General features: G+C 52.5%; 2 protein-coding genes across 5 annotated transcripts in view; one reads left to right on the forward strand and one right to left on the reverse strand.

Annotated features, from left to right (window-relative positions):
- Window positions 1–601: 601 nt before the first annotated feature.
- Window positions 602–35,297, reverse strand: SEC14L5 (SEC14 like lipid binding 5). The gene is made up of 15 exons (XM_052635793.1): window positions 35,235–35,297; window positions 21,970–22,119; window positions 21,353–21,484; window positions 20,249–20,377; window positions 19,192–19,384; window positions 13,665–13,777; window positions 12,074–12,263; window positions 9,895–9,983; window positions 9,727–9,797; window positions 8,003–8,174; window positions 6,513–6,647; window positions 5,363–5,497; window positions 4,493–4,720; window positions 3,130–3,308; window positions 602–710 (listed from the first exon to the last, which is right to left on the reverse strand). Exons 1-15 carry the CDS (start codon window positions 35,295–35,297, stop codon window positions 602–604), a joined length of 2,088 nt encoding a protein of 695 aa, XP_052491753.1.
- Window positions 35,298–57,282: 21,985 nt separating this feature from the next.
- PPL (periplakin) overlaps window positions 57,283–70,654 on the forward strand; it is a 49,727-nt gene continuing 36,355 nt past the window's right edge. For 3 of the 4 annotated variants that reach the window (XM_052660781.1, XM_052660796.1, XM_052660788.1), the window contains exon 1: window positions 57,283–57,403. In XM_052660781.1, coding sequence (XP_052516741.1) covers window positions 57,342–57,403 — 62 coding nt within the window. In that variant the 5' untranslated portion in view covers window positions 57,283–57,341. Of the gene's footprint in view, window positions 57,404–57,639; window positions 57,701–70,654 lie in introns of those variants that run through there. The other variant, XM_052660806.1, reaches the window with a different exon arrangement.

Raw genomic sequence — 70,654 nt, forward strand, 5'->3', positions numbered from 1 at the left:
ACCCTAAGAGTCTTGGAAGAACCCACCTTGTGCTTTTCAGACCAGGTGGTGGGGACAAGCATGTGGTCTGGGCGGGCCCTCACTGTACCTCCTCCCCAGTGATTGGTCCAGACTGAACACAGACCCTGCAGGCCAATCAGTGTTCTCTGCTCTCCGCTGCCAACCGTGATTGGTTCAGGGACTAGCCTGGGACTCAAGCAGGCTGATAAAACTAAATTCTGGGAGGCTGGATGGAACTTGGTCAGGAGACAGATTCTCTTCTGCAGCTGAGCTGCAGGAAAGGGAAAGAGGGAAACTAACAGTGCCGGGGTCTCCTGAGAAGGAGGCCACCCCAAGGAAGCTGGACCAGAGATGGAGGGGGGCCCTGAGCCCGACGACTTCCCTGAGCCCCCAGACCTGAATGGGGTCCGCCCACCCCTTGCCTTTTTGTACTCGAAGCCCGGTCATAGATGATTCTGTCCTCGACACCCCAAGAGCCAATGGGGGCCTCCAGATAGCCCAACTTTGGCAGCGTCCAGACCCAGGGCTGCAGGCCACACAGCCTCGTGGACACATGGGGACGTGGGAGGCGAGCAGGCTGCCCCACGGGGCTCGGTCTCAACTACCTGGACACCAGGGAGCTGCTGTGGGATGGCGCCGAGGAGGAGGTGGTGGCGGCGCTGAGCTGAGAGAAGCGGCTGGCGCAGGATTCCAGGCTGGACATGGAGCCCCTGGGGAGGAAGGACACACACGTTGCCTTCTGGTGGTGACCCGGCCCTGGGGCCACTGGGAGCGGTGGGAAAGCTGAGGATGATGCCAATGAAGCCCCAGGGCTCTTCCCACAAGGCTGGTAACCCTCCCTGGGTGCAGAGGGCAAGTGCAGAGGGAAAAGCAGGTGAGACTGTGATGAGACGTGAAGCCTGGCCCACTGCCTTGCAGGGCCTTCCTTCCCAGGCGAGCCACCCACCTCCGAGGGGCTTCACTGACCCAGGGGCCCAGCATGGCCCACAGGGCACCCCGTCATCTCCAGCCTCACCCCTCTGCCTCCTTTCAGCTCCTCCAACACCCGCCTCCCCTGTCTCGGGACCTTGTGTTTGCACCTACTGCCGGAAGCCTTTCTCTCCCACCTACTTTGTCCAGTCAAATGCCACCCAGACCACAGAGCAGCACCATCCAGGGGACATTCCTGTGATGACAGACGTGTCCCATAACCGCGCCTTCCAGCACGGCTGTCATGGGCCCTGTGGGGCTGCTGGGCACTCGAGATGTGACTAGTGTGACCGAGGAACTGAATTTTTAATTTTATTTAGTTCTAATCGCTATGTTTAAATTGCTCTCTCTGGCTAGTAGCTGTCAGGTTGGAGGATACAGACTTAGGGCCTAGCTCCTCAAAGTGTGGTCTGGGAACCAGCAGCGCAGCATCTCCTGGAGCTTGTTGGAGATGCCTCAAGAGCTAAGCAATCCGAGTCTGCATTTTGACAAGCCCCTCCCCCACAGCCATGTGATCACGTGCACATGGCCTAGATCTCAACTCCAGTGTCACTTCCCAGAGCCTCCCCCAAAGCCCTGCACCCTCGCCCACCCTGCGCCTGCCTTGGTCCTGGGCTCTGACAGCTCTGTGTTCAGGCCACCAGCACCTCCTGGAGTATGACCAGGGGGCGAGGACCTTCCTGGCATCATCACTGCTCGTGTGTGGCTACGTGGTCTCCTGCTTCAGGATGGCGGACCCTGTCTGCCTGGTCCCTCTAGGACCACCAGTTGCCCACCAAGGGCAGCCTTGAACTAGGACTCTCCCGAGGCTATTGAGGGTCAGGGCAGCAGGTTCCCCCACACTGACCAGACAAGACAGGCTGGCAAGCAGTTCCAGCCCACCCCTTGGCCTCCGCTTGCTGTCCTGGAGGCAGCAAGTCCCTGATACATGTGTCTACAGGTCTGAGTCCCTCTGGGCCTCAGTCTCTCTCCCCCATACTGAGGCCCAGTGGCCAAAACAGGCCACCTCCCAAACAGGGAAACACCACCCTTTGACACACTGTGGGGTCTCCCTTTGGGGTAAAGATGCTGGGTCAGCATTTCCTTTCTTTTTTCTTTTGCTCATGGCCTGTGGGCTCTTAGTTCCCTGACCAAGGATTGAACCCACGCCCTAGGCAGTGAAAGCACAGAGTCCTAACCACTGGACCGCCAGGAAATTCCCGGCCCAGCATATCCTGTGCTGGCTACACGTGCCCCTAGAATCCCTGCAGCTCCACCTGGGATGTAGGTCCAGACCTGACATCCTCTTGGAGCTTCAAATCTACTCCATGGTAAAGAGTCGGACATGACTGAGCAACTGGACAATAACAGAAGAATTTGAAGCGTCAGTTTTAGAAGGAAACTGACACAGCCATGTCATAAGGCAGGATGCAAAATCACATTTGTTTTTAAAAGATAGAACACAAGCTGTGGCCGGTTCATGCTGATGTATGGCAAAAACCATCACAATATTCTAAAGTAACTATTCTCCAATTAAATAAATTTTAAAAAATTTTTAAGATAAAACACAAGGCCTGGAAGAAACCACTATTGAGTGCTTACTGTATGCACAGACTTCCCCCACCCATCTTATCCTCAGAACAACTGCATGACGTAGGGGATCCAGTGGTCCCCGTCTAACAGCTGGGGCTCAGAGAAGTAAAGTGACTTGCCTGAGGTCACAGAGCAAGCCGGAAGTGCTTGGAGGTCTTGACCTCCCTGTCTCTCTGTCAGCAACACTGGGGGAGAGTTGTCTGTGAGCCATAACTCTAGAATGTTCTAGAGCAGTCCAAACCCAGTTTGATGGAATTCTAGGAGTGAGGGAAGGTACAAATAAGAGGGCTCAGGCCCCTCTTCTCCCGCCCACCCAATCAGTCTGGTGTGTTGGGCCTCTGTCTGGGGTTTCATTTGAAGGGAAGTTTCTGCAGCTGAGGCTGAAGCAGAAGAGTGATACGATCGCTCATGATAAGGGGCTGAGCCACTGGAAAGTTCATCAGTGCCCACGTCAGAGCCCCAGCCCTAGAGAAGCCCAAGGGCAAGTAGAGGAGGTGAGTGCATTCCCCCCAGCCTGGAAGGAAGGGACCTCGGGCATGCTGCAGGCCCGGCCCGGCGGTGGGGGTGGGGAGTCGGGGGGGCCCATACCTGAAGTCCTCAGACGCCAGCACCTCGTAGTAGTAGAGCAGTTTGCACCTGGGGCCGGGGCTGTGCAGGGCCGTCAGCACATCCTCTACGCCCGGGAGGCTGCAGGCCATGTGGGCAGGGGGGCTGTGCACGCGCCACTGCAGCAGGTAGACGCCAGGCCACCGGGCCACATGGGAGCCCTGAAACACAGCAGCCAAGCCTCAGGCCCCAGTCCGCCCAGGGAGAGGGGCCCCTTTCTAAGCCAGCCCCCCAGCAAATCCTTCCTTTTGGCGTGTCCCAAGGTCACCTTTGCTTCCCCTCTGCTGTTACCCCATATCCATAGCAACTGAGAGCCTCCCTTTTAATCTGGCAGGGAAGTCAGGGCCTAGGGGTTGCAGGAATTACAGAGGTGTGGTTTGGTTAAAAACCTGGATTTTCTTGGGCCTTCGTCCTGCTGAGTGGGATTTGCAAATTGAGGAAACCTGGAGAAAGGGGTGTATGGGCTTCCCAGTTGGTTCAGATGGTAAAGAACCTGCCTACCAATGCAGGAAATGCAGGTTCGATCCCTGGGTCGGGAAGATTCCCCTGGAGATTGTAGCCTTGCCTGGAGAATCCCATGAACAGAGGAGCCTGGCAAGCTGCAGTCTATGGGGTCACAAAGAGTCAGACATGACTTAGCAACTGAGCCTACACACACAGAGAGGGAGCTTAAAGGTGTTTAGAGTTTGCCGAGGGTGGAGGGACAGCCAGATAGGAGGGTGTCAGTCTTTATGAGAAGAGCAACTTTGTAAAAGGGCTGATGCTCAGTGGGACCCGGGGGCAGAAGATGCTGGTATGTGATGTGACAGTCATCTGTCCAATTCTCCTATGGCACCACCTGCAAGATCTCCACTGCTCACCAGCGCGTGTGTGCGTGCGTGTGTGTGTTTGGGGCCAGTGATGCTGACCTGCACGCACCATGGAGTGTGGGGGGAAGGTGGTCAGCAGGGTGGCCCAAGTTCTGGTGGCACGGCCCCAAGTGCTGTTTCCAGACCTACAGTCTCCCTGCTGCGTGGGTGCTAAACATGACTGCGCATCAGGAAACCAGGCAGACGTGGAGGCAGACACCAGGCCAGCGCCCAGGGCTTCTGAGCCCGCCCACGCGGCATGGGGCCAGCAACCTGCATCTCTGACAAGAGTCTCGGGAGGACGCTGAAGCTGGGGCCCTGGGGTGCCAGGTCTCGGACCTGCCTGCATCTGTCTTTCTCCCCCACTGTCCTGCAGGGTCTCTGAGGCCGGGGACCAGGTCCAATCTGTGCACTGCTGTTTCCCCAGAACCCTGGCATGCAGCGGACACTCGGTCCTGCGTGATCGTGATGAATGAATAAATGACCCAAGAGATGACCTGGATGCTCTCCCCCTCCCGGCAGATGAGGGGGGCCTCCACGCAGCTGAAATCTGCACCCAGGGCCCAGCCTCTGTCCGTCAGCTGCCCGCCGGCCCTGGCCCCAGGCTCCCGGGGGCTGGGTGTGGACGCCTGCTTGGCATGATACAGACTGAACATCACGTCCCCGCGGAGGATGTCGAAGTCCCAGGTGATGACTGACTCCCTCTCCAGAATCTCCACGGTGACCTGCAAGGGGACAGGTGACAGGTGAGGTCTGAATGTCCAGTCTGGAGGGGGCTGGGATGCAGAAGTCAGCTGCAGGTGTCTGGGTGCCCACCCTGGTCTCTATTCCCCACCCCAAGTCCAAGAATTTCTCGGGACAAACAGATCCACCTCCGTCTGAATCACCGGGGACGATTCCCTGTGCCAGAGTGACCACAGCCAATGACAGGCTGATGTGTGGGTACCGAAGCCAGACCCCTGCACTGCTCTCCCCTCGGATCAGACTGGGCTGGACCATGGCTGCAGCCAGCTCTTGGCTTAGCTTCTGTCCCTGGTAGTAAAGAACCCGCCTGCCAATGCAGGAGACGTAAGGGATGTGGGTTCAGGAAGATTCTTTGGAGGAAGAAATGGCAACCCACTCCAGTATTCTTGCCTGGAGAATCCCATGGACAGAGGAACCTGGCGGGCTACAGTCCATAGGGTGGCAAAGAGTCGGACACGACTGAAACGACTTAGCACACACACCACCCTCCTTAAGGGTTTCTCCTGAGGCTGATCCTCTACAAGGCATGGGCACAAGAACCCTCATCTCAGTCTCTGCTTCAAGGTCCCTGACCTAAGATGACACCCAGCCCAGCGGGCCCTCCCAGGCCGGGACCCCAGCACCTCGTGGGGGGCCCCACGGAGCACGCTGGCAGAGTGGTACGTCTCTCTCCACTGCCACAGCTGGTCTTCATCCTCCTGATCCTCTTCCGTCAGATACAGGGACTTGGGGACCAGTCCTCCTTCAGGGACATTACACTGGGGGACAAAGACACCGGGTGACAGTCAGGGCCCAGCCAGGCTTGGCTGACCCAGAGGAAGGCGCTCTATGACCCCTGAAACCACACTTACAACATGCATACAGAGCCTGACGATCGGAGAGACCTGGCAAGCTTGGCAAAATTTCTAGGAAATGTCTCTCTCTCTTTTTATTTTTTAACCCTGAAAGCATGCAGGATTGCTCTTTGAGATTTTATTTATTTTTGGCTGCACTGGGTCTTCATTGCTGTGTGTGGATTTTCTCTAGTTCCATCGAATAGGGGCTACTCTTTGTTGCAATGGCTTCTTTGGTTGCGGAGTTCAAGCTTAGTTGCTCCGAGGCATGTGGAATCTTCCCAGATCAGGGATCAAACCCATGTCCTCTGCATTAGCAGGCAGATTATTAACCAGTGGACCACAAGGGAAGTCCTGTTTGAGATTTCTGCTGGAGAAGGGAAAGGAGCTGCCCTCCCACATCAGATGAGATAAGGGTCACCCCCTGCCTCACCCCCAGGGGGAGCGATAAAAAGGGTCTGGGGGCACCTCCCCTGGAACCTGTTGCCTGATCATCCCTTGCCGTGTAGCTGTAAGTTGGGAATAAAGAAGTCCCTTTGGGTACACTAGCTCCTGGGTCCAGGCCGCTGGGACATCTGAGTCTCCTCCCCTTGCAGGAGAGGCTGCAAGGTCAGCAGCTAAATGCTGACTTCTGCCTGGCAACCTGCTGGATGGGGATTCAGAAGGGTAAGCCCTCGACTGGCCTGGTCTCTGAGCTTCCGGGAAACTTCAGCTTTGCTTGAAAGCACCAGCATAAGGTCCCTCCTTCAGAGAGGAGTCACCTCTCGTAGGGGCAGCTTCTAAGACCAGCTCTGCCTCCAAAGAGTCAACAGGGTCCTCCCCAGCTCAGAGCACGCACAAGGGGTCTGCCCTCCCCTAGCCTTCTGCCACCTGCGGCCGTGTCTCCCTGAGGCCGCAGACCATCTCCACTGTGGGCGCGGAGGGCTCGCTGGGGCCTCACCAGGCACTCTCCCCCAAGGAAGTCAGGAATCACATCTTTGTCCAGATAATCGACAAGGCCTCCAGGGCCCTGGTAATTGCTGCCGCTGTAGATGAGAAACTTCTGCCTGGTATTCTCGTTGATGAAGGGGCTGATCTGAAACGGGGGAGATAAGGCAAGATGGAAAGTTTTTTTTTTAATTGAGTTGTAATTCACAGAACATAGAGTTAACTATTTTATTTTATTATTATTACTTTTTGGCCACCCTGCAAGGCTTGCAGGATCCTAGTTCCCCGACCAGGGATCGAACCTGAACCCGCTACAGTGGAAGTTCCAAGTCCTAATCACTGGACTATCAGGGAAATCCCAGAATTAACCATTTTAAAGGGAACAATCCTCTGGTATTCAGTTCATCCACTATGCTGTGCAGCCATCACCTCTAAATCCAAGACATTTTCATCCCCCCAGAAGGAAACCCCAGATCCGCCAGCAGTCACTCCCCTCTCCTTCCCCTTCAGGCCCTGGAAACTGCCAATATGCTTCCCGTCTCTATGACTTGCCTGTTCTGAACATTTCACAGAAAGGGAATGCCACGACGTGTGGCCTTCTGTGATTGGCATCTTTCACTGAGCCTCATGTTTTCAAGGCTCATCCACGTTGTAGTGTGAACCAGAACTCCCTTTTCATGCAGAATAATATTCCATTGTGTGGATAACGTGTTTTGTTTATCCAGGATGGAAAGTATTTCAGTACTGAACTCTAAGCTGCGTGTCAGTTGGTTTTTCACGGTGTCCCAGGGCTGGGGTGGTGTCTGACTCAGTGAATAGTTGGGGAAGGCAGGGCGGGAAGGAGGGAGGTGGATAACCAGGCGCTTGGCAGACCAGAGCACAGGCCAATGCCGCAGGCAGGAGATTAATGGGGAGCTAGAAATCCCACTTGGGTGGGTCACACTGCTTCAGACCCCACCCCGGGAGGTGGTCCCTGTGGGCCTCAGCAAGCTGGTTCTCATCTGCTGCAGCCAGTGAGGGGTGGTGTAGGCACTGGGAGGTGGGTACTGCTTTCCCCGCTCCCTCCTTGCTCTGGTGCCCCTGGAAGCACCCCCTCTTACCTGTGCCAGCCCTCACGGGGCTCTCATAACAAGGACATCCCTTCCTCTTGTCTGTCCGGGGTGGTCAGGGCCTGCAGCCGTGGCCAGCCCCTGGGGCCGCTCCATCCTGCCCACCCTCCTGAGAGTGGGTCACACCCCCACCAGAGCCAGCTGGGTGAGTGCTGCTTCTGACCAGGGGTTGCGGAATCTCAGTTCCCCGACCAGGGACTGAACCCAGGCCATGGCGGTGAAAGCCCAGGACCCTAACCACTAGGCAACTAGTGCACTCCCAGAAGGGGTGAACTTTATGGGAAATGAACTAAACCTTAGTCAAGCCATTACTGAGAAAAACTGACACAGGATCACCGGACAGGCAGATCCCAGAGGGACCCTCTCCCATCTCAGCCTCCTTGCTCTTTCTCACCAGCGTCCAGAGCACAGGGAAGACGCGGGGGGCTCGCACGATGAGCAGCCGGCCCAGGGTCTCAGGGTAATTGCCCTCCACCACTTCGATCATGCGCAGCAGGGCCTTCACCCCTGGCCGCCACAGGTGCCGCAGGCTGAGACCCTCCAGGTCCACCAGGCAGGTCCAGGAGCTGCGGCAGAGAGGCCCACCTCACTCCACCTCATTCTGCCACCCCCACCCCTCAGAGCCCCCAGCACCATCCACAGGGACCCAGGGGCCCATGGACAGGGACGGACAGAGAGTCTCAGTGAGGCAGCCGCTGGGGCAGGGACCGCAGGACACTCTCGTGGGCCCTCCCCCTGGTAGGTAGGCCACGTGGCATGGGGGTTCTCAGCATGCACAACAAGGCTGGAGTGCCCAGATTCAAGTGCCTGAGGGCTGAATGATGTCGGCAGAGTCCTCATCAGGACGTCAGCAATGTGTTACTAGTAATTGTTGAAAAGAGGTGCCTGCGTGCTAAGTCGCTTCAGTCCTGTCCGACTCTTTGTGACTCCATGCACTGTCACCCACCAGGCTCCTCTGTCCATGGGATTCTCCAGACAAGAAAACTGGAATGGGTTGCCATGGCCACCTCCAGGGGATCTTCCCAATCCAGGGATCAAACCCAGGTCTCCTGCATTACAGACAGATTCTTCATCGTCTGAGCCACCAGGGTAGCTGCATCACCTCTGGTGCTGGCGCTGGTTTAGTCGCTCAGGCGTGTCCAACTCTTGTGCCCCATGGACTGTAACCCGCCAGGCTCCTCTGTCCATGGGATTCTCCAGGCAAGAATAGTGGAGTGGGTTGCCATTTCCTTTTCCAGGGGATCTTTCCCGCCCCGGAATCGATCCCGGGTCTCCCGAATTGCAGGCAGATTCTTTACTGACTAGCTGTGAGGGAATCTCTGGTATCCCCTCTGAAGTCATTCTTTTTGATGAGCCATAAGGAAGCCCTAGGGCCTCCCAGGTGGCACTAGTGGTAAAGTACCAATGCAGGAGACGCAACAGACCTGGGTTCGATCCCTGGCTCGGGAAGATCCCTGGAGGAGGGCATGGCAACCCACTCCAGTATTCTTGCCTGGAGAATCCCATGGACAGAGTAGCCTGGCGGGCTACAGTCCATGGAATCACGAAGAGTCGGACTTGACAGAGGCGATTTAGCATGGATGCAAGGAAACCCTAGAAGTGTTTACAGAAGAGGAAGTCCCAGCTCAGAAAGGTTAAGTGCCTTTGGGGGGGGTGACACCCCTGTGAGGACTGGCGTGGGAAACTCCACTCAGGAATAGGATTTTGGGGCAGCCAGAGGGGGCAGTGGGTCACTGGATGAGCTCTGACACCTGCGAGGTTCACCTTCCTGGGAGACAGCCAGGGTGGATCTTGGGGGTGAGAGAGCTGATCTCAAAAAGCCGAGTCCAAGAGGCTGCGTGGCACAGGCAGAAAACCCATGAGCCCAAGCCAGCCAGGACCAAGTTCCAACCCCAGCTCCGCCCCTCCCCCGCTCAGGAGCCTTGGATGACGTCACCACTCTCAGCCTTGGTTTCCCCCTCCGTAAAGAACAAGGACACCTTGCCTCATTAGGGTCACTGTAAGAATTAGGAGAGGGCATCTCTGTGAAGCATCTAGCAGGCATCCATGCCCAGTGAACCTTGGCTGTTTTTACTGTTTAGGAGGGAGTGCCCCCAGCCCCCCAGCCCGAGTTCTTGCCTGATGGGACGGCCAAACTGTTTCGTGTTCCCTTCACACCGCTTCTGTCCTTCCTCGTTGATGGAAAGAATCTAGAAGGCAGAGAAGGGGCTGGCAAACGTTCTCTTGGTGCTCTGGCCATGGGCAACCCCGGGGTGGGGGCTCCCGGGAGCGGGGACCCCGACTCACGTGCTGCAGCAGCACCTCCTCCCCCACGGCCTTCATCAAGCCCTTGGTGTCCATGTGGCCCAGACGCAGGATGTACAGTGGGCGGCCGTCTTTGGGGTAGGGGGAGGGAGGAGGGGACAAACCGGAGACAGAATTACGTAATGCTTAGGGTACGTTATGCTATATGTGCACGGTCAGTGGCTCGGTCACGTATTGTTGTATATGTAGCACACTATATATATCACGAAAGTCGCTCAGTCATGCCCAACTCTTTACTACCCCCGGACTGTAGCCCCCCAGGCTCCTCTGTCCATGGAATTCTCCAGGACATAAAAATGGAGTGGGTAGCCACTCCCTTGGAAAAGGCAATGGCACCCCACTCCAGTACTCTTGCCTGGAAAATCCCATGGGCGGAGGAGCCTGGTGGGCTGCAGTTCATGGGGTTGCGAAGAGTCAGACATGACTGAGCAACTTCACTTTCACTTTCATGCATTGGAGAAGGAAATGGCAACCCACTCCAGTGTTCTTGAGAATCTCAGGAACCAGGGAGCCTGGTAGGCTGCCGTCTATGGGGTCGCACAGAGTCGGACACGACTGAAGAAACAGCAGCAGCAGCAGCAACAGCAGCAGCCACTCCCTTCTCCAGGGGATCTTCCCAAGCCAGGGATTGAACCCAGATCTCCTGCATTGCAGGCAGATTCTTTACGGTCCTTCTGTGCCACTAGGGAAGCCCATATATAACATACTATATATATTGTATATATATATTAACACTTTATACATATTATATACATACAATTAATTCTAAGTATTTGCAGTAGTTAATTTCTATAAAGTCACCTCAAATACTGAATCAGGAAACACAGAACCACTTCTACTGGGGGAGACAGGAGGTTAAGTTCCTGCCAGCCTCTGGCCATGACATTTTTGTCAGTCGACCAGTATTAACTTTGTTTTGTGTATGTTTCTATTTGAGGACATCTTGTTTAATTTATGTTGTTGATTCATTAGTAACTCGTGCCTGAAAGGAGCTTATCGAACATGAATTTTCTCCATAAGGCACATCACACCTTCTTGCACTTAGGAGCATGGCACTTTCCCATGACTCAAAATCAACACACAAAAAAAGCACAAAATGCAAAAACACAGAAAAAAGTAATGGCACTAAATAGACTGCAGAAAGGAGACTCATTGGAGGAGGAGCTGAAGCAGGGAGGCAGGACTGTTAGGCCTCAGGTGGGAAGGGACGCACACTTTTGGTCACTCCGTCCATGAAGGACAGTGAAAGCACCTTGAGCATTGATCTGTGGGTTAAAAGTAAATTTTAATGAGCAGGCAAATTCACAAATACAGAATCCATGAAGAGCAAAGATCGACTATATATTAAAAGCAAGTGTGCCAACCGGTTTTTCAGGAGACTCGAGCACTTGCCCTGATCAATACATATGAATTTTTAACATTTTAATTTTGAACAAGGACATCGAAAAGTGTAACATGTGCTGGCTTCAATGGCACTTTCACTTTGAAAAGCCCAGAGACGATATTTGTAGTGGATTGCCCCAAAATTCATGTCCATCCACAACCTCAGGATGTGTCCTTGTGTGGAAATAGGTTCTTTGCTGGCATGATTAGTTAAGGATCTCAAGATGAAGCATGCTGGATCAGCTTGGGCCCAGGAGAGAGAACAGAGAGATACTGAGTGGGGGGAGGGTATGTGAAGGCAGAGGCAGAGACCTGGGGGGAAGGGGAATGTGGCCCCAAGCCAAGGAATGCCTGGAGCCACCAGAAGCCAGAAGAGGCAGGAAGGATCCTTCCCTAGAGCTTTCAGAGGGACCACTGCCACGCTGACACCTTGCTTTTAGACTTCTAGCCCCCAGAACAATGAGAGGATGGATTTCTGTTGCTTTCAGCCACCCAGTTTGAGGTCATTTGGTACGGCAGCCCCAGGACACTGACGCAGTATTCTGCAGACAATAAGTAATGATGCGCTGCCCCTGCCCTGGGAGCACCATCTCATCTCAAGCCCAAATGTCTACCCCAGCTCCGCCTCACATTGGCTGTCATCTCAAAGGCATCTCCAGATGCCCAGGAGAACCAAAACAAAAAGTAACAAGCTGCTAAAAGAAGAGGGGCATTCAAAGCACATTCATTGGTGACCCCAGCGTGCCCCCCGCCCCATCATGCAGGTAAAGGGACGCACCTATGTCCTGGTAGTGCCAGCCCCCAGCGTAGAACTCCTCCAGGAGGGCGGGGGGTCGCCAGGTCTCTAGGAGGAGATCCACCTGGTGCTGCTTTCGCCAGCTCAAGGACTGGCACAGCATCTCGCGGGCCCGGTCCAGGTGGAAGTCTCGAGCCCGCAGGAAGCGAAGGATGTGTTCATCTTTGGGGATCTGAGGGGAGAAGGAGGAGAAAGCCCTTAGCAAGGTATTCCCTAAACTGAGATCGTCACTTGTAATTTGGTCGTGTGTGTGTGTGTGTGCACGCAAGCACATGTGCCCTAATATTGTGCCCATTTTACAAATAAGGAAACAGCAGACAGGTTATATCCCAACCCAACACTAAAGTAATTCCCTTGTCTGCCTGCCTAGTAGGGGGAGGGGAGGGAGGGCAAGCAATTCATGATGAGGCTGGAAGCTCTTACTCAACAGAGCCGAAGGTCAGGATCTACATGGTGCACCATGATGTTGGAGGCTTTGAGTCTAAAGGCAAAGTCCATGTGCAGTCAAAAACCAACCCTCCCAAGTCATTAAATCTCTTAGTGAGGCGGCTTCCCTGGTGGCTCAGTGGTGAAGAATTCACCTACCAGTGCAGGAGACATGGGTTCAATCCCCAGCCCGGGGAGATCTCACGTGGCACGGAGCAACTGAGCCGGTGTGCCGCAACTACTGAGCCCATGAACCGAAACTACTGAAGTCCGTGCGCCCTAGAGCCCATGCTCCGCAGCAAGAGAAGCCACCGCGATGAGAGGCCTGCGCACTGCAGCTGGAGAGGAGCCCCCACTCGCCTCAACTAGACAGAAACCCACGCAGCAACAAAGACCCAACACAGCCAAAAATATAAAACTTAAAACCAAATTGTTAAGATGGTAAATTTTAAAAAAATCTCTTAGAAAAGAACAGTATACATGGTTTTGTAAACGTAGGGCTACAGAGCAGTGACTGGGCTCCCCAGGGGACACTGGCAAGGTCTGGAGCCAGTTTTCATTTTCAAAACTCGGGGAAGAGTCCCTGTCCTCTCATGGGTGGGGGCCAGGAATGCTGCTCAACACCCTATGTACACAGGACAGCCTCCCATAAAGAGCTGCTGCTGCTGCTGCTAAGTCACTTCAGTCGTGTCCGACTCTGTGCGACCCCATAGACAGCAGCCCACCAGGCTCCCCCGTCCCTGGGATTCTCCAGGCAAGAACACTGCAGTGGGTTGCCATTTCCTTCTCCAATGCATGAAAGTGAAAAGTGAAAGTGAAGTCACTCAGTCGTGTCCGACTCTTCGCGACCCCATGGACTGCAGCCCACCAGGCTCCTCTGTCCATAGGATTTTCCAGGCAAGAGTACTGGAGTGGGGTGCCATTGCCTTCTCCACCATAAAGAGCTGCCCAGCCTCAAATGTCAACTGTGCCGAGACTGGGAGACACTGCTGTCAGTGCTACGTACAGAAGGCATGAGACGGGATATAATAAAAAGAAGGTGAGATAGAAGTGTCTGGCATTGCTAACCACCCAGCCTTGCGTACCTGGCCCATCCTGCCCACCCCGTGCCCGAGGCTGAGAGGCTGCAGCCCCGGCCCCCACCCACCTTGCCTTTGTGGGTCTCCTGCAGCCAACGTCTCAGCTGGACCAGGGAGCTCTCCTGCATGGGCGTGAGATGGCCCAGGCACCTCTCAATGTAGTCCGCGTCCAGCTTGTCCCCTGGAGGAGAAGAGGGGGTTCAGAACAAGCAGGAGACACTGTTACTCTCTAACCTTTCTGGAGCCCTCGCCTCACTGGCCAATTTCGAATCTGAAATGTAGCTCCACGTGTAGGGTAGTCCTTTCACCAAGGAGCTGTTGGTCTTCAGATCTTCTAGAGTTTGCAACCCATTTGCAAGGTGATCTGAAAACTCAGGCTGGGGCATGCCTGGATCTCACTGTGGTGAGTGATATGTCCCTTTGACTCTCAGAAATCAAGATCATTCCTCCCTCTGGGAATGTCAGTTGGAGCTGCCTCTTCGGAAAACAGTGTGGAGGATCCTCAGGAGACTCAACGTAGGATCACCATATGATCCGGCCCCGCTCCTGGGCACACACAGAGACAGGACTCTACTTCGAGGAGATACATGCATCCCAGCGTTCACTGCAGCACTATCCACAACAGCAAAGACATGGAAACAAACCTAAACGTCCGACAGATGAACGGATAAAGAAGATGTGGGGCATGTATACAACAGAGTATTACTCAGCCATAAAAAAAGAACAAAATAATACCATTTACAGCAACAGGGATGCAACTACAGAATATCATACCAAGTGAAATAAGTCAGAAAGAGAAAGACAAGGGCTTCCCCAGGGGCTCAGTGGTAAAGAATCACTTGCAGTGCAGGAGCTGCAGGAGACGAGGGTTCGAGCCCTGTGTCAGGGGTATCACCTGGGGGAGGATTATGGTAACCCACTCTAGTGAAAAAACAAAGACAAATAAAATATGGTATCACTTATATGTGGAATCTAAAATATGGCACAAATTAAGTGAAAGTGAAGTCGCTCAGTTGTGTCTGACTCTTTGCAACCCCGTGGACTGTAGCCTACCAGGCTTCTCCATCCATGGGATTCTCCAGGCTAGAATACTGGAGTGAGTTACCATTTCCTTCTCCAGGGGATCTTCTTGACCCAGGGATTGAAGCTGGGTCTCCTGCATTGTAGGCAGAAGCTTTAACCTCTGAGCCACCAGGGAAGCCCTATCTACAAAACCGAAACAGAAGTAGAGAACAGACTTATGGTTGCCAAGGGGGAGAGAGGGAGGAAGAGGGATGGACTGGAAATTAGGGGTTAACATGTGAACTATACTATTTATTTTTGTGTTTATTTAGGCCATACCACAGAGAAGGCAATGGCACCCCACTCCAGTACTCTTGCCTGGAAAATCCCATGGACGGAGGAGCCTGGTAGGCTGCAGTCCATGGGGTCTCTAAGAGTCGGGCACGACTGAATGACTTCACTTTCGCTTTTCACTTTCATGCACTGGAGAAGGAAATGGCAACCCACTCCAGTATTCTTGCCTGGTGAATCCCAGAGACAGAGGAGCCTGGTGGGCTGCTGTCTATGGGGTCGCACAGAGTCGGACACGACTGAAGCGACTTAGCAGCAGCAGCAGGCCATACCATATGGAATATTTGGCTTCCTTGGTAGCTCAGCTGGTAAAGAATCTGCCTGCAATGCAGGAAACCTGGGTTCATTCCCAGGGTTGGGAAGATCCCCTGGAGAAGGGAACGGCTACACCACTCCAGTATTCTTGTCTGGAGAATTCCACAGACAGAGGAGCCCGGCGGGCTACCGTCCATGGGGTTGCAAAGAGTCAGACACAACTGAGCAACTTTCACCTTCATGCGGGATCTTAGTTCCCCGAACAGGGATGGAACCCATGTCCCCTGCACAGGAAGGCAGATTCTTAACCACTGGACCACCAGGAAAGTCCCACTGTTATCTGCTCTTAACTACTGGGGTGGCAGATGCTGGCATAGTGAGGCATATGGGCATCTTAGACCCTCAGCACTTGGTGGAGATGGCCCATAAAAAGCCGGCTCCATGGGCACAGCCCTTTCTCCACGTGTGGAGGGTGCAATCAGAAAACAAACGGAATGACTGCACACCCAGCAGCAGGACCCAGCATTTCCCCCAGAACGAAAAGAGCTCAGGGCTGGTGGTCATGACTACCACATCAGTAGGCACCTGGGTAAATGGACACTGTGAGGGGAACCACCCAGACTCTACAACCCCTCAGAGTGGTCAGAAGTGGAGATGCTGCAGATGGGGAGAGGGCAAGGCAGGGATGAGGGAGGAAACACGAGGGAGGCAGGAGATACCAGCTTCCTTCTGGCCTCCAAGATGTGAGGCCCTTTCTCCTGAGCACAAAGGCTCAGTGGTAGAGAGCGTGGAAGGGGCAGGACCCTGCCTCTCACCAGCCATCCTGAGAACCAGCTCTGCTGGTGGACAGCACAGGCAGAGAAGGAAGGGGAGGCCTCGTGCAAGAAGGGGAGGGCATGGGGCATGACCTGCAGAGTGTACACAGGAAGGGGCAGAAGAAGTGCAGGTATTGTATAAATTTTAATATTTTAAAACCACACGTACAGCAGCAGCCAGCTAGGGCACACAGCTGGTGCAGGATAAATACTGGTTGAATGAACGAATTTTGTTGTCCCTAAACACAGCCCCCCAGATGTATTTTTGGTTACATGGTATATCTCTGCATCAGGCAAGCCCTTACACTTCAATGGCCCCAAAGAGAAAACAATCATTGTGAGCATTAGTGCATATGGTTAAAACTGGATTCATGAGGCATGTGCAATTTTGTGTCCCAGGTATTTTCCTTTAACAAATTATTGTGAACATTTTCCAGATCAATAAAAGTCAGAAATATGACAAAGGACTAATTGCCTTAACATGCAAAGAATTCTCACAAAGCAATAAGAAATTGATGAGAAAATGGGGAAATGGATATAGGACCAAAAAAAAGGAATTCACACACAAAAATAAAAGAAGAAGAAAGGAAAGAAAAAACAGTCACCAAACATGAAAAAATAAAACTTGACCTCACTCATACAGAAGAACTGATCACTAATTCACCAGTGGTCAGCCTTTGCCTTTCAGAAGTTTAAAATATTTACTAATAGTCTTGGGGTAGTGAAGTCAGGAATAGATACAGCTACTCATTTTTGGTGGAAACATTGATTAGTACAACCTCTTGCAGCCCTAATTGATAAATCTACAAAAATTTTAGTTGCCTATAACATCTGACTCAGCAAATCAACTTTTAAAATTATATGCCATATACATGCTCATGCAAATATTTTTTAAAACCTTAAGCACAAAGAGGTACCACATTATTTGTATTTAAAAAGAGAATGGAGGGACTTCCCTGGCAGTTCAGTTACGACTCTGTGCTTGGGGCTTCCCTGGTAGCTCAGAGGTTCAAAGAATCAATGGAAACAAAAGCAAAAATAAACAAGTGGGACCTAATTAAACTTAGGAGCTTTTGCACAATGAAGGAAACTATAAGCAAGGTGAAAAGACAGCCTTCAGAATGGGAGAAAATAATAGCAAATGAAGCAACTGACAAAGAATTAATCTCAAAAATATGCAAGCAGCTCCTGCAGCTCAATTCCAGAAAAATAAATGAACCAATAGAAAAAATGGGCCAAAGAACTAAACAGACATTTCTCCAAAGAAGACATCAGATGGCTAACAAACACATGAAAAGATGTTTAACATCACTCATTATTAGAGAAATGAGGTACCATCTCACGCCAGTCAGAACGACTGCTATCAAGAAGTTTACAAGCAATAAATGCTGGAGAGGGTGTGGAGAAAAGGGAACCCTCTTACACTGTTGGCGGGAATGCAAACTAGTACAGCCACTATGGAGAACAGCATGGAGATTCCTTAAAAAACTGGAAATAGAACTGCCATACGACCGAGAAATCCCACTGCTGGGCATACACACAAGGAAACCAGAATTGAAAGAGACACGTGTACCCCAATGTTCATCACAGCTCTGTTTATAATAGCCAGGACATGGAAGCAACCTAGATGTCCATCGGCAAACGAATGGATAAGAAAGTTGTGGTACATATACACAATGGAATATTACTCAGCTATTAAAAAGAATGCATTTGAATCAGTTCTAATGAGGTGGATGAAACTGGAGCCTATTATATAGAGTGAAGTAAGCCAGAAAGAAACACACCAATACAGTATACTAATGCATATATGTGGAATTTAGAAAGATGGTAAAGATGACCCTATATGCACGACAGCATAAGAGACACAGATGTAAAGAACAGACTTTTGGACTCTGTGGGAGAGGGAGAGGGTGGGATGATTTGAGAGAATTGAAACACGTATGGGAAATAGATCGCCAGTTCAGGTTTGATACATGAGACGACCATGAGGGATGGGATGGGGAGGGAGGTGGGAGAGGGGTTCAGGGTGGGGAACACATGTACACCCATGGCTGATTCATGTCAATGAATGGCAAAAATCACTACAATATTGTAAAGTAGTTAGCCTCCAATTAAAATAAATGAATTAATTTTTTTTTAAAAAGAAAGAGTCGCCTGCTGATGCAGGAGATAAAGGTTCGATCCCCAGGCTGGAAAGATCCCACGTGTCTCGAAGCAACTGAGTCCATAGGCCACCACTACTGAGCAGGATCTCTGGAGCCTGTTCTCCGCAACAAGAGAAGCCACCGCAGTGAGAAGCCCGTGCACCGCAACTAGAGAGTAGCCCCCGCTTGCTACAGCTAGAGAAAACCCCGGGCAGCAACGAAGGCCCAGCACAGCCAAAACAAATAAACAGAACAAAAAGACTTCGCGCTTCTGCTGCGGGGGGCACGGGTTCAATCCCTGGTCAGGAATACATGCTGCACGTTTCCATGGTGCGGTGTATGTGCTGGGACGGGGGCGGGGGGCGGTGTGCAAATAAAAACAAAATTTTAAAATAAAAAGGAATGGAAACAATCTACATGCCCATCAATACAAGACTAGCTAAATAAACTAATTAAAATAATAAACAATGTTTATTAACAAATTATGGTGCAACCACACCGCAAAATACTGCAAAGTACCAAGATACATGCACTGACACAAAAAGTTGTTTTAGCAACATTAGTAACTTTTTTTGAAAAGCAAATTATCAAATGGAATGTATATATGCTCTCATTTGATCAATGTAAGTTCCACGTGTGTATGAGTATAAAAAGTGTGCGTTTGTGTATTATGTATGTATATGTGCCTAGACAGCTTCAGGAAAACTTTCCATAGAGAGGAAAGGAGTCTTACTTCCTACTTCACATCCGAGCAGTTTGAATTCTTCCCTACCACAATCATGCATTCCTCATTTAATTTAGAATGCTAATAAAACCTGAGGAAAAGGCGGATCGACCCATTCCTGATGGAGAAATGAGCCAGTCCTGGTTCTCGGAGGAGCAGAGAGAGGGTAAAGCAGTTGAGGGAGGGAGGAAGTTGAGCCTGTCCCAAAGAGGACCCCTGGCCACCCTCCCTACCCAGCCCCTCCCAGGAATAAGCAGGCCCACTGTGGCCCCCAGGGCAGACCTGACCGCTGCCTGAGACCTACCGTCAGTACTGACTGACTCGGGAGCCAGGTCCTGGGCACTGCTGGGCCCACAGACCTCCAGTGAGTCGGGCTCCCTCTGCTCAGCCTGGGAGGGGGCATCCTCTTCTCGGGCGAGGGCAGGCGTCCACCGGGGAATGTGAGAGGTGCCCTGGGAGATGAGCTCGTTCAGGTAATGCTCGATCACCTCCTTTCCCTGGAAGCCAGAGACACATCAATACCGCAAAGGCCGGCCAGGGAGTCACCCATCACGGGAGTCACCCGTCACTGACTCCCACCCCAGCCCGACACGTGGCTACAGAGCAGCTGAAATCAACAGGTCCAAGTGGAGAAGTGCTGGGCGCGCTAAATACACACTGGTTTCCAAGACTTAGATCCAAACAAAGAAACTGAAATAGCCCACAGGTAAGTTTTATATTTGTATATTTTGTATTTTAAAGTATATGTTAAATATTATATATTTATCAATATATTTTTAAATATTATAAAATATTATATATCTTATATTTTTATTTGGCTACCTGATGCTAAGAGCCAACTCATTGGAAAAGACCTGATGGTCAGATAGATTGAAGGCAGGAGGAGAAGGGGGTGGCAGAGGATGTGATGGTTAGATAGCATCACTGACTCATGAATATGAGCTCATGAATATGAGCAAACTCCAGGAGATAGTGGAAGACAGAGAAACCTGATGTACTGCAGTCCATGGGGTTACAGTGAGTTGGACATGACTTAGCAATTGAACAAATTTTATATTAAAAACATGGATAGAAACATAACTTAATTAAAATGAAGTTCACCTGTTTCACTGCTCTAACAAGCCTCTACTCAGTGATGGTCTGAGATCTTTAAACCAAGCACCGCACAAAGTCCCCATCCTAGACCAGATGCTTTCCATGCATCATCTCACAGGATATGTCTTGATTAGCATACCCATTCTACAGATGAGGAGGAGACTGAGGTTGAGGAAGGTTAAGGGTCTCGGGATTGCAGATCAGAGTCTGCAGGCTCCAAGGTCTGTGCACCGTCCTCCCCATGACCGAAGGAGCCTGCCTCTTACCCTCTTGACGCTGGCCATGTACTGCCTCATGACGATCTTCTCCAAGGCACTCTCAAAGCCCAAGAAGGACCGGATATCGAGTGAGGCAGATTGCTCAAAGCACGTCCAGTCTTCATTCTCAGGGTGGACCTGAAAAGCCAGGCGGGGGCGGCAACACAGTCTCAGGGTGGGGGACGACATGTCCTCTCGGGGGGCTCTCTTGGTGACCTGGACCCGGGCAGAGCACACAGTGGGCAGGATGTCACAGCAGTACCAGGGGGCTCTGTCCAGAGAACAATGCGAGGCCTAAACCTTAGAGAAGACGGCCTTCTCAGGAGGGACCTGAAGAAAGTGAGTCCAAAGTTCCAGTCCCTTAAAAATTATACATACACAATGATGGACTTCCCTGGTGGTCCAGTGGTTGGGAATCCACATGCCAATGCAGGGGACACAGGTTCGATTCCTGGTCCAGGAGGATTTTACTCACCATTGGGCAACTAAGCCTGTGCACCACAGCTACTGAGCCTGTGGACCCTACAGCTTATGCTCTGCAACAAGAGAAACCACTGCAGGGAGAAGCCTGGACACTAGGGAGTAACCCCTGCTAGCCGCAACTAGAGAAAACTCACGTGCAGTGAAAAAGACCCAGCACAACCAAAAATAAATAAATTTTTAACAAAGTATACATATGTGATATATTTAAATTAATATTTAGTATATCATAAATTATGCATACATACTATATTTTAAAACGTATTTGCTGTGAAAGTGTTAGTCACTCAGTCATGCCGAATCTGTGACCCCATGGACTGTCCATGGAATTCTCCAAGAATACTGGAACGGGTAAGCCATCCCCTTCTCCAGGGGATCTTTCCCACCCAGGGATGGAACCTGGGTCTCCCGCATTGCAGGCGGATTCTTTACCGTCTGAGCCACCAGGGAAGCCCCACATACAACAATATATGCATTTATTTCAGCTGTGTCTGTGAACTGCCCGTGTCAGGGGCTCCTGCGCATCCTCTCTGACATCTCCCAGGGAGGGCCGGGGCCGCCAGGACCTCACCGACTTCAGGGCCCAGCCCGGTGCGTGGGGGATCCAATCCCTGCGGGCAGCCCCTGGCTCACCCTGTAGCTGCAGTTCTCCTTGACCACCACGCGGCTGGCGAAGGTCTCGTTGTGCGCTTCAATGAAGAGCGTCCTCTCCTTCCAGTTCAAGACGTTTCTTTGCACGAAGACCACGTGCTCCACGCCTGCGATCTGCAGGAAAGAGGCAGCAGGGGTGTGCAGGCTAGACGTGAGGTCGGGGCTCGGGGCGCGAGTCCCGAGGACTGTCACCCCCGGACCCGGGAAACCCCGGGGTCCCGCCCTGACCACCAGCCCAGTCCGGATCCCTGGATCTCTGAATTCGAGGATCCCCGGACTTAGTCCCCTGCCCGGCGCCAGCCCACCCGCTAGAGTCCGAAGCCCTGTCTCCAACCCCTTTCCCCCACTTCCGGGACCCTCGGACTCCCTGTTGGCCCTAGTTCTCTGGACAATACCCCGTCTCAGCCCAGCCCCCTGGCCCTCCCCTCCCCTGGACCCGGGAGGTCCCCAGTCCAGAACGCGCTCCAAGCACCGACACACGCGTGTCCCCACGCCTGAACCCCGCCCCTGTCCCAGGTCCCCGCCCGCCACGCCCCACCCCGGTGCCGGCCCCTCTTCCGCGGGGTCCCCGGTTCCCCAGGGACCCCCTCCGCGCCCACCTTGCGCAGCAGCCGCGGGGCCTCCACGCGCAGCCGGCAGCTCCGCTCCACCACGTGCACCGCGCCGTCGGCGCTGCGGGACTCGCGCAGGACCTCGCTGCCCAGGAAGACCGGGATCTGCGGGCAGGTGGGGAAGCGCTTCTCGTAGGCCTGGGGCGGGCGTTGGGGGCAGGTGAGCGCCAAGGGGGCCGGGGCGGCCAGAACACCTCCTCCCTCCCCCCAGACCTGGCTGGGCCCTTGTCTCAACTCCAGGACGGGTCATCCAGAGGAGAAGGGCGTCTCCCCTGGGGAAAGAGCAGTGAACACTGACCCTATTACCACAACGGTGGTCTTAACCTCTGTTCTGGAGCAGGGACACAGGCGTGCCTGAGCGCTGATTGGCAAATCACATTTTGACTCTGTGTGTGAAATGAGATATTTTCTGCCCTACAGCTCTACGGGAGAAAGAAGCCTTTTCCAAATGCAAATATCTGAGCCCAGGTGACACAAAGCCAGCTCTCTGGAAGACGTCAGCTACTTCCTCCCTGTTGAGCAGCTGGGGAGAGGAGAGGAGACCTTCCTCCACACTGGCCATCTCTTACCGTAAACAAGGGATCAAGGAATTGGTATGTGAACAATAAAGCGAGCAGGATTGGTCCCAGATAGCTAAATGCATATGAAATAAATTATTTCAGCAAGCCCCGACTCGTCTATCTTCCTATACATAGAAGATCGCTAAATTTCTCCATATGAGAGATTTAGCTTTTCTTAAATTAAGAGTAATTGTTTAATATTCAGATTACCTGCCCCTTGCTGAAAACTTGTATATAGCCTGGCTCCTCCCCCACCTCCTGGGGGTCAGCTCTCTCCCTCTCACCTGAGATGCTATCCCTGGGACTCCAATCATTCCCACAGAATAAAACATTCTCACAGAATAAAACCTAACCCTCAACTTTTAGGTTGCAGGTGTTGTTTTTTTCCAGTTGACTTACATTTGAGTTTTTGCCCTCCGAAGTGGGCTAGTTTGGGGCATTTTAAAAGAAGGCATGTTTTTTGAGGGGGGGAACAAAAAGATGACAAAACCAACATTCCTTCACGATTAAAAAAACAAACAACTCAACAAAGTAGGAATAGAAGGGAACTTGCCCAACCTGATAAAAGGACGCATACAAGAACCCCAGCTAACAGCATGCTCAGTGGGAAAAGACTGACACTTTCCCTGAAGATAAATTTGAACTGTGGTGTTGGAAATGACTCTTGAGAGTCCCTGGGACAGCAAGGAGATCCAACCAGTCCATCCTAAAGGAAATCGGCCCTGAATATTCACTGGAAGGACTGATGCTGAAGCTGAAACTCCAATACTTTGGCCACCTGATGCGAAGAACTGACTCATTTGAAAAGACTGTGATGCTGGGAAAGATTGAAGACGGGAGGAGAAGGGGACGACAGAGGATGAGATGGTTAGATGGCATCACCGACTCAATGGACATGAGTTTGAGCAAACTCTGGGAGTTGGTGATGAACAGAGAGGCCTGGTGTGCTGCAGTGCATGGGGTCACAAAGAGTCGGACACAACTGAGCTACTGAACAGAACTTCCCCTAAGATCAGGAACTAGGCGGGGATGCCTGCTTTGGATGCCCACATTTAGCCCTCTCCTGGGGGTTCTAACCAGGGCAGTTAGGCAAGTGAAAGAAATAAAAAGCCTCCAGATTGAAGGATGAGAGGCCAGTTCCCTGAAATGCCAGGGTCAGAGCCAAAGCCGGAATCAGGGGCAGGTTGGGGGGTGGGGGCATGCCAGCATCCATGGCTGACAGTATTCAAGCAGGGTTTGCTCCAAGAGCCTGTCACAGCCACGTGGCCCGGAATCAGGATCAAAGTGAACTCCAGAAATAGGCGTGAGCTCCAAAAATAGTGCCAGCATCTGAGGACACACACCTCCTCCCCGTCCCTAGAGGGAGGTGGCACCACCCGGCTCAGAAGGGCAGAGGCGGGGGAGGGGCAGGGAAGTAATGCTTGGTGTCACTCAAGGTCCCACGAGGCCAGCCTAGCGCGTCCTCCACCAGGGTCAGGAAGTCAGGGCTGCCTTCATGTGTAGAGGCTGGTTGCTTTGTGCAAACACACCAGGGGTCAGAATAATTCTCCTCCGGGAAGAATGCACAGTGGGGTTCCTGGGAGTCTGGAATCAGAGGGCTGGCAAGGGAGGCCCCCTGAGAATGGTCTCCCCGCTGTACATCTCAGGCCACCTTGAACTCTCTCTCAGAAGAAGGCATTTTGGACTCTCCTGGTGGTCCAGTGGTAAAGAATCTGCCTTGCAATACAGGGGACAGGGGTTCAATCCCTGGTCCAGGCGATTCCAGGCGATGCAGTGGTGGAACTAAGCCCCATGCACCACAGCTACTGAGCCTGCGCTCCAAAGCCTGTGCTCCACACAACAAGAGAAGCCACGGCTAGAGAGTATCCCTCACTTGCCACGACTGGAGAAAGCCCATGCACGGCAACAAAGACCCAGCGCAGGCAAAAATAAATAAAGAATAAAATTAACCAGCAACAAAAAAGGAAGGCATTTATTTCTCCACTGAGGAAGGTGCTGCTTTAAGTAGAACTTGGCATGGGGTCCAGCACCGGGTTTGAAGCCCAGCTCCACCCCCTCCCAGAGGAGAGGCAGGTCCGTCTTTTCTCTAAGCCAGTTTCATCACCTGGAAACTGGGCACAGACCAGATTGAGTGTCTCATGCAGAGCCTGGCACAGAGTAGGCACCCAGGATTTTTATTCTCCAGGCAACAGGACTCAAATGGTATAGTGCAGGTTTTTAAGAACCAAAAGCAATTCCCTTCCAGGCCCTTCTGAGCAGGGGGTCCAGAGGAACTGGGCTCGACTCCACCTCTGTGATGGGCAGAGGGGTGCTGGCTTTTTTTTTTTTTTTTTTAATTATATGGAGGGAAAGGAGTGCATGTGTCAGAACTGGTCAGGCTCAGTTCGGGTTTCTGCTTCCCTGGTGGCTCAGATGATAAAGCATCTGCCTGCAATGCGGGAGACCCAGGTTCAATCCCTGGGTCTGGAAGATCCGCTGGAGAAGGGAATGGCAACCCACTCCAGTATTCTTGCCTGGAAAATTTCATGGATGGAGAAGCCTGGTAGGTACAGCCCATGAGGTCGCAAAGAGTCAGACACTACTGAGCGACTTCACTTTCTTTCTTTCACTTCTTTACCTTCTCATTGGGTGATGTTGGGCAAGTGACTTGCCCTCTCTGAGCCTCTGTCTCCTCATCTGTAAAATGGGCTGGTGGTAAGGGTGCCATTAAATTGAGTCTCAGGCACATGCTGAGCCTCAGCTCTGCTCCTCCACCTGTGTGCTTTCTTCCATTTAATCCTCTAAATGGTGTCCTCGTTTGACAAATGAGGAAACTGGAGCCCAGAGAGGCTAAGTAACTTATCCAAGGTCATACAGTGCAAAATGGTAAACCTGAATTTGAATCTTCAGCTGGCCCAGCCCCTGCTCCCTCAGGAACCTCTTGCTTGGCAGTTTGGAAACAGCCCAGGGGTTGCAAACTTGCCGATGGCCCAAACAGCTCCAAGGAAGGAGACCAGGGAGGGGAATGACAGGCTGTGAGCTCAGTGCACACAGCCAGCCAAGCATCACTGACTTCCTGTCTTAACAGACCTCTAGCTGGAAGAGCCCTGTCTGGAGCCCCCGGATAACGCAGGGCTGATCCAAGCAGGAGACGTGCCCTTAGCCACAACTTCCCTGACTGTGAGGGGGAAGGCACATCTGTTTCAACAATGGTGCCACCCCCACGCACTGGGGAGACCCCAGAACCTAGGGAAGGCAGGGGCCCCGAAATAAGGAGTCTACCCCAGTGCCAGTTCTCCAGAGTCTAAGGCTGTCAGCCAGAGATTCCCTGGGGTTGTGAAGGCTGGCGTTGGACACCACTATTATGGTGACATTTACGGAGGGCTGACTGCACCACTGTGTCCTCATGACATCCTGTTGGGATGGAGACCAGTATTCCCCCATTTTACAGATGAGCAAGTTGAGGCTTGAGAAGGCAGAGTGACCCGACTCTGACATCACAGGATCGGTAAGTGGAGGGGCTAGAGTGCAGGCCCCACTGACCCAGACCCCAGCCCTGAAAGCCTTGCCCTGCCTCTCAGAGGATGTTGGCTATGTCACAAACGTCAGTGGTTTGGGAATCCTGAGTCTTGCTGGACCTCTGCCTTTGGCAGTTCGCAGGGTCTTACAGGACCGTCACTGTGTGCAGACCAGTTCACACAGCTAGTTTTATCCTTGCCTGAGAGTCTCAGATGCTGACCGCTGTCCCCACCAGGGAGGTCTGAGCTTCTCCCTGCCAGATGAATGCATGGGGTGGCTGCCACAGGCACACAGGGCAGCAGAAGGATTCGATTTCAGCTCTTCTGCCAAGTGGCTGGAGAGGGGACTCACACCTGCCCGCTCAGAAAGGAAGCCGGTGCAAGGCCCAGAACCCACCGGGACAGGGACAGAAGCTGGGGCAGGCAGAGGCCAATGGACACTGCCAATGAAGGTCTCCCACGGGCTGCCCATCCTGCCGAAATCTACATCGACACACTAGGCACGTGGACATGGGAGCTTGGATTCCTAGCCAGACTCATCCATCTCTGGGCTGGGTAAACTTAGTATATATATATGACTGCATCAGGTCTTAGTTTCAGCGGGTGGGCTTAATTTCCCCAGGACATGCAGGATCTTAGTTCGCCGACCATGGATCAAGCCAGCTTCCCCTGCAATGGAAGGCAGATTCTTAACCACTGAACCACCAGGGAAGTCCCAGGGCTGGGTAACCCTTGAGCATGGCATTTCCTGTCTCTCCTTGTTTTCTCAGTCCTTCAGTTGTGCCCGACTCTCTGTGACCCCATGGGCTATGGCCCACCAGGTTCCTCTGTCCATGGGATTCTCCAGGCAAGAATACTGGAGTGGGTAGTCATCTCCTACTCCAGAGGATCTTCCCTACCCAGGGATCGAACCCAGGTCTCCTGCATTGCAGACAGATTGTTTACCACCTAAGCCCCCAGAAAAAATCCCGTTTGTTTCTGAGGCTCATCTATAAAGGGGAGTGTTGTGAAACCGCCCAGTGAGTGCTTGGCTGTACCAATTTCCTTCTTTCCTGTCTCACAGCCGCTGAAGGAAAAAGCCATTGGCCCTGAATCCCTAAGGCTCGTCACAAAGCCTAGCACGCAGTCAACACTCAGCAGACATTTCACGATGAGTGAGTGAATGACAGGGTAGCTTAGCCAGGAAGGGCATGGACTCCAGGCTTGGGTCCGAAGCTCCGCTCTTCTTCTGAGCAGCTCTGTGACCTTGAACAAGCCTTCATGCTCTCCGTTCCTACCTTCCTTCATTTGTCACAAGGAGAATGAGAAAAATGTTATAGCTCCCTGAGTGGACAGGGGAATAAAGGAATCGGTTTGGTAAACTGTTGAGAACAGGGCCGGGCACATGGTTCGTTCTACAGAAGAATTTGTTCAATAAACTTAAATTTTAAAAAAGAGTGAGAGTCTATAAAATACAGAGAAACTATTTCTGCTAATCACTTGACAGCTGTTTCCTCCTCCCATCCCTCCTTCCTTCCTGCTCTTCCTCATGAAAATTCAAAGGAAGCTGGAACGCTGCTTACCCCATACCTTCCAGAGTAGGGAAAGAAGATGCAAAACGCACCCACGTATTCTAGCCCAATACCTCACCTTTCTTTCCCATGCGATGCTCATGCACTGAGCACGTGACCAGTCCTCAGGGGACTTCCTCGTCCACTGCAGCTTCCTCTGCAAGCCTGGGAAACCCCAGGACCAAGGTATCAATCCTCTCAGCGCCCCCTACTTTTTAAGAATTGTGATACCATACCATAAATGCACCATACTCATTTAATACTCATACCATACCGTGACACTCATACCATAAAATGCTCCCTTTAAAGTGTACAGTTCAATGGATTTTATTAGAACATTCACAAAGTCGTGCAAACATCACCACTGTCTAATACAAGAACGTTTCATCACCCGCAAGACAAACCCCGCACCTGGACTACCCTGGGGATCCAGTGGATAGAGGTCTGCCTGCCAGTGCACGGGACGTGGGTTTGATCCCTGGTCAGGGAAGATTTCGCATGCCGTGGAGCAACCAAGCCTGTGCACCACACTACGGTGCCCATGTGCTCCGATAGCCTGTGCTCCGTAACGAGAGAAGTCACCACCGAGAGTAGCCTCTGCTCGCTGCAACTAGAGGGCCTGTGCACAGCAACAAAGACCCAGCACCGGTGAAAAATAAGTTCATTAATTAAAAACAAGAAACGCTACACCCATCACGGTCACTCCCTGCCCAGGCAACCACTGATCCGCTTTTTTTTAAGATAATTTTTTATGTAGACTGTTGGATTTTCTGAATTTGTCACAATATTGCTCCTGTTTCACATTTTGGTTTTTTGGCCATGAGGCACATGGGATCTCATCTCCTCAATCAGGGATGGACCCTCAGCCCCCTGCACTGGGAGGCAAAATCCTAACCATCGGATCACCAGGGAAGTCCCCTAAATCCACTTCCTGTCTCTCTGGATTTGCCTTTTCTGGACATATCATGTGAACAGAATCATAAAATACACGATATTTGGTATCTGGCTTCTTTCCCTGAGCATCAGGTTCTCGAGGTTCATCCGTGTTGTAGCCTGTGTCTGTGCTTTATTCCTTTTCACAGCTGCCTAATATTCCCTTGTGTGGTGCTCCCAGCTCTTGGCAGAGCTGCTCAGAGTTGCTGGAGGAGCCATCAGACACCCAATGGCAGCAGGGTCATCTCAGCTGATGAAGGGAAGCAGGCATGGGAGAATCAGGGTGACATCATCCTGGAGTCTTTTGAAATGACTGCTGAATATAATATATAGAAACAGCTGTGTCCAGATGGCCCCGTAGCTGAGCAACCTGCTGCTATTCTGGTTGAGGTCAGCTCAGGAGACAAAAGGATGGAGACAAAGGGTCAGAAGGACCCTGCAGGGGGCAAGAGTGGGATGTGGTGAAGTGGTGGGAACAAAGCCCTGGGTTTAGAGGCTACCCATGCTCCCTGCCAGCAGGGTGACCTCAACTTAACCTAAGACTCAGCTTCTTCAGAAAAAAAAGAGGATGATGATGACAATGACAATGATATCAACTTTGTGAGGCTTGCTGAGGAGACTAAAGGGAGCCATGATACGTAAGGCCTGTCGCACAGTGCCAGACACATTTTTCTAAAATGAGCAACAGGGAACCAACAGAGACCTGGCTTGATATTTGTACAACCATGTTGACAACAACATTATTCACAATAGCCAAAAAGTGGAGACAACCCAAATGTCCGCTGAGGCATGAATGATTAAACAAACCACGGTCCAGCCATGGTCCCATAGGGGAATATTATGCAGCCGTTAAAAGAATGCCGCAGGCTAAAACATGGATGCATCCTGAAAACACAATGCTCAGTGAAAGACGTCAGTCACAAAAGAACACATGCTATATGATTACACTTACATGAGATTCCTAGAGTCATCAGATTCATTGAGACAGAAAGTAGAACCATGTTTGCAGGGACTGGGGGAGGGGAAAGTGGGGAGATAGTGTCTAATGAGAACAGAGTTCCAGTTTGCGAGGATGAAAAAGTTGTGGCCGTGGATGTCAGTGATGGGTGCAGAACAATGTAACTGCACTTAATGCCACTGAACTGTACCCCTAAAAATGATAAATTTTGTGTAATGTATATTTTACCACATTTTTTAGGAAAAGTAAGCCATCTGAGGGATGGTTTCTAGCCCCAGCAGATCGGGATTTGCAATAGGGTTTCAGGTCTGTGTTTATTTGTCTGTAGTCAGCATCTCTGTCTCTAGGTTGCTTCCTTCCCCACTGGATTTCCCAGTGGCCTTGTACGTACCACACCTGGGACACTGTAGACAAACAGCCAATATTTGCTGGAAGAGGGAAGGAAGGAAGGAAGGAGGGGAGGAAGCCCGAGTGGTGCCCCCACTGCGTTCACAACAGCGGTGCACCCACAGCTGTTGGCCAGTGCGTCAGCACCCAACGAGGTGCAGGGCAGCAGTTCGGTCTGTCTGTCCCAGCTTCCCAGTCCTAAAGCTGTGGCATGAGGCACCGTTAGTGGGGCCTGGTGGCTATTCCTTCCTGCTTCTGTCCTTTCCTCTAAGGGTGGGGCCTCCTCTTGCCTGGCCTCTCCTGCCCTGGGGGAGCGCACAGCCCAGCCGCCTGGCCCCTGGCACTGCTCACAAGCCTGCTGCAGCTTCTCACCCACTCACAGGTCGCGCTGGGGCAGGGAACTCTCCTGCTCTGAATATGCTCCCTGCCCACGGACTTCCAGGATCACCTGGTGCCCCTGGTGGATCAGGGAGAGACAGGGTGGTAGCGAGGCCAGCCCAGGGGGTCTTGACATTTAACACTAGGTCAGGATGGTGATGGGAGGGAAATGCTGTTTTAGATTTTCCAAGTGTCTCAGGAATGCACCTGGCCTTAGTCACTCCTACTTCCCGCCCCATCCCCTACCAAACCCCCAGCCCGCTCTCTCATCTCCGGGATGAAAATCCCTCCTCCAACCCACTTTCCACACCTTCCCAAATCTCCCAACATCCTTAAAGGAACAAACTGAGCCCTGTGGGATCACAGAGGCCCAACTAAGCTGCATTCATTTCTTCAGAGAGACAAGTTCTGCCCCAGGGGCCTTGGCACAGACGGGCAGGCAGGCTGCCTCTCTCCACCCCTCCTTGCAAAGTGTGGCTGACTTAAAAGGCCTCTGGCTGCTGACCAATGGGCTCTTCTCTGTGTTCCCGCATGCATGCGTGCTTAGTCACGTCAGTCATGTCCCACTCTTTGCAACCCTATGGACTATAGGTAGCCCTCCAGGCTCCTCTGTCCACGGAATTCTCCAGGCAAGAATACTGGACTGGGTTGCCATTTCCTCCCCCAGGGGATCTTCCTGACCCAGGGATAGAACCCACGTCTCCTGTGGCTCCTGCCTTACAGGTGGATTCTTTACACCAGGAAAGCCCCTGTGTGTTCCTACAATGCCCTATTCTTTCTTTCCCAGCTACAAATCTTGCTACATGGTATTGCCTGGAGTGACTCTCATACATACACACACACACACACACACACACACACACACACACACACACTGCAAGCTCTGTGAGGGCAGGAAGGGATCATGTCAGGAGAACCAAGTTAAGACAGTGAGAACAAGACAGACAGGGTCTCTGTCTTTCTGAAGCCTAATGAAAAAGACCCATATAAACAAACAAGCAAATTCCGTGTAAACAAGAAGGCAAGCAAATTAACAGAATAATGATGCATTTCAGGAAAAGTGCTAAGAATGACGCTGTTTTGTAGCCCTGGCACCTGGTACGATGCTTGGCATACTCTGGAAACTCAATAAATATCTGTGGAATGTATTCATGTGTGCATTAACGCATGCATTCACAAATGAATGAGGGCCGAAAGCTGACCTCAGGACCCCCTGAAATCAGAAGATGACTTTGCAGTGGATCAGCTCCAGTCTCCTAGCCCCATTAGGAGCCGGTCAGGGCCCTGGAAGCAATCCAGGGTGGAAAATGTTGCTTCCCTCAATTTGTTAGCAACGGGCTCAGATGACAGGCTCCAGGGAACTAATTAAAACACATTTAAATAAGGCCCCTGCTGCTTTATTAAAACTACATCTCTAACAATGATTCCCACGGCAACTGTCGTTGACCTGGGCTGAAAGGATCTACCTTCAGTAGCTACTCCTTATTAATAACCCATTTGCTAAATTACAAGCTGTTTATCAAGACAGAAGTCCAGGTCTTTAAATATTTTAACACAAATGCTGCCTCTCACCTCTATAACCCTTCCTCCTCAGGATCAGCCAACCTATTGTCCAGGAAATTCTACTCCATGCCATCTTCCTTCTTAAGGTTTGCAGAATCTGAGATGACCTGAAGCCACAGTGCTTTGAACCCCACAGGGACCCCAAGGCAGTGGACAGACAAGAGGCATGCAGGTCACTTTTCAAGCCACCTCAGCCACGGGCACACAGATGTTTACTGAACATCAGAGTCAGAATCTGGAATGTCTGACTGTGTGCCCAGGCTATGGGGTCGTGCACACATGCCTGCTAAGTCGCCTTAGTCGTGTCCAACTCTGAGCGACACTATGGACTGGAGCCCCCAGGCTCCTCTGTCAGTGGGATTTTCCAGGTCAAGAATACTGGGGTGGGTTGCCGTGCTCTCCTCCAGGACGTTTTCCCAACCCAGGGCTCAAACTGGGGTCTCTTATGTCTCCTGCACTGGCAGGTGGGTTCTTCACCACTAGTGCCACCTGGGAAGCCCCTCTGAGGAGCGGGGGACTTCATTACTTCTATTTCACAGGTCAGAACCCAGAGCCAGGGGCCAGCCTGGAGAATCTGACTCGTAACCTCCACCCATTCAGGAGAAGAGCCCAGAGGAGCTGGAAGTCATTCACTATGGGCTGTAGGCTGACCAGAGAGTGACCTTCAGAGCGCGACCTTCAGAGCGCAGGTACCAAACCACAGTCTTTACGTCCATACAAGATTGCCACAAAGACCCTGCCCCACCTCCAGGGACCCCACATTCAAAGGGACCAGGGATTCTGCCAGCCTTGGATACTAGCTGCCTCCATTGTCTTAACTGTTTTCCTCTGCTTACTGAGAGAATACACACTCATTGTTCTGGACCCAGTAATACAGAACGCTATCAAGAAAGGAAACAGCAAAGGTCCCTGGAATTCCATGCTTCAGAAACAGAATTCATGTCAAGGAATGACACCCATTCATTGAATTAGTTACATTTTTGAAATGGAAGAGAAAAATAATTTAAAAAAATAACGCTGGGTCTAGAAAGGTTACCTTCGTATTATTTTATAACCAATTCCACGAACACAGTTTCAGTGGTATGGTGGAATGTCTGCAAAGGGATGTTTTGATTCTCAAGTCAGTTTTGTTAAACAGAAAAACCAAAAGGCCAGCTCGTCTGGTCAGTCGGATGTGGTCAAAATAGCCGAGTTCATCCGAAACTTCCTCGGCATCTGACCCAAACTGAGGGCAAGTGTTCAGCTGAGAAACAAAGACCGACATTAAGTGCAGAAAACCCCTTTTGTGCCCACACAGCGAGCAAGTTATGTTGAGTTATGCAGCTATTTTGGGGACAATGATGTTTTGTAAACAGTTGGCAAAGTGGCTTTGTCCGACGTTGGGGTAGTTTGGGGCCATTTTGCCGAACAAGGACTGTATGGAGATAAGGTAACATAGTATTTGAAAAAATACAAATGACAAATTGGCATAACACAGGTGATACATGTCTGAAAACGTCTATTTCCTGCTGTACCCACAAGTATTTATCCATCAGCACCTAAAGATTATTAACAGCTACAGGAGTAAAGTGAGCCCTTCAGCCTGCACGTGTGGAACTCAAAGCTGATGAAATATGCTTCACGTATTCCACTAGTCTCTTTTTTTGACTGTACTGGGTTTTAGTTGTGGCACGTAGGATCTTCATTGCTGGGATCTTAGTTGTGGCATGTAGGGTATAGTTCCCCAACTGGGGATCGAACCCAGGCCCCCTGTCTTAGGAGCACCGAGTCTTAACCACTGGACCACCAGAGAAGTCCTCCAACAGTCCTATTAATACAGTCTTAAGTGCTACCTTAGTGGACATTTTTATTTTAAAATGCAATGATTGTAAATTTTTTTTTTTTTTTTTTTGAGAATCCTAAACTTACTAAGGGTGGCTCAGTGGTAAAGAATCTGCTTGCCAATGCAGCAGACGCAGATTCCATCCCTGGGTCGAGAAAATCCCCTGAAGAAGGCAATGGCAACCCACTTCCGTATTCTTGCTTGGAACATCCCACAGACAGAGGGGCCTGGCAGGTTAGTCCATAGGATTACAGAAAAGTCGGATACAACTTAGTGACTACAACAACAGCAACAGGAGTCCTGTTTAGAGACGGAAGGTGTAGGTCCAGAGAGGTTGAGTAACTTGCCCAAGGTCACCCAGCTTGTCAATGAAACCCCAGGCTAGCCCCTGCTACTTTCCTGACCTGGCATCATCCGCACATCACAGCACAGCATGATTACTCCAATGATGCTTCTTAATCTTTTACGTGACTATAAACATATATGTAGGTAGATTCACAGAAGAGATGTGGGGAGGACACACACAGAGCCTTCTATCCAACAATGAAAGCCGCTGGATAGAAGGCTGGGATTAAGCAACCAAGAGTGGGATGAGGAGGATGGGGGTGGACTCTGGTGTTTCTTACACTTTTAGTGTCATCACTGATAACACCATGTGGTGTAATAACAGGGACAGCTGCATTTAGTGAGCACCTACTGTGTGCCAGGCACCGAGCCAGAGGCGCCAGGCACTGTTTCACTGACTCTTCATCACAACCCCAGAGCATCGCCCCTGTTCTATGGAATAGGGAAGCTCCAAGAGACAGAGTGATCACATCAAGAAGGAAAGCCACAGCTGCCCAACCCCAGCACCTGCCCCGGGGGCTCAGACCTCTGATCCAGGAGGCCGAGGGTGCGGGAGCCAAGTCTACGTCCTGTAGCTCTTCTGAATCCCAATAAACAACTGCTCGCAGGCCCTTCCTGCCCACATGTGCCCCTTCTCCCCCTGGTCTCAGCTTCCTGGAAGGGGAGGGCAGGGGGTGTGAGACCAGAGGGGGGACATGGCAGGTGCTGCAGCTAAACTCAAGGCTCTGGAGTCCCCCATGTGTGGATCCCAGCCCAGCTCCACCTCTTCCCACTGCCGAACCGAAGACCATCCTTGTCCGAGCATCAGTTTAATGCAGCAAAATGAGAATAATAAGAGCTATTGGGAATTAAACCAAACAATGTATGTAAAGACTTAGCAAACCCTTAACAAATGGCTGCTGCTGTCAGCATCTTCATTGTATACGTACCATTATTATTATTATCAGTACACAAAATGACAGCAGCAGCCTGGCCCCTGATATCCTTTTTCCTGTCAAAGGAGACTGAGATAACAGATGAGCTTCAACAAGGAAAAGAAAGACCTTGTCTTGCTCAGTGCGCAAGGCTCCTAGAAGTTGTGGCAAAAGATGGGATGGCAGAGGGGTCCTGGTTAGAAGCTGGACCCATCGGGTCAGCAGAGTAGCTCATTAATTCCTTCTGATCTAGGGGTTTGAGGGTTTCCTTCTCCTTCCCATCATGGCTGACCTCTTGGGGCCCTCTGACTGTCACACAGGGGCCCCGGAGTCAGGGGTCACTCACCACCATGACCAGCTCGAAAGGATGCTTGTAGACACGGACAGGAGACTGGTACTTCTGCACCATGTTCTCGAAGGACCAGCGGCAGGAGCCGGCCAGGCAGGAGTGGGCGCCGAGCCTGGGTGAGGGCGACTGGTGAGGGAGCAGCTACCTCCAGCTGAAGCAGGAGCCCCGGCCTCAGCTCCCCCTGGCCAGGGGCAGGCCCACTACCCCTCTGGACCCCCCCACACACACATCTCCCTAGCTCTCAAAGCAAGGGGGCCAATGTGAGCCCCAAGTTACTTCCAGCCAGACCCCCAGCACTTGCCCCACCCATTACCCAATTCCCCAGACCACACTCGATCCTCAAGAGCAATCAGTATCCCCCAAACTTTCCTCCCTTCTCGTCCCGTCATGCTGGGCCCCAGTAAACTCCCATAAAGCCACCCAGCTGGAAACACCCCCACGATTCATTCGCCCATGCACCCCGCAAGAATCATTGCACTTGCGCTCCCATTTTCCTCCAAGATCCCCTAACATACACACACAGTCTTCACCAGATTCGCACGCACTGGCTCTGCCACACAAGCACACACATGCACGACTCCCCTCCCACATGAGAGAGCCCTTGCACACGAACTCAACTTTGCACACACACCCAGCTCTGCAAGCACAGTTCCCTAGATGCGCACAGACATTGACACACAAGCACACACACAGATGCAAACGCACGCACGCATGCACACCCAAGCCCCCCAAAAGTCCAACTCACCCTCGCCCTCGGAGTCTCCGGGGACGTAGACCCGGGGCTGAGCGAAGCTGAGCCCACGGGAGTCCTCCGTGGCCTCCTGGCCCAGAGCGCAGCACCTAGGGCGGGGCGCAGCACCGCGATCGCCAGAGAAGTCCGAGCCAGCGATCGCTGATCCCGGGCTGTCGGGTCTTGCACATCCTGCACCCTCCGAGTTGGTCTGGGAGGGGCCTGCTGGGCGGGAGCGCTCCAGGACCCAGGACAGCGAAGATCCCGGCCTGGCCTGGCTCCACCCCCGCCCCACCCCCCCGACTCTGCCCCGGCCCAGCCCAGATTTACCTCCCGACAGGCCCCGCCCCAAACTGGCTCCACCCCGCCTTAGCTCCGCCCTTCATTTTACACAGCCTTCTTTAACCGCGCCTCCACCTCGGCCCTGCCTCCATACTGGCCACGCCTCATGAAGACCCCGCCTCCACCGGGTCCCGCCCCTAAAGCACCCAGCCTCGGGGGTGGCTCAGCCCCAGGGAGACCCCGCCCCAAGGCTCTAACCCCAGTCTCACTCTGCCCCCAGTCTAACCCTTGCCCCTCCCAGCCCGGCTTGACCCAGTTCAGTTCACGTTTGGCCAGTTCCCTAACGGGCAACCCCCTCCTCCTGGGTTCTGAGCCCAGTCCCTCCACTAGCCACACCCCAGAGCCCTCCTGACCCCGCCGGGGATCTTTCATTCACTTTGCCCGCTTTACAGAGCGCCTGCTGAGTGTCAGGACTTGCCAGGCGCTGAAGAGTTCTCAGTGAACAAAACAGGTAAAAAGTCCTTGCCCTCGTGGAGTTTACTTCTCAGTGAGGGAGTGTGTGCGTGTGCATGCTAAGTCGCTTCAGTCGTGACCAACTCTGCACTCCATGCACTGTAGCCCACCAGGCTCCTCTGTCCATAGGATTCTCCAGGCAAGAAATACTGCAGTGGATTGCTGTTTTTCCTCCTTCAGGGGATCTTCCTGACCCAGGGATCGCACCCGCATCTCTTATGTCTCCTGCATTGGCAGGCGGGTTCTTTACTGCTACTGCCACCTGAGAGGGAGAGAGACATTAAATAAATAAGACAAATACAATACTGTGTGTGATGGGGGGAAATGCCAACGTGAAAAAAATAACCAGGGAAGGGATTCAAGGAGCCAGCAGAGTGAGGGTACAATTTAACACACAGTGGACTGGTAGAGTGAAGTTTCCCCCATCATTCATTTTCATTTTGGCTCACACGCAAACCCTTCTGGCCTTTGCAGGATGCAGGAGACCCAGCATCCCTTCCATAGTTCCCCCCTTCCTCTCCCTCTCTGTTTGGCTTGGGGGAGCCAAGAGGCTGGCTCTAGACAGCCTTGTCATCCGTGTATTCATTCATTTGACAGGTACTGAGCACCTACTGTGTGCCAGCACTGTGACTTTATCCATTTGCAAGAGGGAATCGGACAGGCTCACCTGCTCCTGCGTGACCCGGAGTCCTAGGCAGGGAGAGGGTGTACTGGGAGACAGCGCTCTATTTAGCAAACGTATCGTTGCCCTTTGTGATAATCAGCCCCTAGCTTCCTTCCTATCTTGCGTCACACTCTGTAATCATCTTATTTACTTATTCATTTTATCTCTTTGTAGCTCTGACCCAGGAGACTGTGAGCTCCACAAGGGCAGAGACCTTATCTATCTTATTCATGTGCCCAACATCCACGGGATCTTACTGGGGACCTGGCACACTGGTGCCGTGCGTTTTCTTGGTTAGGGTTTTCAAGGACAGTGAAGCTGAAGCTCCAATCCACTGACCACCTGATGCAAAGAGCCGACTCATTAGAAAAGACCTTGATGCTGGGGAAAATTGAAGGCAGGAGGAGAAGGGGACGACAGAGGATGAGATGGTTGGATGGTATCACCGACTCGATGGGCATGAGTTTAAGCAAGCTCTGTCGATGGTGAAGAACGAGGACTCCTAGTGAGCTCCCGTCCATGGGGTCCGGAAGAGTGGGACGCGACTGAGCGACTGAACAATCAGGAATGGAAAAGGAGCGCCCTGGGTCCCACGCCTGCCACAAGATGGCAGCACAGTCCGTGGCTCCTGGAGTCGCCACGAAGGGGACCGGTCCGGGGGAGATGGGAGCCCCGAGGTGCATCGCGGTATCCAGGGCTCATCCAGGAAACCCCCACGCTCCTCCTGCGCGTCTTGCAGGGCGCGTAGTGAGCATTCATTCTGTTGGCTGTTGTTACAGCACGATTGCTGATTGCCGTTAGCTGGCACAAAGTAAGCCCAGATTGGAATGCTAACACCTGGAAGGATAAAGCTGAGCAATCGATTGCAAACTCTCCAGCTCCGAAGACCGCTCCCCACTCCCCAGCAGGGCGAAGGCTGAAATGCAGATTCCCGGGCATCGCTGGAAGAGCCTAGGAATTGGCTTGTTTAACACACTCTCCAAGTGGTTCTTCAAAGTGGACACGCCTGGCAGTGCTGGAGGTCATTCCCAGCGCTGGGGGATTCCAGGACGCTCAGAGGAATTGCGGGCCCTGGGGAGGGGTTGGGGCGCTCGTAAGTGGGGGAGTTCGGCTCTCAAGAGCTCCTCCCAGATGGGTGGCGTGCTCACTGCTCCCAGTACCGCGTTCTGCCCAGACGGAATCTTCCGGGTCACCTCCACGCGTGTCTCCTTTGCCACAGAAGGTGCCGGCTTGGGGGAGCAGGGGCGGGCGTGAGCGATGCAAGGAGTGGGAGCAAGAAATGCCGCGAGGAGCAGATGAGAGGCCCTGAGACTACGGGGAGGCTCCGGGACTCCTGGCTGACTCCTGGCTGCCCCTGCCCACAACCCGTGAGGACGCCACTGGGGGGAGGGGGATTGGGGGGAAAGAGATGCGACAGCTGCGTGGGCCCAGGAACTCAGAGAGGGAAAATGGGGCCCAAAGGGGAGGGAGAGCCTAACTGCCCCCTCCTCCAGCCAAGGCAAAAGAATCAGTAACAGCACCACCTGCCACCTGCTTCCGTCACAGCACCGTTTTCCTATCAATCATCCCTACCTTTTATTGAGCACTCACTTGACACAGTGGTGGCTCAGCCTGTAAAGAATCTGCCTGCAATGCAGGAGACGCAGGTTCCATCCCTGGGTCGAAAATATCCCCTGGAGGAGGGCATGGCAATCCACTCCAGTCTTCTTGCACGGAAAAACCCATGGACAGAGGAGCCTGGCGGGCTACAGTCCATGGGGATCTCAAAGAGTCAGACAAGACTGAAGCAACTTAGGACTCATGCAGGCACATACCAGGCATGGTTCTAAGGCTTTACAAACATTCAAACACTTAATCCTCAAAATAGGCCCTGTAGTGATGAAAACGTTTTGGCACTCCACAGAGGTGGTGGTTGCACAATACTGGGAATGCTCTGAATGCCGCTGAATTGTACACATTGAAATGGTTCATTTTATGTTTTAGAACCACACCTACCCTGAATATTCACTGGAAGGACTGAAACTCCAATACTTTGGCCACCTATGCGAAGACTCAACTCATTGGAAAAGACCCTGATGGTGGGAAAGACTGAAGGCAAAAGGAGAAGAGGGAGGCAGAGGATAAGATGGTTAGATAGCATCACTGACTCAATGGACATGAATTTGAGCAAACTCCAGGAGATAGTGGAGGACAGGAGCCCAGAGTGCTTCAGTCCATGGAGTCACATGGAGCTACTGAACAACAACAACCAACTATACCTCGATTAAAACAAACAGCCTTTTCAGGTCAAAACTCTGTTAATTCTCATTTCCCTGGTGGCTCAGAGGTTAAAGCATCTGCCTGCAACGCGGGAGACCTGGGTTCGATCACTGGGTCGGGAAGATCCCCTGGAGAAGGAAATGGCAACCCACTCCAGTACTCTTGCCTGGAGAATCCCATGGACAGAGGAGCTTGGTGGGCTACAGAGTCAGAGACGACTAAGCGACTTCACTTTCACTAAAAACAAGGAAACTATGGCACAGAAAGTTTGAGTAACTTGCCCTAGGTCACACAGCTAGCAAGGAAATCAAACCCAGGACTTCTTCCCCCAGAGCTGCAGTGGAAGTACCCAAAAGTTGTGATTTTCCCAGCCTGAGCTTCAGAGATATCCAGGCATCCTGGTCAGGACCGAGGAGGTACCAAAAGATTGGGCTGATCCTATGGGAACACGGGGGCATGAAGTCAGTCCCAGGGGCAGGACCTCCAGCCTCCACCTGCCGCTTCCTACTCGCCCTCGAGAATGATTGAGCCACAGCTGCCTATTGTTGTGGTGGATTTTGAAGACTCCAGGAACTACCTCACATCTGTGAATATCTCCCTGCAGTTGAGTGCATGTGTGTATGTGTGTGTGTGAGATAAGGTACACAAAACGGGACTTCCAGGGTAGTCCAGTGGTTAAGACTCTGCGCTTCCACAGCAGGGCTCAAGGTTTGACCCCTTGTCAGAGAACTGTGATCCCACATGCCATGGCAAAAAAAAAAGATTATAATAATAACATGAAAATTACAAGTTTTAGTCACTTTCTTTCTTTCTCTCTCTCTCTTTCAAGCCAGAGACTTTACTGGGAAGTGGCACCCGGATGGAGAGCAGGAGGTTAAGGGAACCCAGGAGGACTTAGTTATTTTCAAGTGTACAATTCAGTGGCTTTTCGTGCATTCAGAAGGCTGTGCACCCATCACTGCTATCTAGTTTCAGAACATTTTTATTACCACAAAAGAAAACTGGTACCCATCAAAGCAGTCACTCCTTCCTACTCCCCTTCCCCCAGTCCTGGCAATCCTCAGTCTGCTTTCTGTATCACATCTCATTTGTCCTGGGGCTGCTTCTAATCCTGTTCCTTCTTCCTCCTCCCCAGAGCTCAGACACCTCCCAGACTGGGGAACCTCCAGGGTCATCAGGGTCGTTGGCAAGGGTGGCTATGTACGGATGTGCAGGTTGTAGCCTGTGGCAGCTTCGATGGCGCAGAGGCTGAGTCTGAGGTCAGCAGGAGTCGGAGGAGGGGAGCGAGGGGAGGGGAACCTGACCTAGAGGGCTGCACAGCCAGACCTCACCCACCTCAACCCCCAGCCCACCCCCAAGTCCAGTCACTTCCACACAAACGCTCTGGGATTCCAGCAGGCATTGAATGTGGAGTCGGGGTCCAAAGGTGAGCAAAAGAGTTGGAGCCCAGGAGCTCTCAGCGAGGAGGAGAGGAAGCGGAAGGGAAGGTAGGGTGCCCTAGCAGAGTCGCAGGGCCCTTGAGAGGGGGTGGGGTGGCAGGGGGGTGAGTGGTGGGTGCCGGAGTCCAGACAGGCCTGTGTGCAGGTTCCGGCCCTGTCACCTTCCAGTGCTCCTGCAGTTTATGTGGCTGCAGCATCCCCTCCTTGAAAATGGGGATAATGTGGACATGTTTCAGCCTTCACAAAGGAAGGACAGGTCCATGGATGAACCTTGAAGACATTATGCTCAGTGGAAGAAGCCAGACAGAGAAGGACAAATATTGCATGATCCCACTTTCATGTCATCAGGCTCACAGACAAGGAACGTAGAGGGGTGGCTGCCAGAGGTGGCGGGCTGGGCGGGGTGGGGGGGCAGGCAGGGGCAGGGGAAGGGGAGTTAATGGTTAATGGATGCAGAGTTCAGTTTTGCAAGACGAGACATTCGAGGAAGTCGTGGAGGTAGATAGTGGGGACGGTTGCACAACAGTGTTGAGTGCACTTAATGCCGCTGAACTTGTACTTAAACGGTTAAGGGACCTCCTAGGAGATCTAAGACTTCTCCTTCCAGGGCAGGGGATGTGGGTTCAATCCCTGGTCAGGGAGCTAGAATCCCATGTGCCTAGTGGCCAGAAAGCCACATCATAAAACAGAAGCGGTATGGTAACAAATTCAATAAAGACTTTCAAAATAAAAACGGGGCTTCCCTGGTGGCTCTGTGGTAAAGAGTCCTCCTGCCAGCGCAGGAAGCATGGGTTCAGTCCCTGATCCATGAAGATCCCACATGCCTCAGAGCAACGAAGGCCGTGCACCACGACCGTCGAGCCTGCACTCCAGAGCCCATGAAGCGCTCGTGGCCTAGAGCCCATGCTGCAAATCCATCACAGTGAGAAGCCCACACTCCACAATCAGGGAGTAACTTCCGCTCACTGCAACTAGAGAAAAGCCCATTCAGCAACAAAGACCCAGCCCAGCCAAAAATAAGAAATAAATTTTAAAAAATTTTAAAGACTTCAAAAATGGTCCACATCAAAAAAACCTCTAAAAACATGATTAAAAAATAAAAATAAAAAAACATGATTAAAATGGTAAATTTCATGCTATGTGTATTTGATCACAATAATAAAAAAAAATCTCATTGGAGAAGTCGATAAAACAAAATAGTGCTAAATAGTGCCAGCTTGAAGACAGGGTCCATTTCCCACGAGACTCTGTTGAGCGGGTGGTGTTGAGATGGAAGGGGAAGGAGACACCCACTCCCCAGCCCCTTTCTCTCCCACCCAGTCATGACCTTCCTTTGGGCCAAAGTCATCTGGATGGTAGGGCAGACAAAGTCTCGTGCAGGGCAGGGAAGAAGGGCCCCATGTGTGAGTCCCCCACAGACACTGTAATGGATCAGCACACTCTTAGTGGGTTACAAAGAAGCAACACAAATGGGGACATGCCTGGTGGTCCAGTGGTGAAGAATTCAGATCCCACATGTGTCGGGGCCACTAAACCCATGAGCTCCCAATGCAGGGGACACCAGGTTCAATCCCTGGTCAGGGAACAAGATCTCACATGCTGCAACTAAGACCCGACACAGCCAAATAAATCAGTAAATACTAAACACATACAAATGTATTGCCTCACCATTCTGGAAGCCGGAAGCTGAAATCAGTCGCTTTGGGCTACAGTCAAGGTGTTGACCACCTTCGTGCCTTCTGGACGGTCTGAGAGGAGACTCCGTTTCCTCGCCTTTTCCAGCTCCTGGAGCCCACGTTCCTTGGCTGTGGGCCACTTCCTCCTTCCTCAAGCCTCGCCGCTCCCATCTCTGCCTCAGTCGGGCGTCCCACGGCCTTCTCCTCCGGCGAGTCTGTCCCCAGCCTCCCTCTGCCCGTCTCTCATAAAGACATCTGTCATCGGACACAGTGCATGTGGGCTGTCGCCTCTGTCGTGTCTGACTCTTTGTGACCCTATGGACTTTAGCCACCCCGCGCCCCCCACCCCCCACCAGGCTCCTCTGTCCATGGGATTCTCCAGACAAGAACACTGGAACGGGTTGCCATTCCCTCCTCCAGGGGCTCTTCCCGACCCAGGGATCGAACCCACGTCTCTTATGTCTCCTTCATTGGCAGGCGGGTTCTTTACGACCAGCGCCACCTGGGAAGCCCCATTGGATGCAGTGAAAGTGAAGTCGCTTGGTCAATTCCGACTCTTTGTGATCCCATGGATGGTAGCCTACCACACTCCTCCGGCCACGGGATTTTGCAGTGAAAGTGAAAGTGGAAATGAAGTCGCTCAGTTGTGTCTGACTCTTTGGAACCCCATGGACTGTAGCCTACCAGGTTCCTCTGTCCATGGGATTTTCCAGGCAAGGATACTGGAGTGGGTTGCCATTTCCCACCCTAAATCCAGAATGATCTCATCTTGAGATCCTAAATTTAATTACATCTGTAAAGACCCTTTTCTCAAATGAGCTCGCGTTTCCAGGTTGCAGTGGGTTAGGACTTGGACTGTCTTCTCTAGGGGGACCACCGTCAGCCCACTGCAGGACCCCCCACCCCGGCGATGTGCTGCCCCTGGCATGCTCTCTACCCACTTCCCTGCTCCTGTATCCCAGAGTCTCTTCCAAAAGCAAAGTCCCTGAACCCAAGCTCTGCTTTCAGGGGGACCTGGGCGAAGATGTTCAGCAGATCAGATGTGACCTCTGCCCCCTCATCGGAGGAGGGATGTAGGGACCGGCTGAGGGAGGGCAGGACTATGATACAGGCAGTCAAAGGTCTAGGAGGGATGAGGCAGGCTGGCCTCTCGATCCTGGAGCCCGCACTCCAACACTAGGAGATCAGCTCAGGTCATGGTTCTGCCCACCACGCTGGGTCAGACTAAGGGGCTAGGGATGAACAGCCACGGGTACAAGCTTGACCTCTTCAACAGACCCCAAGGGACCCCCAGCCCCATCCCAGAGGCCCTAACTGCCCCTGCCTTGGAGAGGGGCTATGGTTCCAAGCCACTGATTTCTCCCCCACCCCCCGTCTGGAGCCACCTAATGTGACAGTCACCAGCCACAGGCAGCTATTTAAATTCATGAAACGGATATGAACATGTCCAATATTTATGTAAATAAGAAATGTAAACAGCAAAATTAAACACGCAGTTGCACGAGCCACATTCCAAGTGCTCAACAGCTACGTGTGGCTCGTGCTGAGAGGACAGAGTATTCCAGCACTTGCAGGAAGTTCCTTTGGCAAGGGCCGCTCCAAGTCACCCCCCAGGGGCCAGCAGAGGCTGGGCCCTGACTCGGGAACAGGATGGACTAGGTGGGCGTGGAGCGGGGACCCCAGGGCCGGGAGGAGGGGGGTGTTTGTCCAAAGCCAACTCGCGTTGACTCATCACTTCCGAGGCCCAGGCCCGGATGGGGGATTAAGCCTGAGCCAGTGACCAGAGGTTGGCCTGGGGTGGGAAAGGGGTTAGCCTGCTGTGGCTGGGCCTCCTGGGTCCAGGGCAGGAATGTTTGACCTCAGCAGAGACAGTAGACAAAGGGCCTGGGCAGGTCCAGACCGGGTAGATAGGTCAGTTTGCCGAGTTAGGGGCAGCTCTAGTTCGAATCAGAAACGGTCAAAACATCTGCTGCTTCACTTGTTACCACCTAGACTTCCCTCCCCGTGAGGCTATGGATCCCTGTCTTTCTGACCTCATCTGCCTGTCCAGAGCCTGGTAGTATCATTGATTCTCTGCCCACCTCCTCACGGATGAGCAATTAGGTCATTTCAGTTCTCTTTTTTTTTTAAACCACAAATAATGCTTTTAATTATTTAGTTTCTTACAGTATTCATATGACGGAAACTGACAAATCCATGTTGTTGTTGTTTAGACGCTAGGTTATGTCTGACTCTTTGCAACCCCATGGACTGTATAGCCTACCAGACTCCTCTGTCCATAGGATTTCCCAGGCAAGTATGCTGGAGTGGGTTGCCATTTCCTTCTCCATTCATTTCTTTAAAAAAAATTGGGGGGGGGGCTGTGCTGCATGGCACATAGGATCTTATTTCCCTGACCAGGGATGCAACCCGCGCCCCCTGCATTGGAAGCACAAAGTCTTTTTTTTTAATATATAATTTTATTTATGTATCTGGCTGTACTGGGTCCTCCTCGCTGCCCAGGCTTTTCTCTAGTTGTGGCAAGTGGCGGCTACCCTAGTTTCAATCCCTGGGCTTCCCATCGCTGTGGCTTCTCTTGTTGCAGAGCACCGACTCCAGAGCACTCAGGCTCAGTAGCTGCGGCTCCCGGGCCCGAGAGCACAATAGTTGTGTCTCACAGACTTAGTTGCTCTGCAGCATGTGGGTTCTTCCCAGATCAGGGATGGAACCCACGTCTCCTGCATTGGCAGGCGGATTCTTTACCACTGAGCCTCCAGAGAAGCCCCTGAAAGCACGGAGTCTTAAACCACTGGACCACAGGGAAGTCCCAGGTCATTTCATTTCTTTACATGTGGTCATCAGCTTGCTCTTCTATCCCTTTCTCTTCCCAGACCGGGTTGTTCAGGCTGTATCTTGCTAGCTCCTATATCCCCAGGACGGGGCATCAGGTAGGTGCTCCACAAATGGGAGGCACTCTGGGGGCAAGATCCTCCCCTTGGGACAGGGAGCCTGGTTCCCAAGGAAGTATCAGTGATGGCTGGGAGGGAGGGCCATGATGAGGGAGCCGGGGGTCCCTGCCTCCAGCGAGGGCCTCCAGCCACCCTCAGCCTGGGGTCTGGCTGCTTTTGTCACGGTGTCTTGGGGCCCGGTCCATGATTTTGTCTGCCTGCAGTGCTGCGTCCTTGGGGATATTCTAGAGATGCTGTGATCTCCCCCTAGGGACGTCATACTTTCACTGTCTCCTCATTCCTGCCCTACTGGCTCCCCGAGAGCAGGAACCTGTGTCCATTCTATTCCATTTATATCCTGAGCACCTAGAACAGGACTTGCCACATAGTAGATGCTCAATAAATATTGAATGAAGGGACAAATGACTCCCTTCTCTTCCACCCCAGTTCTGACTCAGGACCTACTAGCTCTGGTTGGTCCTCCTCTGGGGACCTTCCCTGGGACAACAGTGGAGTGACCCTCTTGATCACACCATTTATTCGTTCAACATGACACTGGGCACTTACTCTGTGCCCGGCACCTGCTGCTGAATGGTGATTGAGGTAGGGACAAGGGTGCTGGCTCAGACTGCAGGGTTTAAATCCTGAGTCCCTTCCTGACCTTCTTGAGTAGGCATTGAATGCACTGAATGCGTTGGAGCTTCAGTTTCCACATCTGAAAATTAGGGAGAGGAAGAAGGCCAGTTTGCCCTCTTTGTTGTGGTTCCACTACTGTGTGCTTGCGTCAGAACTTATCAGATGATACACTTGAAATATATGTACTCTGTTGTATGCCTAGCACACCTCGATGAAGCTAGAAATCACAGTGCTAGCATGCTTCCCTGAGCTAAGGACTTAGCACAAGGCCTGGCACACAGTAAATGCTCAAAAAAAGTTATTTTCTGTCATTATTACATGTTTTCAGTTCAGTTCAGTCACTCAGTCATGTCCGACTCTGCGACCCCATGAATCGCAGCACGCCAGGCCTCCCTGTCCATCACCATCTCCCAGAGTTCACTCAGACTCACGTCCATCAAGTCCGTGATGCCATCCAGCCATTTCATCCTCGGTCGTCCCCTTCTCCTCCTGCCCTCAATCCCTCCCAGCATCAGAGTCTTTTCCAATGAGTCAACTCTTCGCATGAGGTGGCCAAAGTACTGGAGTTTCAGCTTTAGCATCATTCCTTCCAAAGAAACCCCAGGGCTGATCTCCTTCAGAATGGACTGGTTGGATTTCCTTGCAGTCCAAGGGACTCTCAAGAGTCTTCTCCAACACCACAGTTCAAAATCATCAATTCTTCGGGTCTCAGCCTTCTTCACAGTCCAACTCTCACATCCATACATGACCACAGGAGAAACCATAGCCTTGGCTAGACGGACCTTAGTCGGCAAAGTAATGTCTCTGCTTTTGAATATGCTGCCTAGGTTGGTCATAACTTTTCTTCCAAGGAGTAAGCGTCTTTTAATTTCATGGCTGCAGTCACCATCTGCAGTGATTTTGGAGCCCCCCAAAATTAAGTCTGACACTGTTTCCACTGTTTCCCCATCTATTTCCCATGAAGTGATGGGACCAGATGCCATGAGCTTCGTTTTCTGAATGTTGAGCTTTAAGCCAACTTTTTCGCTCTCCTCTTTCACTTTCATCAAGAGGCTTTTTAGCTCCTCTTCACTTTCTGCCATAAGGGTGGTGTCATCTGCATATCTGAGGTTATTGATATTTCTCCTGGCAATCTTGATTCCAGCTTGTGCTTCTTCCAGCCCAGTGTTTCTCATGATGTACTCTGCATATAAGTTAAATAAGCAGGGTGACAATATACAGCCTTGACGTACTCCTTTTCCTATTTGGAACCAGTCTGTTGTTCCATGTCCAGTTCTAATTGTTGCTTCCTGACCTGCATACAGGTTTCTCAAGAGGCAGGTCAGGTGGTCTGGTATTTCCCATCTCTTTCAGAATTTTCCACAGTTTATTGTGATCCACACAGTCAAAGGCTTTGGCATAGTCAATAAAGCAGAAATAGATGTTTTTCTGGAACTCTCTTGCTTTTTCCATGATCCAGCGGATATTGGCAATTTGATCTCTGGTTCCTCTGCCTTTTCTAAAACCAGCTTGAACATCAGGGAGTTCACGGTTCACGTATTGCTGAAGCCTGGCTTGGAGAATTTTGAGCATTACTTTACTAGCATGTGAGATGAGTGCAATTGTGCGGTAGTTTGAGCATTCTTTGGCATTTCCTTTCTTTGGGATTGGAATGAAAACTGACCTTTTCCAGTCCTGTGGCCACTGCTGAGTTTTCCAAATTTGCTGGCATATTGAGTGCAGCACTTTGACAGCATCATCTTTCAGGATTTGAAGTAGCTCAACTGGAATTTCATCACCTCCACTAGCTTTGTTCGTAGTGATGCTTTCTAAGGCCCACTTGACTTCACATTCCAGGATGTCTGGCTCTAGATGAGTGATCACATCATCATGATTATTTGGGTCATGAAGATCTTTTTTGTGCAATTCTTTTGTGTATTCTTGCCATCTCTTCTTAATATCTTCTGCTTCTGTTAGGTCCATACTATTTCTGTCCTTTATCAAGCCCATCTTTGCATGAAATGTTCCCTTGGTATCTCTAATTTTCTTGAAGAGATCTCTAGTCTTTCCCATTCTGTTGTTTTCCTCTATTTCTTTGCATTGATCACTGAAGAAGGCTTTCTTATCTCTTCTTGCTATTCTTTGGAACTCTGCATTCAGATGCTTATATCTTTCCTTTTCTCCTTTACTTTTCGCCTCTCTTCTTTTCACAGCTATTTGTAAGGCCTCCCCAGACAGCCATTTTGCTTTTTTGCATTTCTTTTCCATGGGGATGGTCTTGATCCCTGTCTCCTGTACAATGTCACGAACCTCATTCCATAGTTCATCAAGTACTCTATTTATCAGATCTAGGCCCTTAAATCTATTTCTCACTTCCACTGTATAATCATAAGGGATTTGATTTAGGTCATACCTGAATGGTCTAGCAGTTTTCCCTACTTTCTTCAATTTGAGTCTGAATTTGGTAATAAGGAGTTCATGATCTGAGCCACAGTCAGCTCCTGGTCTTGTTTTTGTTGACTGTATAGAGCTTCTCCATCTTTGGCTGCAAAGAATATAATCAATCTGATTTCGGTGTTGACCATCTGGTGATGTCCATGTGTAGAGTCTTCTCTTGTGTTGTTGGAAGAGGGTGTTTGCTATGACCAGTGCATTTTCTTGGCAAAACTCTATTAGTCTTTGCCCTGCTTCATTCCATATTCCAAGGCCAAATTTGCCTGTTACTCCAGGTGTTTCTTGACTTCCTACTTTTGGATTCCAATCCCCCATAGAAAAGGACATCTTTTTTGGGTGTTAGTTCTAAAAGGTCTTGTAGGTCTTCATAAAACCATTCAACTTCAGCTTCTTCAGCATTACTGGTTGGGGCATAGACTTGGATAACTGTGATATTGAATGGTTTGCCTTGGAGACGAACAGAGATCATTCTGTCGTTTTTGAGATTGCATCCAAGTACTGCATTTCGGACTCTTCTGTTGACCATGATGGCTACTCCATTTCTTCTGAGGGATTCCTGCCCGCAGTAGTAGATATAATGGTCATCTGAGTTAAATTCACCCATTCCAGTCCATTTTAGTTTGCTGATTCCTAGAATGTCGACATTCACCCTTGCCATCTCTTGTTTGACCACTTCCAATTTGCCTTGATTCATGGACCTGACATTCCAGGTTCCTATGCAATATTGCTCTTTACAGCATCGGACCTTGCTTCTATCACCAGTCACATCCACAACTGGGTATTGTTTTTGCTTTGGCTCCTTCCCTTTATTCTTTCTGGAGTTATTTCTCCGCTGATCTCCAGTAGCATATTGGGCACCTAATGACCTGGGGAGTTCCTCTTTTGGTATCCTATCATTTTGCCTTCTCATACTGTTCATGGGGTTCTCAAGGCAAGAATACTGAAGTGGCTTGCCATTCCCTTCTCCAGTGGACCACATTCTGTCAGACCTCTTCACCATGATCCGCCCATCTTGGGTTGCCCCACAGGCATGGCTTGGTTTCATTGAGTTAGACAAGGCTGTGGTCCTAGTGTGATTAGATTGACTAGTTTTCTGTGAGTATGGTTTCAGTGTGTCTGCCCTCTGATGCCCTCTTGCAACACCTACCATTACATGTTTTACTTCACCTAATCCTTTTAAGGCCCTGTGGAGCAAGTATTAGAGTGTCCTGTTTTGCAGATGGAGAAACCAAAGTTCAGAGAGTTGAAGACATTTCCCAAGGGTCACACAGCTAGGAAATGGAGGAGTGAGGATTTGACATCTTCGCTCACAGGCTCTTCCCAGTTTTACAGATGGAGAAATTGAGGTTCAGAGAGGTTAAGCCACTTGCTTAAGGTCACATAGCTGGTTATATGGCTGAGCCAGATTTCAAACCCAGTCTGGTTTCAAGCTAAAGCTTGATTTGATTTTGTATTTTGTCCCCTATGGCCTGGCCTGTCCATCACTCAGGTCCCCAGGTGCAGGAGGGAATGGGGTCCTGACCTCCTGACCTGGGCCATCCCCAGGAACTGTCACACACTGGCCCCAGAAATGTAGCCCCACCGGTCTGGGCAGCATGGGCCCTGGCAGGGCAGGGAGGAAGTAGGCTTGGTCGTGGGGAGGGGAGTTTTGGATTTGGGTTGGGCAGCCTGTCCTGCGGTGGAGATCCCAGGCCTGGCAGAGCCAGTCTGGCCCCAGGACCCCACCCAGCTCCACTCTCTGCCCTGACAGTGTGACCTCCTCACTGGGCGGCCCTCACTGCTCCATCTGAGAGGCCCAGGGATGGGCTTGAGATGAGGCGTCCAGAGATGTAGAGTAGGTGGTGCCGGCAAGCCATCCAGGGTTCACGATGAGGCTCAGATCTGCAAGATGCTCTGAGGGTGCGGTCTGGCTGGGCCAGAGGGGCCGCCAGCCTGTGGGTGAGGCCAGGTCCAAGAGGCCCCTGCTGAGCAGAGGGTTAACCCCTCCATGGCTGGGTCCTGCAGAAGGGCCAGCGTGGCCAGGGGCAGTGGGGGCTCAGCACCGCCGCTATTCACCCGCTGGTCAGGAGCTGTTCCAATGTTTTACAGCAGACACAGTCATGCAGGTACACAGCCCTCCAGAGAGGGCCGGCAGGAAGGTCATCTGAGCTGCGGATGCTCCCTTGGGGGGCATCAGGGTGGGACTCCCTGGCAGGCAGTGGGGAGGTGGCCAGGATGGGGCAGCCTGCCAGGGGCCCCAGGCAGGTTTGGGCCAGAGGCACATTCCTGGGGGATGACTCAGGGGCAGGCAGAGTGGGTGACTCACCGTGGACCCTCTCTTGTCTCTGCTGCCAGCGGCCAGCCTCCTCTCTGGTCCCAGGGGTGCTGTGGTGGGGAGCTCACCGGCCCAGGGCTGAGTGTGAGTCAGCCCATCTGGACTGGATGTCCAGCATGATTTTCCATCCATTGCATTGTTCTGCGAGGAAAGTAAATACATGTTACAAAACACGGGGTGAAGCCGGGCCAGCCCCCTCCTGTCCCCTTGGAGGGCGGGGAGGAGAAGGCCCTCTATGCCACGCCATCACGGAGCACTGGCTCATCCACATTTTACAGATGGGGACGCCCAGTTCAGAGAGGTTAAGCCACCAACCCAAGGTCACACGCTGGGCAGGATTCAAACTGAGGCTGGCCTCAAGCTACAGCCTGCGGGTTCTTCCCCAGAGGGTGTAGACCAGGCCTGCCCATGTGCTGCGTCTCTCTGCTCACAACTGCGTCTCTCAGGGCAGCCCAGAGACCCACAAGCTTTAGCATCCTGGGGGGGGTGGGGGTGGGGTATGTGCTTGTTAACATGCAGATTCTGGGGCTCTAGCCAGACCCACCAACTGCAGTCTCAGGGGCCCTGGAATCTGCATTTCTGAATGCCCTCTAGGTGGGGGTGAGGCTGTACCCCTGGAGATAGGAGAACGGCTGTCTGTCCACAGGGAGGCTGGGCCTTTGCCCTGGGAGGAGAGGCTCCATGGTGAGGAACTGGCCTCCCATCCTGCACACCCCTCTCTCTGCGGGAATGCTGCCCTTCTTGTTTCAAACTGGTTCACCGAAACACCTGAGCCAGCCAGGGAGCGAGTGAGCGCCTCTCCAGCTGCTGGGGAAACAATGATGGAAAACAGGGAGGGTGTGGATGACCCTTCAGATGGGGTGGCCTCCTGGGAGATGGCCGCCTGGCCCAGCTCTAGGCAGGGGACGGGGTTCAGGGGCCAAAGGTGGCCTGGTTGCCAGGGAACAGAACAGCCAGGCAGGTACCCTCCCTTCAGGGTGAACATCAAGTCAACCCCTTGGGGAAAGCAAACACACTCCCCAAGCCCCCACCCCATGGCACAGGCAGAGCGGATGAGTCACTTGGCATATGAGGGCTCCTCGGAACAAAGCAAATCCCATCTGCCCACAGGAGGATCCACAGGGGCCAGATCCCAGCTCCCACCCCATCTAGCCTGCCCACGGAGTGTCATGCACACGTGTGTACACACGTGTACACACTCACACACACACACACACGTTGCCCCAGCTCAGAAACCCAGATTCTAGAGGCTGGAGGTAAGAGGGATGGTGAAGGACAACTCAGTTCCTCCCCAAATCTACTCATTCTCCCCGAAGCACTTGGGCCAGGCCCAGCTGAGTCAGCCCACGAGGGTGGAGACGGGTGGGGGTCCAAGAGCGTGGGGCCAGAGCAGGCTAAGCCAGGAACCAGCCCAGCTGGCAATGGGCCTCTCAGGGCCTCAGTGAGCTTCCCTGGAAGATAAGAGACCTTCCTCTTGGGAGGGAGGGTCCTTGGGGAGTCAGTGGGGGTCTCTGGGGAGTGTCAACCCGCTGAAGCATATTGGCCACGTGCTGTGTTGCCTGGCATGGAGTCAGTCCTCAATAATGGAGAAATGGTATTAATATCATCAATGTCACATAACATCATCAGTGTCACGGCTGTTATTCAGCAGCTGAGCTATCAGTGTGCTCACCTGGAGGTCCCTAGTTTGGTTTCCTCTTAGAAGCCAAACTTCACTTTTCTAGGTGTGGGGAAGGACGATTTGGAAGTTGGGAGAAGTCTGGAGTTCTGAAACAGTTTGGAGTTCCTATCATTGCTTGTAACCCTCAGCCCCACAAGCATGGAGCCTCCACCTGCAGAGGTCAACCCCTCCCATTTGTGGGACCCTCACTCAGGGCCTAGGGTCATGCCAAGTGCTTAACACATGGGATCTCACCTAGGAGGCGGATACTATGCTGCTGCTGCTGCTGCTGCTAAGTCGCTTCAGTCGTGTCCGACTCTGTGCGACCTCATAGATGGCAGCCCAACAGGCTCCCCCCCGTCCCTGGGATTCTCCAGGCAAGAACATTGGAGTGGGTTGCCATTTCCTTCTCCAATGTGTGAAAGTGAAAAGTGAAAGGGAAGTCGCTCAGTCGTGTCCGACTCTGTGCGACCCCATAGACGGAAGCCCACCAGGCTCTTCCATCCATGGGAATTTCCAGTCAAGAGTACTGGAGTGGGGTGCCATTGCCTTCTCCGGGGTGGATACTATAGTTGTGTCCATTTCACAGATGGGGAAAACTGAGGCTCAGAAGCACAAGATGACCTGTGTACAAGCTGCAACAGCTGAAAGAGACTGAGAACTCCAGGGCTCCCCAGGCTGCCGCCCCTTACCCCATCTTTGGAGCCCTGATAAGGTTCATCTCCCTAGACTCAGCCCAGTTGGCTTTGTAGTTGCTGTCTCTTTGTCTCTGGCCTTAGACTATCAGCAACTTGAAGATAGGGAGGCTTCCTTCCTTAACATGGGTTCCATTTTGCTCAAATGTTGTATCTTCCATAATCCTTATCAACCAGTATCTTTCAGTCCAGTAAGGAAGACTGACAAGGAAGGAGGTTAACACCATAGAATGTAGTGGACCCTAACAGAGGGGCATGAAGTGGGGAGTGGAGGCAGGGAAGGGTCTGGGAAGTGGGAATGCCAGGCTTGGGTCATTTTGAAATGAGTCTTGTAAAAGTAACTGAAGGACTTCCCTGGTGGTTCACTGGTTAAACCTCTGCATTTCCAATGCAAAGGGTACAGGTTCAATCCCTGATTGGGAAATTAAAATCCCACATGCCACATGGCTAAAAAATAGAAAGTAATTGAAAAAAGACACTGAAAAATTAATCCAAGCACATATAAAAATAATATCCAAAGGAAGTTTTAAAAAATAAGACAAAATCCAAACACTATGAAAGAGCATACAATGAAAATTCATATTTGTTTCCTGAGGGGACTCATGGCTAACAGAGTCTTGTGGATACTTCCAGAAATTTTCTGTACATATAGGCATATATATTCTCTGTTTCTCTCTCACGCTTTGCTCCTGGCGCCTGACAACGAATTCCACATCTCATTCATTTCCAGCTGCACGGTCTTCCCAGAGTAGATGCGCTCTGGGTTATTTAACCACCTGATCCCCATCCCAGTGGCCATCAGGCTGTTTCCAGGATCTCCTCCCTAGCAACGGTGCTGCCGTGAATGACTCTAATTTACTCTCTAAGGGAAAGGTAACCCGGAGAAGGAAAGAAAAGAGTTTCCATGCAGAGCTGTGCCATAAAACAGGGGGCTGGACAGTATTCCCTCCTGAGCCCTTTGGCTCACTTAGGGGCACAGGAAGGGGTCCAGGCTGAGCAAGTTTTGTCCTGACTTCAGGCCAGGTCTAGACCCCAAGTCACTCCCCCCACCACCACCAAGCTGTGTGTTCTGAAGCCTTGGGCTCATCCCTGACACCTATTCCCAATGGACTTGTAGTCTGGACTTATAGTCTCTAGGTCTCCTGCATTGCAGGTGGATTCTTTACCATCTGAACCGCCAGGGAAGCCCAATGCTTGTAGTGGGACTCTAGGTCCCACCCTACTCCCACCCCCGGAGCTAACCTCAGACTTGGGGAGGGAAGTACCTGCAGGTTGGAGGGAATTGCTCAAGCACTGAGCTGCCTCATGGGGAACTCCCCATCTAGAAGGGACATCTGAGAGAGAAGCCAGGGCAGTGCCAAGTTCAGAGAGGAGAGAAGGGTTAGGTGTGGCTGGAAGGTCTGTACAGGGTTCCCTATCTGAGAGCTGCAGGCAAGATCCCTCACTCCTGGTTTCTCATAGAGGGGCCAGGGACCACCAGGGGGACTTGCTAAAAGTTTAGACCCCTGAGACCTTTCCTGCGCACAGCCCCTCAATCAGGAGCTGGAGGGGGGTCACACCCCGGAATCTGCATTTTACAAGCTCCCCTGGGGAAGCTGAGCTGCTGCTCCTTCCAGTGTCCTTTATCCTTTTTAGGCCTTCAGATCCCAACTTGAGGTTGTCAATGTATTGTTAGTAGTGTTAGCATGTGTCTTTCCCTCTCCCTTAAGAGAAAGGCCTTTTATGCTTTCATTTTGTTTTTCCCTTTTCTCATCAACGTAGCAGAACCAGGCAGCCACGGCTGGGAGAATGCCCATATCTGTGGAATGAGCCAATGAACAAGCCCACTGAAAGCGATAGACCCTCACCCTCAAAATGTGCATTTGGACACACACACATTTTGAAAGCAACTGTAGGAGGATCTGCAGACCCCCTTAAGCCCACCGCAGATACCCCCTAACAAATAAGGTTTTCCCAGAATCTCTGTAAGGGACAACAGATGACCTAAAGCAGCCATCCCCAAACTATTTGGCACCAGGGACTGGTTTCATGGAAGACAATTTTTCCGAGGACGGGGTTGGGGGGGGATGGTTTCAGGATGATTCAAGCACATTACTGTTTTTTTTTTTAATTGGAGGATAATTGCTTTGCAGTGTTGTGGTGGTCTCTGCCATACATCAACATGAAACAGTTATATATATATATATCCCCTCCCTCCCACAATAATAAACTCTCTCCTCCCAGTAAGGAGAAACGCCTAAATGGAGGTGCCAGGCACTGAACCCGGGGCCTCGTGCATGCTAAGCACACGCTCTACCATTGAACTACACCCCCGCTACTACACTTACTGTGCACTTTATTTCTATTATTATTACATCAGCTCCACCACAGATCATCAGGCATTAGATACTGGAGGTTGGGGGACCCCATGGCCTACAGGACACTGTTCTCAAATGCTCTGGGGTCTGGGGCAGGAAAAGCCTGGAGGAATCAACTTCCCCATCAACCTCCTTATTTTTTAAATAAAAAGCGGCTGGGGAAGTGACTGGCCTGAGGACTCTGGATGCCTGTGGCGGGGAGTCTGCCTCCTTCCCTCATCATTGCTCCCCATCTGAGCCCTTTGGCATCTCCCCTGAGGACTGGGTGCTCCTCCTTCCCAGCTGGGCTCAACACCCGCAGTGCCCTCCAGAGGGACGCTGAAGGGCTCCCTGCTGTCAGGGCCCCAGTCTGGCTCAGGGCCAGACCCGGGTTACTGGCTGTCTAACTGCAGCCTTCTCCGCGGGCACACAGAGCAGCAGGGCCCCGGCGTGACTGGCCTCTGCTGGCACAGATGTAACTTGGCACATGGAACTGTGTGAAGTGTTGTGTGAATGATCTACAGGAATCCCTATGGGGTGGGGTGCGGTTGTTACCACTGTTTGACAGATAAAGGAAACTGAGGCTGGGAGCAAGAGAAGCCTTGCTGAAGAGTCAGCTGACGATTCAAAACAGCAGGATTTGAACTCAGGCAGGCGCACTCTGGGGCTTCCCAGGTGGCTCAGAATCCGCCTGCCAATCCTAGAGACGCAAGTTCGATCCCTGGGTCTGGAAGATCCCCTGGAGAAGGAAATGGCTACCATTTCTTGGCCACTCCTGTATTCTCACCTGGGAAATCCCATGGAAAAAGGAGCCTGGCGGGCTACAGTCCGTGGGATCGCAACGAGTCGGACACGACTTAGCATCTAAACATCAAGGCGCACTCCCAAGGTCCCTTTTCTCAACTGCTATCGACAGTCCTACCACCGGAGAGTAATTCACTAGCTATCGGGGCATAGAGACCCGTCAGGCTGTCCCATCTGACTGGGGGCCCCACCTGGGTGTTAGCCAAGAAAAGGGAGCCCCGGTGCCCAAAAGGGGCATCCGAGACCCGGGTGAGGGTCCTCAGCCTGGGGCGCGTGCGCCAGGCCGGGAGTCAGGGGCGAGGGGGCTGCGGAGCGCGCTCGGAAGAGCCGCCAGTGCGCCTCCGCCCGCCTGCCCAGCTTCTCGAGTGTCCACGCTGGGAGGTGGGGTGGGATGGGCCGGGTCCTCCCAGGACCCCGTGTCCCCACCCAGATTCCAGGCCGGGCGCCCAGCTCGCTCCAGCCTGGCCGAGGGCGCGCCTGGAAGCCCCGCCCACCCGGCGCCCCGCCCCCGGGAAGGTAAGCGCCACCTTCTCGGGAGCGGCGGGGGCAGCCGGGGCCTGCGGGCGCCCCGCCCCCCGCGAGTAGTGACGGGCCGCCGCCGCCGCGCCGCACTCGGGGCTCCCGCGTCGCCGCCCGCTCACCTGCGCCGGCTGCCCGCCCCTCGGTGCGCGCCGGGGCCTCCGCCGCCCAGTGCCCAGCCCGGCGCAGCGACCCGCCGCCCCGCCCGGCCGCCACCATGAACTCGCTCTTCAGGAAGAGAAACAAAGGCAAATACAGCCCCACGGTTCGGACCCGCAGGTGAGGGGCCGCGCTGGGCCGGGATGTGGGGCGCGGGCCGTGAGGGGAACGGCCGGGCCTCCGGGGCCGCGGCGGCTGGGAGGGGGTGCGCACCGCCCTGGGAGCTCCGCGGGGCGGGGAACCCAGCCTGGAGTGCGCGACGCGCGGGGACGCGGGCGCCCGAGGGCCACCCTTGAGCTGGGAAGCACGGCCAAGGTGGGAATGGAGTGGGCCGGGGGCGCGGAAGGAAACACGCTGTTTGGCCCCGGAAAGTTCTAGGAGCCGGGAGAGTACTGGCTTGGGCGCTTAGAGAGCAAGGTACTGAGGTGGAGTCACTGGGGGGTGGGGGTGGGGGTGGGGGTCTCCGCGTCCCGCGGTCGCTCTTGGGCCAGGGGTCCTCGCGGGCCAGGAAGCACCGCCCAGGTGGAGAGTGGTGTGTCCGGCGGACGATACACCCAAGGCGGGGCGGGGTGGGGGGCGACGGGGGCGGGGGTGTGTGCAGGGACAGAAGCACCGTCTAGGGGCGCACCCACGCGGTGAATTTGAGCTGGAGCGGGGGCGTGTCGGGGGACGTTCACCAGCGCTCCTTGGAGGGGCGCACAGGTGCTTCTGGAGTCGGGGAGGCGAGAGGTGAGGGGACGAATTGGGGGGCGGGGAACGTGCCACCTGCAGCAGAACTTTCCGGCACCTGCCATCCTGCGCTCCAGAGCCTGGTTCGGAGGAATCCGTGGGTGTGGGGTCGGGTTGGGGGAACCCGGGCTGAGGCACACCTGGTCCACACTCCCTACCCCACCCCGAGGTCTGCGCAGCTCCTGGGAGGGCGGTCGGGCCTTCTCCCTGAATGATTTCTCAGGGGCGTGGCTGCCCCCAGCACCAGCCGGCCCTTCCCCCCCCACACCCTCCCCCGCCGCCCCCCGCCAACCAGCGCCGAAACTGGCGGCGTCTCTGAGGGCCTCCGGTTCCCAGGGCCGCCTGGGAAGGGAATGACATGTCTCGATGTGTTTGCGTTGAAACGGCAGCCCACGTCCACGTCTGCTTGGTAAGCCTAATGTATTCACTTAATAGCCGGTTTAGGGGAACCTCAGTGGAGATGCTGAGATTGAGGGAGGGGGCAGGACCTCAGACCCTTCCTTGGCCTCTCTCTAGGGAAAAGGAGGCAGGGGCTATAGCTGGGAGGGAGCCTTTATCCACAAGGGGCTTCAGACAGGTGGGGAAACTAAAAAAAAATTGCAGAGCCCACCTGCCCAAGTGTATCCACCCCAAAGTGCCCTCATCTGAGACCCCCTCCCCTGGAAGCAGTCCCTCACTCTCTCCCAGGCCAGGGATGAAGGCGAGGAGACCCTGGCCTGCACTCCCACCCTGCCCCCCGTGGTCCAGCCCAGGCAGACCTGTCTGACAGGTGCAGGCGGCTTGGGCATGGTGTGGAGAGGGTGGGCCCTCCATGTCTTTGTTCAGTCAGTTCAGTTGCTCAGTCGTGTCTGACTGTTTGTGACCCCATTGACTGCAGCAAGCCAGGCCTCCCTGTCCATTGCCAACTCCAGGAGCCTGCTCAATCTCATGTCCATTGAGTCAGGGATGCCATCCAGCCATCTCACGGTGCCCTCACCTGAGACGTAGAGTGTGGGCCCTCCATGCCTTTGAGTTCCAGGCTTTTCAGAAACTCCCCTCCCCTGTGACCCCACCGCCCCTTCTACCCTTTGCCTTGTTTCAAGTTCAGAAACATTTCTTTCCCTCCCCTCTCGGGATCCCCTCCCACCCCGCCCCCACCACACACACACAAGCCTCCCTGGTCTTTCCCAGCCCCAGGGATTGGGCAGGGCTCTGCGCGCTGCTCCTCAGTGGCCAGGTCCAGCTGGCTCTCCAGCCCAGCTGGGGTCCCGTCCAGTCCCTGAACTAGTCTTTCAGATGTTGCACAACCAGATGCTCCGTGCCAGCCAGGGAGGGCTGTGCTGTTCTCCCCCCACCAAGACCGGGGCCCCTCCAGTCCTCCACACACATGCACACACCCACACACCAGGAGATGGGCCAGCCTCGCCCTGCTCTCCGCCTCCCTCATCCCTCTGAGCTTCCCCTTCTTCCAGCTCTCCATCTGTCCAGTCCCCCAAGGGCTGGGCTTGGACCTAACAAAAGGTTATAATGAATCTGGACAATCTGGGAGGGTCTTGGCCTTCCCAGCAGAGGGCAGGAAGGAAGCAATTAACATCCTTTACAGCTGCGAGGACTCAGGGTTAATGGGCATGGATCCTGCACTTCGAAATACCCCTGGCCCAAGGCAGCCATCCGCTGCCCCTAGCTGAATGTGTGATCTCAGGTTGGAGGTCTCTTTCTCCAGGAAGCCCTCCCCGATTCTTCCCAAGATGGGATGAGATTCTTCCTTTGGGCCCCGTGGCCTTGCACAGTCACAGCCCTGTGTAGATGCCAGGTGACCGTGGTCTTGCCAGCCCAGCATGTTCCCCTTGGTGGAGACAAGTTCATGGAACAGATTGCAGGGTCGAAGGTAGCCTCTTGAGTGTTACCCAGTGCTTGGCCCTGTACCCATAGCTCTAAGATGCGGTCTCTGGTCACAGGGTGCTGACCCCTAAGTTACTCTTGCACCCTGAGTTTTCTGGGGGCTTCCTCTTCTGTCTGGGGGAGGCAGGGTTGCCAGTGAGATTCAGCATTGAGGTGGTCAGTTGAACACCTCGCCTCTTGTTCCAGAGAGGCTCAGGAACCTCTCTGAATCTCAGTTTCCTCATCTGCAAGGCAGGCCTGGTACTAATATCTTCCAAGTGGGGTTGCTGGGAGGAGCCAACATAACAATGGAGAGGATTCCGCCCGCCCCCTGCAAACGCCCCCCCCCCACCGCGCTCCCCCCATCCCCCCCTCACCTTCCCCCCCCCACCTTCACCTCCCCCCCCCCCCCCCCCCCCCCCGCCTCCCCAGGCTCATAGGAAGGGCCCAGAGTGAGGGTCAGCATCCCTGCCCCCAGCAAAGGGGATTCAGGAGCCAGTACTTGTGACTCACACACAACCCTGCGGTCGCATGCTCTGGACAAGTGAACAGAAATTTGTGAATGGAGAGCCCCTTAGGAGAAAACCGCCCCTCCCTGTTTGTCAGCCTTGTAGCAGCTGGAACTGGGTGTGAGCTCTGCTGCTCCTGCTGCCCTGGTTTCTAATGACAGGTGTCGGAACTGGTGTTCACACCTGCGCTAATGACAGGGTCAGGCTGCTGGTGCAAGGTCACCAAGGATAGTGTCCAGCTCAGCGGGGAGGGCCTTGAGGGGCCCTGGTCCTACTGCCCTGCTTGGATGCTGAGAGTACAGCCCTGGCCAGTCCTTGCTCTCCAGCTGTGCCACCTGGGGAGAGCTGCTTGGCCTCTCTGAGCCTCTGCTTTCTCAGCTGTGGAATGGGCATAAAAATACCACCTGCCTGGTGATATTGTTGACATGATGATTAAATGGAATAATGCAGGGAAAGGGTTAAGAATTACAGGAAGCCTCGTTCCACAGCAGCTGTGGTAGTTATAACTGTTGAATGCATTTGAATAGGCACCTGCTATGTAGCTGGGATTGAGCTGAACGCCACAATGGACAGGCAGTGCACTGCACAACTCCTGGGGTGTCATTCCGGGGAGTAGGAGTGGCTGTGGAGGAGACATTGACAGTCTCTACATTTGATGGAATTTTGCCTAATTACCGCTGTGGTTGCAGGACTGTGTCATGGTGGTGATGGGAACCACTGAGAATTTGGGAGGCATAGAGCTGGACAGATGAGATTTCCAGCCTGATGGCCCTGTTGCTCCCTGACTGGTCTGAAGTGAGATCTGTCAGGGTTAGGGTGGAGACCTGCATTATCGGGGAGGACTTCCTGGGGATGTGTCTGAACTGTCATTGGGAAGGATTGATGGTTAGACCCAGCTCTGCAATTAGACCGAACTCTGCCTGTGTTTGCGTTTGGCAAAGAAATTTGGCCTCGCTAGAAGCTTCGGCTTTCCCTTCAGTAAAATGGGACTAATTTTGTCCCTCTACCCAGACCTCGGTCCCAGTGAGCACCCAGCAGCCTGGCCTCACTTCCTGACCTCACCTAGGCAAAGTCCTACAAGAATGGCCCAGTCCTAATGGGGACATCCTGTGGGGGAGGCAGGGCCCAAGGGTTTGGAGGCTGGTGAAAGGGGCGTGTGTCCTCCTGGAAGCTAGCTGGGGTACCCTGGGTCCCTCGGTGATGAAGAGCATGTCATCCAGGTGTGGGTTCAAGCCCCAGCTTTGCCTCTCCTGAGGTATGTGTCCTTGGGCAGGTCACAAAACACTTGAGTCTCAGTTTCCTCATCTATGAAACAGGAGTGTTTCATCCGCAGCAGGCATCAGCTGGTAAGGTTGCTAGTGGCTCAAGTGAGATAATGCATGTGATGGGCCCAGCTCCCAGTGAGTGCTCAGTAAGTCAAGGCAGTGCTAGTGGTGACTGCACACTGCTGTTGAAGATGAAAAGTGAAAGTCGCTCAGTTGTGTCCGACTCTTTGTGACCCCATGGACTATACAGTCCATGGATTTCTCCAGGCCAGAATACTGGAGTGAGTAGCCGTCCCCTTCTCCAGGGGATCTTCCCAACCAAGGGATCCAACCCAGGTCTCCTGCATTGCAGGCGGGTTCTTTACCAGCTGAGCCCCAAAGATGAGGATGGTGCTAAGAACGGGGCTGACCAGGCAGCTGGGCTCCTTCCAGCTGTGGAGGCTGTTGCCCCAGGGGCACAGGAGGTCAGCTGACTCCCATTCTTTCGCCCTAGCATTCAGGTGGACCCCACACACACACCTTAAGAAGACACATGGAGAGACACACCTGCGTGCATTGATCAGTGTCGGCTGAAAAGCCCGAACAGTCTGCAGGAGGGCCCTGTCAGTAAAGTTCACCTCCCACTACACGGGTAGCCGGGACTGGAGTGATCCGTCCAGCCATTTCTCAGCACCTGCTGTGCACCCAGCACAGACATGTTGTTTTATATATATATATATGAAATGTTTTATATATATATAAAGGATGTTTATATATATATAAAGGATGTTTTTTATATATATATATATGAAATCTCACTCTGACGCCGAGCCTGTAAGGCTACTGCTGGTATCGCATTTCACAGAGAGGAACGCTGAGGCCAAGAGTAAAGGTACTCGCCTTGGGCTCACAGCTCACACATGGCCAATGTTGGGGCCCCTGGAGAAGGAAACTAGGGCTCCCCACCTCAACCTGGGGTTGGTGCTGTCTCTGGGGACTGCCCCAGGCCAGATGGTGGAGTCACTGGGTTTTGTATCCCTGACTCCGCCCAGCAACCCTTTGCACCTCCCCTCTCTCTGGCTTTGCCCTCACTTGCCCAGTGCTGTTGGCAGAGGGAACGAGACCTGGTGAATTAGATTCAGGACAGAACAGAGCTGAACATGTAACAGTGGCTGCTAATGGTGGCATTTCAGACACAGGGAACTCCTCTGGGGAACAGCTTACCTCAAGTCATACCTTTTAGGCAACACTCCTAGGAGAGTGAGGGGCCTCTGGAGGGCCCTGGGGGCTGGGGGAGAAGCTGCCTTTGAGAACATGTCCAAGGCTCCTTGTCAAGAGATTTCTGGCTCCTCTCTGCTCCAGGCAGGGCTGTGTCGGGTGTTGCCAGCGCCACCTGCCACTCTCCAGCCTGCCTGCCTGCCCTGACCTGTCTTAGGAATGGGGAGATGGAAATGGCCCCTGGTCTTTGTTCTCTCTGCTTTTGATGGGTCTTCTGTCCTCCTGAGCCTAGGGAGCGAGGCCCCCGGTGCCCCTTCCTGCCTCCAGGCAGACTGAGCCCTGCCTTGGCCTCTAGGCTCCCTGCCTCCAGAGCGGGCAGCCCCGCTGGGGCCCCAGGCCCTGTCACCAGCGCCTGTATAGGGGTCAAGAAACAACAGTTAGAACCAGACATGGAACAACAGACTGGTTCCAAATTGGGAAAGGAGTACATCAAGGCTATATCTTGTCAGGCTGCTTATTTAACTTATATGCAGAGTACATCATGAAAAACGCTGGGCTGGTTGAAGCACAAGCTGGAATCAAGATTGCCAGGAGAAATATCAATAACCTCAGATATGCAGATGACACCACTCTATGGCAGAAAGTGAAGAGGAACTGAAGAGCCTCTTGATGAAAGTGAAAGAGAAGAGTGAAAAAGTTCGCTTAAAACTCAACATTCAGAAAACTAAGTTCATGGCATCTGGTCCCATCACTTCATGGCAAATAGATTGGGAAACAATGGAAACAGTGACAGACTTTATTTTCTTGGGCTCCAAAATCACTGCAGATGGTGACTGCAGCCATGAAATTAAAAGATGCTCGCTCCTTGGAAGAAAAGCTATAACCAACCTAGACAGCATATTAAAAATCAGAGACATTACTTTGCCAACAAAGGTCCAACTACTGATTTTTCCAGTAGTCATGTATGGATGTGAGAGTTGGACTATAAAGAAAGCCGAAGAATTGATGCTTTTGAACTGTGGTGTTGGAGAAGACTCTCGAGAATCCCTTGGACTGCAAGGAGATCCAACCAGTCCATCCTAAAGGAAATCAGTCCTGAATATTCATTGGAAGGACTGATGCTGAAGCTGAAACTCCAATACTTTGGCCACCTGATGTGAAGAGCTGACTCATTGGAAAAGACCCTGATTCTGGGAAAGATTGAAGGGACGACAGAGGATGAGATGGTTGGATGGCATCATCGACTTGATGGACATGAGTTTGAGCAAGCTCCAGAAGTTGTTGATGGACAGGGAAGCCTGGTGTGCTGCAATCCATGGGGTCGCAGAGTCAGACACGACTGAGCGACTGAACTGAACTGAGGAAGAAACCAGCAGCTCCTAAATTATGCTCCCCCAGAGGAGGGGGCTCAGAGGGTACTAAATAATAACACTGTTTTTGAAAAAAATCTGAAACACGTATGGCCGAGTGGCAAGTCTCGGTGGCATTCTTTTCCATACTTTTCTAAGCGTTTGAGCTAGGTTAAGAGTTTTCAAGTTTTTAAAAGTGAGGGGTGGGCTAGACCAGGGGGGCTGGCAGCTGATCCAGCCTGGAGGGAAGCCTGCAGTTCTGGATCTGAGTCCAGTCAGCAGGGAGACAGCAGAGAGGAAGAGGGAGCGGGCCTCAGCGGGGGGAGATGTCCAAGGCCTGGGGAGCAAGAATGGAGAGCTCTGGATGCGGAGACTCAGAAGTGCAGGAGGGAACCATGGCCAGGAGCTGGGAGAGGTGTGAACACGTGACAGCCTCTGAGGCTGAGGTGCAGAGGAACAGCCGTCCTGAATTATGACTGTATTGTCCTTAGACAGCAGTGCCCTCGTCTGTCTTTTCCAGGTGAGGCTCAGTGTTTTAGAGTCTCAGTGGCTTTGAGCCAGGAGCAGATGAGCTGGCTGCTGGGGTGTCCCCTCTGGTCGCCCAGCCCATCCTTTCCTGGACAGAGGGCTTGTCAGTTCTTATAAATGCATAGTGGGCTGCTGGCTGGCCGGAGGCTCCACCCCACCCGCGGCCTGCTGACTCTGGAAGGCTGCGGAGCTGCAAGAAGACAGTCCTGTGCAGAATTCTTCACTGCTCCAGCAGCCAGGGCTCAGATGTCAGACTTGTGGCTTTGAGGGCTTTTCACTTCTCCATGCTGGGATGGGGACTTTTGGGTTCCAGCTGAAGGCTGAGAAAGGATTCCGAGTTTGTGCCATCAGGAACAGAGGAGGCTCCAATCCTGCTGCTCTGCATCAGGAACTCAACTCTTCCCAACTATAAACTGGGCAGCGAAACCCCCGTGTTACTGAGACGGAAGCTGAGGCTGAGGTCAGGGATGGAGGTAGAGTAGAAAGAGCCTGGGTTTGGGAGCCTGGATCTGCTTTCCAGGCCCAGTTGTGCCTCTTGTCAGCTGTGTTGCTGCTGGCCACCTTCCTGCCCCACTGTGGGCTTCATGAAGGTAGGGGCTTTGCAGACTGTGTGGTCACTCCCACACCCCCCGAATGATGCCTCACACATAGTAGGTGCTCAGTGAGCAGCAGTGAGAGGTCTGTTTTGAATCTACAAATTAGAGACGTGTAGAATCATGGAGAGAACTGGAGATGATGTGTGTAAAAGCAGCAGACACATAGTAGGTGCTTCCTATTTGAAGGCCAGTACTCCTTGTCCACTGGTTTTGAACCTGGAATGATGTCCTAACAACTGGGGTTGTCACAGTTGGCTTGCTGCTGCTGCTGCTAAGTCACTTCAGTTGTGTCCGACTCTGTGCAACCCGATAGACGGCAGCCCACCAGGCTCCTCCGTCCCTGGGATTCTCCAGGCAAGAGTACTGGAGTGGGGTGCCATTGCCTTCTCTGACAGTTGGCTTGAGCCCCATTTAAATCTTGCAAATATCTCCAAGACACACCCTGGTGTTACTCAAAGAGGTTTGAACTCTGTGTGTGTGTGTCTGTAACGAGAGCCCAAAAGCACATGCCTGACATGAGGCCCCAAGGTGGGGAGGCCTTCCCTGGGTGGAAGCAGGTTAAACCATGAAACAGAGCTGTAGTTACTCCCACCAGCAGCCTTCTCACTGTAGAATCTACTTCCCGAGGATTAGTAGACAGTAAATTCCTCCACACCCAGCTAATTATCACTGAGGTTTCTAGTAGGGAGCCCGTCAGTCAGTTGGCCTGTCAGTCTGGTAATTTTTGGATGTTTTCTGTGTACTGTTCTCTACAAGACTTCCTTCCTGCCGAGACCTGGGAATTCTTCCTCGATCTGCTGCTCTAGCCTTGCAGCACATGACTCTGGTTCGTTTCCTTGTTCCCAGCCCTGCCAGCACGTTAGAATCATCTGAGTTTTGGGACTTCTCTAGCAGTCCAGTGGTTAAGACTCCAAGTTCCCAATGCAGGGGCCCAGGTTCCATCCCTGCTCGAGGAACTAGGTCCCACGTGCTGCAACTAAGACCTGGTGCAGCCAAATTTTTAAAAAAAAATTATCTGAGCCTTGCAGGTGATGTCCAGGTCCTATGGCAGACCAGTTAGGTCAAAATCAGTGAGGCGGGGCCCAGACTTCAGTCTTCTGATATGCAGCCGTCAAACCCGGTGTTTACACTGCCCTGAGTAAAGGGGCAGTGTAACTTGTCCATAGAGTTATATGTACCTTGCTGTTGTTTAGTCGCTAAGATATGTCCAACTCTTCCACAGCCCCATGGGCTGCCCATGGTATTTCCCAGGCGAGAATATTGGAGTGGGTTGCTGTTTCCTTCTCCATGGGATCATCCTGACCCAGGAATCAAACCCGTGGGTCTCGCCACGTCTCCTGCTTTGCCAGTGGGTTCTTTACCGCTGAGCCACCACTGCACCTTGCTCTTCCTTTAAAACAGCTAAAGCAGCAGTTGCCTGGTCTGTCGCACTCTATTCTTTTAGTCCCAAGCTTCCTATGTAATTTTATTTTAGATGTGTGCCTTGCAGAATGGCGTAGAGCTGGCTTTTGTTTTGCTTTCATGTTCTCCCCGGGAGTCTTATCTTTTAGCGGGTGAGTTTAACTCATTCTCATTTATTGTACTGACTGCTGTGTTTGGACCTGCTCCTGCCATATATTTTCTATTTCCTATTTATCATGCTTTCTCTTTGTTTTCTTCTTGCTCTCTTCTTGCATTTTATGGGACTGACCTTTATTTTCACAATTAAATTAGGATACAAGGCCTGAAGTGGGCAGAGTGGATGAAAATACCCTGACCCAAACAGTCTGAATCTCTGGAATTACAGTTATTGGAGAGCTTTTCTAAATCCTGCCTATTAGACCATAAACTTTTGGACAATAAGGACTTACTTACCTTTTGGTGGAGGTTCTTCTGTGGCTCTTTCTTAATTCCAGGATTTGTGTAGGCTGGGGGCTCAGTAAATAAGTGTTGAATTAAATAGACATTTTAAGCATGTTGACAGCTCCAGGGACTTGCTGATGGAGAAGGGCCTGTCCCCAGGGCCTGTAAGAGGGGCAAAGAGATGACAAGGAGTTGGGGGTGTGGTGAAAATTTATTCAGCAATTACTGAAGATCTGGAAATCTTGACGATCTGGAAAGCTGACGGGGGTGGCAACAGTCACGAGCATAGATACTAACCTTCTGGCCCCAGGCAGGTCTGCCTTCCCCCCCAGGCTCAGCTTATGTATCTGCACTGGAAGCAATAATAGTACCAAGCTTGATGATGGGTTGTTAGGATCAAAGCAGGAACGCATGTCAGACACTGGGGGAGGGCGTGGCCCAGGGAGGGGTTCTGTCATACCAGTTCCTTCCCCCTGCATGGCCTGTTCAGAGGGACAGGCTGGGAGCCCCTCGTGGTGGCATCTTAGGAGAATGAATGACTCAGCCTTAACTACCACCACTGATGGTTACTCAACCACTGGGATTAATTATACTGCTGAAGATGCCAACGAGATGTAAGTCACTATGCCTCCCCTGGATGTGAACGCCTTTCTGCTTTGTCTCCTGTCCTTGATCTCTCCCCATCACTTTGTGGAATAGTATTGACAGATGCTGGGATAGATTGAGGGCAGGAGGAGAAGAGGGTGACAGAGAATGAGATGGTTGGATGGCGTCTCCAATTCAATGGACATGGGTTTGAACAAGCTCAAGGAGATGGTGAAGGACAAGGAAGCCCGGCATGCTGCAGTCCATGCGGTCACAAAGAGCCGGACACGACGTAACGACTGAACAACAATATTGACATCCCTCTTGTTCTGAGGAGGTGGCCCTAACACCTGTTCGGATCTTGACATCATCACTTCCTAACAGTGTGACTTTGAGCAGGTTTCTTAGCCTCAGTTATCTTCATCTGAAAAATGAGGAGAGAAGAATTATTCACATGCTATAAAGTGTCTGCTCAATTCAACCTGTATTTATTGAGCTCCAAGCCTGTGCAAAGCCTGGAATTAAAGGCTGCAGAAGGGTCCTCCCCTCCCAAAAGATGAGTAAATCCTTATTGTCCAAAAGTTTATCTCCTAATAGAATTAAGAAAAGTACCCCCAGTTACCAGAAGGGCGTGTTTCCCCCAGGATTGCCAGGTGTCAGGAGATGCTGTGGGAATAGGCTGAGCGGGTAATGGGCACCTAGTGAGTCCTCTCAGTGTTTGGCTGTGCGTTTCTTCAGTCATTTCCTGCACCTGTATGTGCCTTTGCAGTAGAGACAGGGCAGGTGTCCTGGAGTGAAAGCCTGTGCTCTCTCAGCCTGGCAGTGTTTAAAGAAGGTGGGGTCTGGGGGCCACCTAGCACCCAAGATGAACTTGGAGGTTCCTCTGGGGGCCGCTTAGGCCCTGGAGGCAGGCAGGACCCAGAAGGGGTTGACCATGGGGAACAGGAGGTCAGGCCCCTTCTGTGGACTCTAGGAGGGGCGAGGCTGGGACAGGCTGGTTCCCAGGAGAGGTGTGGGCTCCTGTGCAAGCCAGACATTCCGAGACTGATCATCCAGCTCCGCTCGCACCCACTGAGACAGAATTAACCCCAAAAGGGAGGGGCTGTGGACATCATCAAGGGCCAGAACGTGGGGACTGACTCAGGCCTGGAAGGTGAGGTGGCGCTGGCCAGGGAGGAAGGGCCGTCACCATCAGCCACACCCTGTCCCTGCCGGTTCCCATCTTGACGCCCAGAAAGAAAAAGCATGTTGGGCGTGACCGACAGGTGACAGAACAGTTCTAGGCGGGCAGCGACTGCTGGGGTGGGGGCTTATGCTAGGGCTGTGGCCCCTCTGTAGTGGTATGACCCCCTGGAGGTGGGTCAGGAAAGAGGCCGTTCTCCCAGGAAGGAGGGTGGCGTGGCTGGCTCTGGCCCGTGGCCATGGGCAAAGACACTGGAGCTCTGGGGGCCCGGGAAAGGGTGTGGGGCTGTGGTCTGTGTGCTCTGGTGCTGCGCACCCAGGCACCGCGCTCTGCTGAGCACAGCTGGGGGGCCTGGATTGTTTTGAAGTCAGGCAGCCAGAGACCCATAGATGAGACCTGGCCTTGGGCAGGTGTCTGGCCAGTCTGTGTGGGTCTGGTGGGACACTGGCAGGAAGCAAAGGAAATGACCTTTTTTTCCTCCAATTAATTATTAATTTCCTTGGCTGTGTCAGTTCTTAGTTGCAGTGCACAGGATCTCCACTGTGTCACAGGGTATCTTTCACTGTGACACACAGACCTTCTAGTTGAGGCTCAGTGGCCCCACTGCATGTGGGATCTTAGTTACCCAACCAGGGATCGAACCCACATCCGCTGTGTTGCAAGGTGGATTCTTAACCACTGGACCACCAGGGAAGTCCCAGGAAATGACCTTTTATTACGTGGACCTAGGGTGCTAGTGGTAAAGAACCCACCTACCAATTCAGGAGAGGTAAGAGACGTGGGTTCAATTCCTGGGTTGGGAAGATCCCCTGGAGGAGGGCATGGCAACCCACTCCTGTATTCTTGCCTGGAGAATCCCATGGACAGAGGAGCCTGGTGGGCTACAGTCTATTGGATAGTGAAGAGTCAGACATGACTGAAGTGACTTCGCATGCACGCGAGGATGCTGATAACTACCTTGTGATGCACGCAGGTACCAGGCACTAATGTTCCGAGCCTCCTCCAGCTTCATTATGGCAGGACTGATGGGCTGCAGTCATTGTGGGCTTATCGCAGAGCGGTGTAGGGGCTGCAGAATCACCCAGAACTATGCCATCGTATTTGTTAACCACTTGCCATGTGAGAGATGCATAGAACAACCTGAGATGCCCTGCAAGTATAAACCACATGCCAGGTGTTGAGGAAAAGAGAATGTAAACTGTCTCTTTAATAATGTTCTATTGACTGTCAGAATAATGGTTTAGCTGTGCTGTGTGTGTGTGTTAAGTCACTTCAGTAGTGTCCGACTCTTTGCAATCCTGTGGACTGTAGCCCGGCAGGCTCCTCTGTCCGTGGATTTCCCAGGCAAGAATAGTGGGTTGCCATGCCCTCTTCCAGGGGATCTTCCTGACCCACAGATTGAAATTGCATCCCTTATGTCTCCTGCATTAGCTATATTAGGTTAAATCAAATGGTGTATAAAAGTTAAGTTCACCTGTTTCTTTTTATGTTTTTCGCGTGGCTACTAGGAAGATTTAAACTACAAATGTACTCACATTCTGTTTTTATTGGACAGTGGTGGCTTTGAAAGCCAATCAACCTAGTCCCCACCCTCTCTGCCTTGGGAACACTTTCCACCTATCAGATATGTCTTTCTGTTTGCTACGCAGTCAGTGGATCCAATAACCTCATTGTGCAGACAAGGAAATTAAAGGTAGGCAGGTGAAACAGCACATGTTGTTATTCCAG

This window comes from Budorcas taxicolor, chromosome 2 (assembly GCF_023091745.1).
Source record: "Budorcas taxicolor isolate Tak-1 chromosome 2, Takin1.1, whole genome shotgun sequence".
NCBI lineage: Eukaryota > Metazoa > Chordata > Mammalia > Artiodactyla > Bovidae > Budorcas > Budorcas taxicolor.

Excerpts from the sequence above, each read along its gene's own strand:
- SEC14L5 (XM_052635793.1), bottom strand. The coding sequence starts at position 35,297 with ATGGTGCAGAAGTACCAGTCTCCTGTCCGTGTCTACAAGCATCCTTTC. Across the intron at positions 9,984-12,073 it reads CTGGCACTACCAGGACATAG|ACGGCCGCCCACTGTACATC; the intron begins GTGCGTCCCTTT and ends CCTACCCCAAAG. Across the intron at positions 711-3,129 it reads CTGGCGTCTGAGGACTTCAG|GGGCTCCATGTCCAGCCTGG; the intron begins GTATGGGCCCCC and ends CTTCCTCCCCAG.